Source organism: Haliotis asinina, chromosome 7 (genome assembly GCF_037392515.1).
Source record: "Haliotis asinina isolate JCU_RB_2024 chromosome 7, JCU_Hal_asi_v2, whole genome shotgun sequence".
NCBI classification, from domain to species: Eukaryota; Metazoa; Mollusca; class Gastropoda; order Lepetellida; family Haliotidae; genus Haliotis; species Haliotis asinina.
This window is the reverse complement of record NC_090286.1, coordinates 64129360-64180204: the sequence shown is the minus strand read 5'-3', so window position 1 is coordinate 64180204 and position 50845 is coordinate 64129360. Positions and strand designations below refer to the sequence as shown.

Here is a 50845-nt window from a genome sequence, read left to right as displayed (position 1 = left end):
TCCTCTTCCTCCTCCCTCTCCTCCTCATCCTCCTCTGTCTCCTCCTCCTCCTCTTCCTCCTCCCTCTCATCCTCTTCCTCCTCCTCCTCCCTCCTCCTCCTCTCCTCCTCCTCCCTCTCCTCCTCATCCTCTTCCTCCTCCCTCTCCTCCTCCTCCTCCCTCCTCCTTCTCCTTCCTTCTCCTTCCTCCTCCCCCCCTCCACTTCCTTCTCCTCCTTCTCCCTCTTCCTCCTCCCTCTCCTCCTCCCTCCTCCTCCTCCTCCTTCCTCCTCCTCCTCACTCTTCCCCCTCCTCCTCCTCTTCCTCCTCCTCTTCCTCCACCTCCTCTTCCTCCTCCTCCTCCTCCCTCCTCCTCCTCCTCCCTCCTCCTCCTCCTCCTCCTCTTCCTCCTCCTCCTCTTCCTCCTCCTCCTCCTTCCTCCTCCTCCTCCTTCCTCCTCCTCCTCTTCCTCTTCCTCCTCCTCTCCTCTTCCTCCTCCTCCCTCCTCCCTCTCCTCCTCTTCCTCCTATTCCTCCTCCTCCCTCTCCTCCCTCCTCCCTCTCCTCCTCCCCTCCTCCTCCTCATCTTCCTCCTCTTCTCCCTCCTCGCCTGTTTGTATTTGTCGTGTTGTGCCATAATATAGTGGTTCTGTGGGTTCTACGACATATACTGGGGAGATACATAACAATACATCTATGTTGACTTTATCACGTGTTTGAAATTTATTTTTAAGAAGTTAAATACTTTAGCGATATTACGTCCAAAAATGAACTTACTGGTGCTAGGTGAGTACTCGTTTACATATACAAAGTTTTACTTCTTATAATTAACTTCTATTTTAAGTTTTATTAACCTTGAAACTGCTAATGGGTATTTCATTACTAAGAACAACAAATAAGTCCGGCCTTTGCCTATAAGGCTTCCGTCAGTTTCATGATATTTCGGATCTCTCTATTTTGCCTCTGTGGTCTCTACCCAAAACTCACGTGGTTTAGGTCAGTCTGTCATCAGTATAAATGACGAGAGGAAGAAATGTCACAGCTATTCGCTAGTTGTCACTCATATGCAAAATGACATGAACACTGATATAGACACGTAGTCGTGTTTTGTTACAGGTGATCGTTTTACTCATAGATTCTGAAAATACTTTCAAAACATATTTGCCACCTTATTACATGTGTTCGCCCATCAGCTTCACCAACACCGGGGAGACAGCGGGGTGGTCAATAAGGGGTGTGCAGGAACACGCACACTAGCCAGCATTGGTCGCACCGTAGTCCGTCTAAACATGTAGCATCTACACTATACAGCATTGACGGCACTGTAGTCCTTCTACACCTGTAACATCCACACTAGACAGCATTAGTGACACTGTAGTCCTTCTACACCTATAACATCCACACTAGACAGCATTAGTGACACTGTAGTCCTTCTACACCTGTAACATCCACACTAGGCAGCATTAGTGACACTGTCGTCCGTCGCCACCTGTAAATCTACACTAGACAGCATTGACGGCACTGTAATCCGTCTACACCTATAACATCCACACTAGACAGCACTGACGGCACTGTAGTCCGCCTACACCTTTAAAATCCACCCTTGACGGCACTGTAGTCCTTCTACACCTGTAACATCAACGCTAGACAGCATTGGTGACACTGTAGTCCGTCTACACCTATAACATACACACTAGATAACATTAGTGGCACTGTAGTCCGTCTACACCTATAACATCTACACTAGCCAGCATTGGTGGCACAGTAGTCCGTCTCCACATGTAACGTCTACACTAGCCAGTATTGGTGGCACAGTAGTCCGTCTCCACCTGTAACATCTACACTAAACAGCATTGACGTCACTGTAGTCCGTCTACACCTGTAACATCAACACTAGACAGCATTGGTGACACTGTAGTCCGTCTACACCTATAGCATCCACGCTAGCCAGCATTGGTGGCACAGTAGTCCGTCTCCACCTGTAACATCTACACTAGACAGCATTAGTGACACTGTCGTCCGTCTACACCTATAACATACACACTAGATAACATTCGTGGCACTGTAGTCCGTCTACACCTATAACATCTACACTAGCCAGCATTGGTGGCACAATAGTCCGTCTCCACCTGTAACATCTACACTAGACACTTCTGTATATGTGAATATACTGTATCTGAATTATGTGAATATAATACGTCTAGATTATGTGAATATAATGTGTCCGGATTATGCGGAACATGTGTCTGGATAATGCGAATATAATACGTCTGGCATATGCGAATATAGTATGTCTTGATTATGTGAATATAATATGTCCGGATTATGCGGAACGTGTGTCTTGATTATACGAATATAATGCGTCTGGATTATGGGATTATAGTGCGGATTACGTGAATATACACAATGTGTCTGGATTATGTAAATATATGCAGTGTGTCTGGATCATGTGAATATATATAGTGTGTCTGGATCATTTCAAGATTTATGCGAAGATATATAGTGTGTCTGGATTATTTCAACATTTAAGATTCGGATTCAAAATGTCGATTTGTAGAAAGGCCATATGACCCAAAGTACAAATCAGATACCATGAAATTCTTCACAGTTGCTTTCCTTTGCAAGATTTGACTCGGACTATGTTTTAGATGTCGATTAGTAATTTCCTGTCTGACAACATAAATAAAATATCAAACGCTCTTGAAATATGTTCAATGGAACCATTGTGAAAGACATTATCATCATTGATAAAACTCTCTCTCTCTCTCTCTCTCTCTCTCTCTCTCTCTCTCTCTCTCTCTCTCTCTCTCTCTCTCTCTCTCTCTCTCTCTCTCTCTCTCTCTCTCTCTCTCTCTCTCTCTCTCTCATCATTCCGATTTTACATTTTCGAAGCTCTAGCGCCATGAGAGATTCGAAATTCTAGGCCCTTGCTTTTTTCTCTAAGAAATGGACTACAATATATTTAATTGGAAAGAATATCCTTGGCGTGCATTGTTTACAAGTGTAGCCAATACTTAATACATTTAATATGATAAGAAACATTACATGGATATGATTCAGCCTTCGACCATTCATGCTTAGTATGGAGAACAAATTTACTAAACCTCCTATGGGGAACATCAATATTACTCCTTTCCCCCCAACTCCAAATTTCAGCCCTGTATTTACGAAGACTGGCCTTAATGTACATCTTATACTGACGCGTTAATTCAAAGCCACTCATTCACAATCTGTGTCGAGCCACATGTCAGTTGCCTTTATGTCGAACCAGATATCAGTTGGCTTCTATGTCGAGCCACATATCAGTTGTCTACATGTCGAGTCACATACCAGTTGACCCCTATGTCGAGTCATGTATGGGGTGGCCTCTATGTCGAGATGCATAACAGGTGGCCTCTATGTCGAGACACATATCAGGTGACCTCTATATTGAGTTTTGCAATAGTTTACCTCCCACACGGCGGCAGGCATGAAACAGCAGTGACGGCTACGCTGACTACACTGGCGCATCCCCTTCTGAAACAGCCCACTGCAGACGGCGTCAAGTACAGTTTCAAACATGATAATATGCAACGTACGTTCAAGTGAGTATATTTCACAAGAAACGGGTTACATTTTCACTGAAAATGTAGTATATATTATATAGCAGAATGAGTTGCACATAGAACTATGGTAAACAATGATAAAGTCTATGTACGTGTTATGTTAAATACTTAAATACTAATACTACTTACATGCCCAGGCACTTGACTCAGTAGAAAGAAATAAGCTATGGGGATTATTAAAATCATGTGGTTTTGCGAGAAAATGAATAGGTTATGACAAAGCATTTATGAGAATATAAAAGTGTAAGTTTTACTAGCCTTATGGGATTTCAACAAGGTTGCGAGCGGAGCCCTTTTTTGTTCTCAATCTTCACAACTGAATCAGCCACCCGAATTGGGAAGAATTGTACCCATGGTATACAGTTTCACCCAGGTGTACTTGAGATATTTCTGTTATTATTTGCAGATGAGATTATCCTATTATCTTTAACTTCAGTTTCAGTACCTCAGGGACTTTAGGATTTGAGGACGATATGATTCCCCTGATTTTCCAGTTTCCCTGTCATGGAACAAGTACGCTGATAATGGAACTGACAGTGTAGACAACGCTGCTATGTGTTCAGATACTTGTAATGTTGAGCCGTGGTATTAATACGTACGGGATGAGACATAAGAGGCATTCTTTTTGATTGACTTCCAAACGCTGTTCTTATCAGTGTGTGATTCTCTATACAGATCTGTAGAAGATGATGTAGTACAATGTGTTCACGACAAGACTATACCAATCAGCACCTTCATGTATGAGATCAAGTTATCCTTGTCATAGAAGTGTTATAGAGTATTATAAGCATAAAATATACTGGACACGGAATAGATGCCGGCAGTCCGGTATAGATGATTTTAGTAGCTATAGAAGCCTAAGGAACAAATTTAAGTCCCTATTCTCAGCGAAAATAGAGCCCAACAAAGGTCACCACTTATGGAACACGGAAAGAATCCTTAAACATTTTGGCAGATTCTTAAGAGACATAGAACTGAGACAGATCTGCCAAAAGACATTAGTGCATATCAGTGGTTCAGTCATTTTGAGAAACTGTTACATGTGTGGTCTGGTGACAACATCGATGTTATGTCTGTTAAAGATAAGACTTCTCATCTTTGTTTTGAGCAGGATACTTTTTGTTCGTATCTTGGGGAAGATATTAGTGATGATGATGCAGAAGAACTGAACATTCCTTTTACTGAGGCTGAAACTGAGTTCAGTCTGTCAAATTTTAAGCAAGGTAAATCACCCTGGGAGGATGGCATTGCAGGTGAACTTTTGAAAAACACTAAAACTTACATTGTTCCCTTATTGACACAAGTCTATAATAGTCGTTTGGATAGTGGTGAATTTCCAGTACAATGGGGTGAAAGAATTATCTGTCGAATTACATAAGTCTGTGGATTAAAAAGGAGATTTCACTAATAGATGTAGATACTCTATGTAAAAGCCTTGCTTACTGTTTCAGATAAGAGGCTGAGAACTTGGTATTATCTCCGAGTTACATGCTGGTTTCAAACCAAATCATTCAACGGTTGATCAAATATTTTCCTTGCAAGCAATGCTTCAAAAATATCTCTCCAAGAAAAATGGTAGATTCTATCGTATATTCATTGATTTTAGAAAGGCGTTTGATTGTATAAATCATGGGGTCTTGTTTCAGAGTTTACATGATATCGGTGTTAGAGGTAGATTTCTGAAATTAATGATTTCATTGTATTCAGCACTTTCATACTGTGTCTGAACACCCAGTGGAATAACAGACATTTTTCAGTGTAATATCGGAACTAGGCAAGGCATTTTAAGTCCTATAATGTTTATCATTTGCATAAACCAGTTATCAGTTATGTTTGAGGAGCAAGGCGGAAATGGTATTTTCATCTCTCAAGAGTGTCCAAACGTGGCTGCATTATTTTGGTGGATGACACTTCTGGTGTTTGTGATACTATTGCTCAGCTTCAAAGGAAAATAAATGTTCTGGAAAGGTTTTGTGACAAGACAGGAGTGACGGTTAACATAAATAAGACATAAAATGTTCCTTAGAGGAGGCCCTCTTAGATAGTTTGACAAATAGTACTATAAGGGAAACAGAATAGAGGTTGTTAATAACTATAGATACCTTGGTGTTGAGTTTACTCTTACTCTACCATGGACTAGAGCACAGTTGCATAGCATCTCAGGCAAATAGGGCTTTAATGTCATTCTATGGTTATCAGTATAAATACGGATTAGTTTCCTGTATAGATGTATTTAAAGTTTTCGATACAATGATTTTACCTATAGTTACGTATGGGAGCATGAGTTATGGGGTGTCTATTATTCACAAATTATTGAAAAAGTACAAACACAGTCACGCAAAAGAGTATTGAAGCTGAATAAATATATATGTAATGTTATGGCTTTGGGTGAATGTGGCAGCATTCCCCTTCAGTATAATTACATGTTAAAACCAGTTAAATACTGGTGTAAGTTGATTACGATGGATAAAAACAGAATACCTTATCAAGCCTACAGTATGCTTAAGACACTTGATGATGTAGGGAGAATTACATGGTTGTTGTATATCAGAAATATTTTATTTCAATTTGGTTATGATGTTTTGTGGATAAATCAAGATAAAGGAAATGTAAAAACGTTTATCTCACTATTTAGGCAGAAATTGATTGTTTGAACCACGATCGGCACCATACTGTTTCATTTTTGAACCAATGTCAGACTTACTGTCAATTTAAGGCAATGATGCATGTTGAAAGATATTTATCTCTAGACATTCCATGACACTACAAGCATGTTTTGACGTAATAATTTCAAACTTGCAGTCGAAACAGGAAGGCATAAAAATACACCCTATTGTATTAGACTTTGTTCATATTGCCATGACATTAGTTGAAGATGATTACCACCTATTGATGATCTGTCAGCACTGTAAAAATGCAAGAAATGAATGTTTACACCATACTTTTGTATGGGTGAACCCGTGTAGGGAAAGTTTTATAAGACTTATGTCCAGTAGGGATGAAAACGTTTTCATGAGTATTGCTAAGTTGTTTTGTTTTGTTTTTTTGAAAAAAAAAGGTACGTACATGCAACTTAGAAATGCAACTTAGAACCAACGTAAAAGGTCTACCAAAAACATGTCAGTGAACTAGAAAAGTATTCTAATGAATGGAAACTGACGGTGAACAGATCATCGGAGATAGATGCATTATATAAATATTTAGGTGTATATTTCATTAGAAATCTTTCAAGGCATAAGCATTCAATTCAGACACCAACGCAAGCTAAAAAGGTTGTATTTGTAAACAGACGCATTCATTAGGCTACCCCTCGCTCCAGACCTTTCTTAAAATCACCGATATCAAAATAAAAAACAAACAATGCTGTTTGCGGCTCTGAAGTATGGGGCCTTCAAAATACAGAACTAATAGGGAAAGTACACTTGTATACTTGTAAGAAATTTCTTGGAGTAATATTAAATGCACCTAGTGTTATGGTTTATGGCGAAATTGGGAGGTCTATTATTTACTCTTCCACAATTGTTGTCAAATGCTGGTTAAAACTTCTAGACATGCCTTCATATAGAATACCGAAAAAGTATTAAACTGTGATGATATTTCATGACAATAATGGAAAACAAAACTGGGTTACAGGGTGACTTTTGCTCTCTGAAATCGGATTTGGTAATGTATGGTATAATAAAAAAAGTAACGCACAATGCAGTTCATCATATTGCTGGCGCGAAGACTGATACACATACATACATGCATGCATGCGTGCATACATACATATGTTGACCCTTCTGTCGTACCACAAAGCACATTACTGTAAGCATAACGTTACTACAACTACCTGGTGCAATACGTACGATACGACAGGGAGAGTCCCAATTAAGGCAGTAGTTATCTTTGTGAGTAGCCGTGGGGAAGATCGGGGCTCAGATATTGGACTGTTATATTAACTCACCAAGTACGTAGTAGACTAACGACCAGCCTCTGAAATGAATATATTTTACAGAAAGAAAGTTCATAGTAAAGAAATGTAATATTTGAAAGGAGCCCTGAGACTTTCTCCATTTTCAGAGACGCTGAATCTACGGAAATCTAGACTTGCCACATTTTCTAGACTTGCGTGGGCTTTCTTGGATATACTTGCTTCAGGGTCTGTATTAGAGACAAAGTCCATAGGTAAACATCCCATCGGTCCTCATAGTAGGCAAGTCTAGATGACGGTGCAGTTAAAGTATGCTCGTCGTTTATAGGAACAACTTGTTAAAATCTAATTAATATCCGTCAATGATGATTTTTTACTGACAATTATTGCTCTAGAGACTTGTTCACGTATAAAATGTACACATATGTAATACCCACAGATATGAATATGAGCTGATAACAGACTCTCTAGTGTTAAACAGCACGTTGTGTTGTTGTGTCTGAGTTAGGATTCCCATGAGTCAGACTGAACAAAATATAAGCTATTTAATACAAATAAACAGTATTGCCTGTATGGAGAGTTAGCTAGAAACTGTATTCTTTGTTCACGTCGGAGAAATCATCCCAAATAATAGAATTTCTCAAGTACACACAAACTCAACTAGAACACGAATTTGGGTCTGGTAAGAATGTGTATTAGATTAGAAGCTGTGAGAGTGTATCTCGCAGAATTGTGTGTCAGGTAAAGTGCATATTTATGTTATCTTCAGTGGTCAAAGCGTGTATGGTTCACTCCCATGCATCAGACGTTCCAATTGTCAGACGGCTCAATCATTAGACAAATCAGCCAAGTGTGACCAGTGTAACTGCCTGGCCTTACCTACTAATTAATGAACTGCTCCAAACACTGAGCAGGGTGAGTGGGCTGATCCCAGCTACTCAAGTTTGTTAACTGAAACAGATTAAGCTATTTTGTTTTTGTTGTTGTTGCCGCTGCTTCAGTATGTTGAGAGGCATGTGATTTTGTAGTAGTTTGTTCAACTATATGGAATACAGGAAGTATGCAGAATGCAGTAAACATTATTAAATTAACTGTCTTGTATGTACTTGAGTAAGTGGTTTAAAGTTCTCCGCAACTCAAACTGAATCTCACATGTGATATATAACATGAACTCTAAAGTCATGAACCCAGCAAGTATTTCTTGATGGGTTCACATACTCCAAGAATACGACCAGAGGCCAGACCACACACTGGAGATGTATCGTCAAGACATGCAGAGGGAAATGTTGGACTGACATCCATTGAATTCCCGGATGCTGTAGGACATCTATTGAAACTTGGCTAAAACTACTGAACTGTGAAGGTGATAGTGAGTGATATGTAAATAATGCATGTAAAGTGACTAGTGCTATAAGTATTGTATACAGTACTCCGTTACTGACTGGCATATATGTAAATAGTAAATAGTGCAATATTTTTAGTTAAATAATAAAGCTGGTACTTACATTTCTTAACAAGACATGTAATTAACATTTAAAGTTGGTGCTTTCATTACTTATAAAGATTGTGATGTAAAATAATCAAATCACCATATTTTACATTTGATAATTTGATATGTAAAACATATAAGAGCAAAGGTTATTAAAACTGTCCTGGTACTTACTAAGTTTTTGTTATTGTGGTCTGTTCCATTTACTGAAAGGTAAACAGGTAACTAATGTTTGACTAACCAACCATGGCTAATCTGATAATTACTCGTCTGACAGTCGACACGTCTGACATTTGGGAAGATACCGCGTGTATCACATTGGATTGTCGGTGGAGCGCAGACCCAGTCTCGAACTCAGTTGGCAGTAACAGGCTTGCTGACCAATGTACTTACAGATATGAATGTGTTCTAATATGGTATCTTTATTGACTACCTTCTGTTGTTCTGCAGCTCATTCATCCGGACAGGAAGTGTTGGTTGACAAGATGCAGTTGTCGTGATGACGATATAATGTAACGGCAGGTATGATAAGAGGTTGTGGGACATTGAAAACACGACATGCTAGGTTAAAAGTTATAAAAACAATCACTGAACGTATTCGCGGATCTTGAATATATTCTCACTTTAAGTTAAAATTAACTGGACTTTGAAAAGTTATAACTAAATTTACTTTCGTGAATATAAATAAATGTCGTAAATATTATCTAAATAGTAATATATGATTAAGCACACACACACACGCACACACGCACGCACACACACATACATACAGTATCTGTGTGATGTGGTGTGTGTGTGTGTGTGTGTGTGTGTGTGTGTGTGTGTGTGTGTGTGTGTGTGTGTGTGTGTGTGTGTGTGTGTGTGTGTGTGTGTGTGTGTGTAATCAGTATGAATAATGACATATTATACCACATCTACACATCGACTTTGTGAAGGGAGACATGAAGCTGACGCTACAGTGCTGCACGTGTAGTGTCGCGCAATGAAAAGCGCCCGGACTCAAAATGGGGTTTGTGAACAGTTGTGTGGTGAGTTCATCTCTATGTGGCAGTGATGGTAAGAGACGATGGTGATTGTCGTAGACTAACGGGTGATGTCTGAAATTGACATTGAGGTTCAGAGAAAGAACACAGAACGATTTCTCCTTGTCAAACTAACTATCTGTTATCACACAGTGGTTCACTAATCTCACCTAGTTACCGTGTATATTGTATACAGCCAGTGTATGCCAAATACCTATCCCCCACGCAATAATAAAAGCTTAGGAACAACTGCCATGAATGCTGTGCTAAAAACAAACACTTCCAAACAGCCAGATGTCTGGATTACAAGATACTATCGTCATCATTGCGACGTGAATAAACACAACGTATGCACGAAGTAGACAGGCTTGACATATTCCGGGCACAGGCGATTACTGCCGAGCTAATATTAGTCAAAGAAAACCGTGGATTCCGAAGGAGTCCATTCAGCACGGACCTGCTCGCCTTTTGCTGATGTAGCTTGGCCGGTTTCGATTAGAGATCACGGTCTAGGCTGGATAGCTATGCGGATCTGTGTGTACATGATATTCGGTATGGCAACCTTATATGGCAACGGGAGCCCGTTGGACGCAGGGAAATTGTTGTTTCAGACACGGCGAGAGCTCTAAATGAGAATTATGAATTTGTTTGTATCCCAAAGTGCCCACCATACCAAACCGTTCAATGTTGTTGCTTGAAAATGGTTGTGTCTCTCAGTTTTATCAGAAACAGTATTGTTAGTCAGTTTTATCATTAGCGGATACTATCTTCTGAATGGGGACATGTTTCATTTTTACTTGCCGTTTCAATGACTGAAAGGTCCACCATTAGGAGAGAGAGGGTATCGAGGCGTGTACATCGCCTGGCTTGTCTACAGCTGTAGGATTCTATCACACTATCCCTGGCTCAGTGTTATTGACACAGAAACACAGGTTCACGCTTAAAGTAGAGGCAGGCACACGCGGTTATGGTACTGTTATGTAGAATGTACACGTTCTTTGTCGGCTGAAACACAGGACTAGACTAAGTATCGACAGCAGATAGAGAAGATCACTGATATCAGGCATGCATGCCATCGGTGCAGATATTGCCTTGTTTGGCTGGACGCCGGAACTCTCAAGAAACGGCTTTTTCATATTTGTTCAATACACTGACAAATCTATATTGGTAACTGTCACATTATATATTATGTACATATTGCTGTCGCTTTAAATACCTGTCACCATGCCTGACCTGCCGACGGTCAGTCAGTATAACCCAGCCCACAGTGTTCCATAGTGCCCCGTACTGCCAGTCGCACAACTATAACTGGCTTCATTGGCAGTCACCACAACCCAGCCCACAACAACACGAAGGCCTCCACCACCCAGCACACCATCAGCCCCACCCTGTATCCGACTACACCCTGGCCTACATCTACGACGTCCTATTCCACCACCAACCCCACCACACTGCACCCATCCTACCATCCACCCACCTACCCCCCAACCACCCCCTGCACCACATCCATCACCCATCCTACCATCCACCCGGCATAACCTCCACACGCTACCCCCGCCAAACACCACCCCCACTCCCTTTCCCCACACGCAGGCCCACATCTACCTCTATCCCACCATCCACCCGGCATACACCCCCACCTGGTATCCCCGCTGCACACTAATCCCACTCCCCACACGCAGGTCCACATACACCCCCATCCCACATACTCACGCCCTATCCCCACCCAAGCACACCCCACCCACATGTTGCTGGAGTTGATCTGAACACTTAGATTAATAACCAGGGTGTGTATATACCCGCTACTGCATGTTCATATATCTGGTTGATAATGGTGTCAAGTGAAACCCGGTTATTTGCGGTTGGGTGAATACACTGCTTACTGTCCGAGATTTCGCTTTTTAACTTCTTCCAAACTACTAAGTTTGCCTTTTATAACTGTCATTTACAGACATAAGTGTATTTTCAAATTTAACAAAAATGCATCAACGCTGATTCTTTCTGAATTACTACCACAATCTGTTGTACAGATAATATAATGTACTTGAAGGGATTAATGATCCAGATACATCTGACTTGCCTTAGCATTATATCCACGAAGCCTGTATGCCATGTTTTACAGGTTCGTTGAGGTACACACAAAGCATCAGATGGCAAGAAACGCTAATTACAACTGACAAATTGATGTAAACAAATGCTGGTTACAGGTGACAGACCTCTGTCAAGCAACGCTGATTACAGGTGACACACCTATGTCAAAGAAAGTTGATTACAGGTGACACACAACAAAGATAGTTACAGGTGACACACTGGTGGCGAGCGATCCTGATAATAGGTGACTCAGTATTGTCAAGTAACGCTGATTACATGTGACACAGTTATGTCAAGCAACGCTGATTACAGGTAATTGCACGATATGAAAAGGCTTAAAGTTGTGTGAGATAACACTGCATTATAACTGCAACTTACAGTAAAAGATAAAATGTAATGTGTGTGGGTTTTTTCGGATAAATCTATATTTCCAAATGCAGCAAAAATCTAACAACGCTGATTCTTTGTGAATTTCGTATTAATACCGCAATGCATGCTACAAATACATATACATAAACGGTATGAAAGAAATGTTCGTGTCAGGTTTATATCTAAATTGGAAAGGTCAACAGATGATGATTTATGTCTTTGTATTTATTTGCATAGAAAACGTACCTGCAGGGTTTAATTTCCAGTTACATTTGACTAGTATTCGTATTAAATCCACGAAGTCTGCTGAAACAACTGTGTAATGTCGTACAGATTCGTGGAGGTACACCTACCGCATCAATTGGGAAAGTTGTGGGAACAAATACTGCGTGGTATACACATGCTACTCAAAACAAGTTCACGAACAAATCATTTTATCATATCACTATATTTAATCTCCAACGGTTGGTGGTCAATGTAATACAACCATGCGAATTTGTGTTCTTCAACTTGTTTTGAGTAGAATCAATAGGAAGTACCTCACGGTTGCCTGTGACAACCACTGTAACGTTGATGTATCCTATGGGCAGGAATCACAAAACAAACTGAGATTAACAATCTGATGGTTAGCTCTTTTATTGCCCGCTCCGTAAATTGCATACACTTTATCAGTGAGTGAAACAAGTGTCCTCCCTTCCTACCGCGTCTCAGACGGCACGACGCAGACCGTGAAACAGTTCGGTGATTAAAGCTCATGGCCAACGCAGACCTGTCAGAATCGTTGTCCTCACTAGCAAGTATCACCGATCAAAGTTTCAATAGGAAATGTACAATTGGCTTACTGTTTACATAATAACCAAACAATAATTGTCATGATATTTTGACAAGCCAGTAAAGAAAACGATTCATGTTTATACCCTTACTTAATCATACGAAACAATACAACAGTTTAAAAAACGAGTTGATTGTGATTTATTGCGCTTTTGTAAGGAATAAATTACAATATACAGTTTGTTTTGAGGAATGGAAAGTCACTTTTGGTAGTGCCCATATTGGAACCGGTGTATGTACAATATTGAGCGACGGCAATTTCCAACAGCCGGAGAATAGTCCTAATCAGGATAGTATGAGGATTATCGAAATTATAGTCCGGAAGACACATTTAGAAGCACTTCCTGTGCACAATGGATGGGCCGGACTCATCGTACTCCTGCTTGCTGATCCACATCTGCTGGAAGGTGGACAGAGAGGCAAGGATGGAGCCACCGATCCAGACGGAGTATTTCCTTTCTGGGGGAGCGATGATCTTGATCTTCATTGTGCTTGGGGCAAGGGCTGTGATCTCCTTCTGCATTCTGTCGGCGATACCAGGGAACATGGTGGTACCTCCAGAGAGAACAGTGTTTGCGTACAGGTCTTTACGGATATCAACATCGCACTTCATGATGGAGTTGAATGTGGTTTCATGGATACCAGCAGATTCCATACCCAAGAAGGATGGCTGGAAGAGAGACTCTGGACAACGGAACCTCTCGTTTCCGATGGTGATGACCTGACCGTCGGGCAACTCGTAGCTCTTCTCCAGGGAGGAGGAAGAAGCAGCAGTAGCCATTTCCTGCTCAAAGTCAAGGGCGATGTAGCACAACTTCTCCTTGATGTCCCTGACGATTTCTCTCTCAGCGGTGGTGGTGAAGGAGTAACCACGCTCAGTGAGGATCTTCATGAGGTAATCAGTCAGGTCACGACCAGCAAGATCCAACCTCATGATGGCGTGGGGAAGAGCGTAACCTTCATAGATGGGTACAGTGTGGGTGACACCATCACCAGAGTCCAAAACAATACCCGTGGTACGACCAGAGGCGTACAGAGACAGAACAGCCTGGATGGCCACATACATAGCTGGGGAGTTGAAGGTCTCGAACATGATCTGGGTCATCTTTTCACGGTTGGCCTTGGGGTTGAGGGGAGCCTCTGTCAGGAGGACTGGGTGCTCCTCAGGTGCAACACGGAGCTCGTTGTAGAAGGTGTGATGCCAGATCTTCTCCATGTCGTCCCAGTTGGTGACGATACCGTGTTCGATGGGGTACTTGAGTGTGAGGATACCTCTCTTGGACTGAGCCTCATCTCCAACATAGCTGTCTTTCTGACCCATACCGACCATCACGCCCTGAAACACAAAATCAGTTACGTCATTATGCATGACATTATTTTTTTATACTGGCAATAGACATGGCAGAAATGTACAATTCTTTATTTAAATCGCATAGTACAGTTTTCGCTAAAATGAAATCAGAATGAAAGGTTTCCGTAATATCTTAATGTAATGTCATCCCGTTTGTCATCCGATTTTGGAGGTACTACTAGGGCGAAAACTTATTATTTCTCATGAAGAAATATATCGCTTATCTGATGTGCGTGTAGACGGGTAGGGGATGGATAGTGGTGGGCAAGATATCAGTGTCAGCATGACAACATTAACACGTGATAGTAGATTGCCATAAATCGAGTGGTAGACGATCAACACGATTACATTACATTCATTATGTATTCAAAGTCTTACATTTTTGTTTTATACTAGTCCTAATAAAACAACAAAGAAAGCACATTTCCACAGCCTAGCCCTGGTAGTAAAACTGGTCATTGTGTGACAACGACAGCATGGACCATGTAGTATTATTTTGCTTTCAGTGATAAGTATGTATACTATTTCAGTGAATAAATTAATTGGTGATATTTTTATGTACGTTTGTAAATATATTCATAGACTGGCGGCTAGCATAAACAAACTCACAAAACAACTAAATCTCTTTACATAGTGATTAATACTCGCAATTTAATTCAGTAAGAATCAATATTAATGTGGAAATGATTCCAACTATTTGTCAAGTGCATCAGTTGTCTCTATCAGATAGTGGCATATCATCACTGGAAACAAAGGCAAGCTTCACTCTCTCATTCCCCTAACGCTTGGCGTTTCCTTGTACATTTAAGGCATTATCTTGCGTTCCTGTTCCTCATTTGACGGTCGCTAATTCAACCAAGAGAGACGCCACACGTGAGTAATCTGACACCCCTCCCCCTCCTGCTCCCCCTCCCCCACCCTCATACATATGGTAGCACCATCACAGCAGCGTGGAATTCCGCCGCCGCCGCCGTCGTCACCTTACTGGGCTGGCAGTTCCAAGAGTGCACAGTCAGGATTCCCATCCCGCCAGTCAGCAATAACTAGCTTGGGGCAACTGCCAGATAAACCTAACACACTCTCAGCAGAAAACCGCTAACTCGGTCTCAAAATATCTCCTAGCATATCTTCAGAGAGAAAGTTAAGAGAAAATCTAAAAATAGCATCGTCATCTTTTAGCAGTGTTTCAGAAGTAGATAGTCCTAAAATGTGTCTTTTGATGGTTAAGTCATGCAAATGGATTGCTGATGAAGTCAGCTATCAATGCTACATTATTTAGCATGTAGGTATTCCCCATGTCACCGGTATTCCATTCGAACCATATAAGTCTAGGTTTGAATCACTGCATCTTGCTCAGGACTGAATGTTCCCGGATACGTAACATTTGAACTTTACACTTCCACAACATTTACCAATCATAAAACAATAACAGTAAATCATGTGTGTCTTTGTTACCATAACGACATAGCACGTGTTGGGTTACAGTATGTAGACTTTATCACTCGGATCGTACGCCATGTTATCGGATTAACATCCAGGCGTCCACATCAGTTGATAGTCTTTGACCCAAAAACTTGAGAAAGTGAAACAAGGTCTTCCTCGTGACATGTGCAACATAACAAAGAAAACGTCCATACCTGATGTCTTGGGCGTCCAACAATTGAGGGAAAGACAGCTCTGGGAGCATCGTCTCCGGCGAAACCGGCTTTGCACATGCCGGAGCCGTTGTCACAGACCAATGCAGCAACATCATCATCCATGGCTGTTGTTGTTTGTGTAAGCTAACGAAACTATATAGAGGAGAGAGATCTGTATGTGAGCTGCTTGCCGAGCGCTGACGGTGTGGCTGAAACAGGCCTCTGTCTCTTATAATATGCTCCTCGTCAGGGCTTATCGTGCGCACCTATTAGCAGGAGGCCAAATAAGGCATTGCCATATGTCCTAGTGCGTCTGGGAATCCCGTCGGTGGTTTCCTAGAATCAAAGAGGGGTCCGTGGCCAAACTGAGAGTGTTGACCGTACGGGGAAGTTGCTAGCTGGGAGGGGGAGATTCACTAGCGCTGTTTTACAACTATACGGTAGAGGAAGTTCAAACCACGTGGCAGCGCCATTATGTAACAAAGAGGAACTCCAGCGAAGTTTTATTTTCGACAGACATGTGCTGTGGAAAGTGTGTCTGATGAACATGTTTTCAAATACTCCATGTTGCTAAAATGGGAGGCGGTGTCTGTTCCATGTGATATAGAAGTATGATACACTCAACACGTGATTCTGGAGTCTTTTATGGATTTGGAATGTTTACAAACAATTAACCACATCACCGTAATGTTTTGTAAAACTTACAAACTTGCATCATATTGTTAATTAGCATTGATAATTAATTGTGCATGTGAATACATGTATGTACCTACAAGTCACGAGTTAATCTCAATGCTCTGATTTCAACACGTGGGATAACAAAGTGTGCACATACTTGAAAATTTGATAAAATGCATAGAAAAACAAAAACACAAAAAGGAGAGAATATTTATTCCGGCTTCAAAATTATAAAGAGATGTACGTTTTATCAAGAGAAAATGCCACAGCATGCATCAAACAGACAAATAAAAGTGATTAGTGGATCTGTCTGACTGTTGAAATTAGCACTATTTATTGGTATTCAACAGTTGAAACTACTGATGACATTTATTGGTTTATTTACTTAGTGTTGTGTAAGGGAGTATATTCAACAATTGAAACTAGTGATGACATTTATTGGTTTTTTACTTAGTGTTGTGTAAGGGAGTATATTCAACACACCCATAAGTGTAAACAGAGGTCGTATATGTGAAAACGCGACACTGAACTATGTAAGTATATCATATATAATATACATTTCACTATTGTGTCAGTGAAAGCATACTCCATCGCAATAATGATACTAGTTAAGTTACGTTTTGAACGTAAAGCCTGACTAGAGAGCATCAATTCAGGAGACCTATCTGACATCTGGACATCAGCTGATGCTGAACGAAAGAATTACATGTATGGTTGATTTCTTTCAATACTGAATGATATGGTTCAGGCCTTTCAATACATCACAGTACTGAATGATTTGATTTAGGCCTCTCGGCACATCACAGTACTGAGTTATTTCGATGAGACTTATGCAGGGAATGCTGCTGGAGAAAAGGGACAATTTCTGGCTTTGCTTTCAAACTCAACTTTTGTGTGTGTAAGGACAGAGAGAACAGTTCCTCCCAATGCATTCATTTTCAGATCACCTCTTATAATTGCCTTCACGTCGGTGCTAACCACACCCTCCCAGGATCACATCCGATCATTTCCGAATGGCTTCCTATGTCGTGACAGTTATGAAACTACCCATGCTATATCAGTGCTGATGTAATCTAAGTGCCATGTGTCTATCAGTCCCCACGGAAGCACGTTGTACGCCCTCCCAGCTGATGCAGCAATGCAGGCTACACCAGATCCTCCATCGGTCCATGTGTAAACACACACAATCTTGGTAATGCTTGTACCACGGTAAATGCAGTTTGCAACATTTCCCTGTGTTGATAAAGTTAATAGGAGCCAGCAGGTGCGCATGCACATCCCACAAATGTATGTTTAATACAGAACCATGTACGACATTGGGAGTTACAAACTACTTAGAAATCATTTTGATGTCGTTAACTTGTGTGTTTTGGAGGCAAAGTGTTTCCATCATGAACATAGCTCGTGACAAAGCTTGTTCATTATTCCTGTTCTTCCATCTGTTGTCTGTAGAGTCCCCATTGATGGTATATTCATCACGGTAGTTCTCTACAATATTAGCACTTGTGTCTCACTAATACGAACGTGATCACTTCACATTTTATTGAGGAGGTTTATAACACGGTAATAACAGATAACACATCTTAAGGCATATAATAACTGTATAACGGGGGGACGACTATATGGGACATATACCAACACGTCGTATATGCATGACCTTTAGTACGGTGTGCTCTGTTCTTGTACAGCGAACAACGAACAACAATGTCTTGTCAATGTTCTTTTCTTTCGAACAACTATGTGATGCATGTAGTTACAACTATCTGTTAACTGATGGTAATGAGTTGTATGTACCACGTCTACAGAACACGACACGCATGTCATGTTTAACACGCCAGGGATAAGGCAGGTCAAGATATGTATGTAGAATCATTTCATGTGTATGTTTAACACGACTAGGATGCAACATGTCAAGATATGTCATTCTAGGTGTGAAAACGGCAGTGAAGTTTACACACCTCATGTCATGTTGAAAACTTGACATTTAACGCGTTCATTTTTTATCAAATCATACGTGGAACAACTGACACTATTTTATTGGTGATGTATCTAAACGTCATTTACATAGGGACTGTGTGTGTGTGTGTCAGTGTGTGTCTGTCCGTGCGTTTGTCGGTGGGTGTTTATCAGTGTGTATCTGTGTGTGTGTCCGTGCGTGTGTCTTCTGGAGTGTGTCAGTGTGTATATGTGTCCGTGCGTGTGTCTGTGGGTGTGGGAATGCGTCAGTGTGTGTTCGGTTGTCTGCGGTTGTGGGTGTGTATCAGTGTGTGTCCATGTGTCTGAGATCTGTGGGTGTCTGTGGGTTTGGATGCGTGTCTGTGTGTATGTGTGTGTCCGTGCCTGTTTCTGTGGATGTGGGTGTGTGTGTGTGTGTCTGTGGTGTGGGTGTGTTTCTAAACGCCCATTACATGTAAGATGTAATCAATAACTTATCTCTATGCCAAACAGACAGAGAATGGAGTGTTGCTTCGGAGAAGAAATTCCATGAATATGTGGGACATGAGCTATCTATAGCATGTGTAAAACTAGCGTATTCCAAATAGTGTTGAACTGCTATTTGTTTCTGTCTCAGTAACGCCTTATCGTTCAAACTGTATACGCTCTGTGTGGCTGATATACATGTTGATGATATAGAATATCTGTATCTGCCATTAAGGGAAATGTGTATGCAGCAGGTATGACAGAATATCGCAGGTTATAGGCCACTGCTTTCCATTGCTGATATTGTACATTTCCACAGGTGAGCATGTTCTTCATTGACCATCTTCATTATTGTAAATACGGGCCATTTCCAGAAACGCATTGTGTACTTATATACTTATGTACTTATATATCTATGAATTTGAGAACTGCCAATACGGTTGTGATTGATCTCCATCTATCGACTTATCACTGCCAACAGAGTTAGAGGACATTATGTATTGGGGTGAGGGGGTTATAAGGCAGTTACAGTTGAAGAAGCTTTAGCGGCATGTGGAACAACGTTATAGTGAATGTAACACAACAATCGTCGTGAGCATGCCGAGTGAACCTCCCCGGTATAACGAGTTATTGCTAATCAGCAGACCCTGTATCAGACAGTCCGTGGGAAACAAGCCTTATCCCTCCACAAAATGAAGCTTGCATCAAACCCCTCTCTATACCGCTGTAGTTGCAGTGGAAAGTTTTCATTATTCATTTATTGATATGTGGACGGGATTCCCGTAGTTAGCGCTGGGATCTGCCATACCGCTGTACAGTAGACAGAGTGATAGAGAAGGCAGTTCAAATATGGTAAGCAAATCTGCGGCTCTGAAGGCGTGGAGGGGGCCTGGCTGGCTGACTGGCTGGAAGAACCCTCCACACCATACGCTGGACAGGGTACCAGACACTTATCAGATTCTGTTTAGATATGTTCCAGGAAACCCATTACATACATGGGTACATTGAGGTAGTAATTATCAGACAAGCACTTGTAACACGTCCTTTGTAACTGAATGTTTGTATCCTTGCAAACTTAACACTGTACAACTTAGGCACAAAAAGAACGACATTAAAATATGACCAGATTATAAGTAATGAAGTATCGTACTTTTGATTAATTAAAGGGCATTCATTGGCCATTTATTGTGAATATCGATTTGGTTCTGGTGATCATGGCTTTGTAGTTAACGCAAGCTAATAGAAGGCTTGTTATTTCAATGATTGCCGGAGACATATCGCTAGCACGGATCTCACAGTGTAATCACTTCTCACAGTGCAATGGCAGCCGTAGTAAGTATGGCTGCAGTGTACACTTCTCCGACTCATCGACACATATGGTGATGTGGCAGCCTATCACACTTGTAGCAAGCAACCAGTACTACTAACAGTAACGAGGAATTTTATACACCTTTCAAGCCATTGAACCTCAAGGGGAATGTTTACACCATAGCAACACTCCATCCATCATCCTCACAGGCGGAGCTTCAAACACGAACTGCGCTCTTTTCAGTTTTTCCTTCCTTTTTCTTGAAACTTTTATTCTTCTTTATCAGTAAGGGCTTGTTCAGAAATTAGATGTTAAATACCATCGTCTTGAATATTATTTTTTGTTGTTTTTGTTTGTTTTTTGTTTGTTTGTTTACGATCATGATCCTTATTTTTTAGTTTTGATGAATTTCTATACATTTATGTGCGAGAATAGTTGTAGAGTCGTGCGGTATGTACGGCATGCGTATAGATTAATTCCAGCCTCTATTCAGAACTTGAAATGAACAGTATACGTGATAGCATCGTGATAGCATCGTGATACCATCGTGATACCATCGTGATACCATTGTGATAGCAGGTATACGGGTTTTATGAGTCTCGTTTCCGGAATATGTCTGGCATAAAACAAAACTCACTCATGATGCTGCAACGGAAAGTTGAAATTTGTACATATGACATTGAAACAAACTGCAATCAAGTATCTACTGACATGGTAGTGACAAGTCGATCCGAACCACAGATTCACAGCTCACCAACTGCCGTCGATGCATGGGTACTTGTTTTTCCATAGGGCGGGTTATGGATGCTATTTTCTCCCTCCCTCCACACTGCTTGAGCAGTGGTGTGCACCGGCCATACAGGGTCATTTGTGCAAGGCCTCGTGAATAAACAAATGTCTAGCTTCCAGCGATGCCTAAATTCATTGCGAGTACCGGACATCTGATAACAACAAACGTACGTCATTGCCTAATCGCTGCGAATGTTACGCATCGATCCTCGTTATATCGCCAGGATGGCGGTAGGACGCTGGAGGAAATCAATGTTGAATATGAAAGGACTGACAGACAGATAGTTCATTATATATCTCACATCATTGCAGTGATTAATACATATTCATAGTAAAACCCAAATATTTATGCAAAAATGAATTTAGTATGTAAATGTAATACTATACATTCAAACAACATAACAAGCCAGGGTTATATAAAAAAAAAAGATAACCATAATATATACACTACAAAAAGTATCAAAAATCTAAACAAGATTTAAGCGTATAGAAAATTATGCCTTTCAGTTAACATGTTAAAACAGTCTTTGGCTCTTAAATATGAAACAGCTTGAGTAGACAGTATAAAACTGACTTTCCAAGGATCAACAAAAATAATGGAAATTTTCTCCTGCTTCGAACATTTTCTCAATAATTCTTCTCTGTCGGTTTCATACAGTCGGTATCTCAGTAATATACTCGTCTTCCATATCATCAGTACAAATAGGATATATTCTCTCGATTAGGGGCGTGTTTCTGTAGAGTCCAGTCTCTACTTTGAGGGGATCATATAAAAAAGTTGTACCAGAGTAGCTAAATTAATTTCTCTTTCAAATGATCATGAAGTTACCAACACAAAGTGTGTATTTTTCAGAGACATTTACAGTAGATTAATTAATTTTCCTTATAAACTTTCATCAAATTTCCTCACACCTGGAAATCTAAATTAATTTTAGTCACTGACTGAACATATATTGTTTTTTTTTAAATTGAAAATGAGCCCAAGGCAGACCAGATATTTCGAGACTTGCTCCATTGAGTGCCAAGCTGGGCTCGGCTGGGCTCGGCTGGCCTCGGCTGTAGGGAAAGTAATGAGTTTCGCAATTGGGAGTAAACGTTCAATGACTTTCCATGGGAGAGAGAGACGGAGGTAGTTGGTCAGCACGCTGAAGCTCCAAGTGAATCAAACATCGCTGACATTTTATCACTACACATGCATTTATTTTTCATAATGTCTCCAAATGCAGATGCTAAACATGAACACAATATTAACACGAGTATATCCATCCACACTTTGGTGATTGACATGTTTATCAAGGACTTAAGATGAGCACATTAGGTTATATTCGGTTCCAACACATTTCGCCTCTATATCCCATCCCACCTACACCCCCATTACCTAAACAGACGAGCTTCTTGAAACCGATAGGCGAGCTATATCAGCCGTGCTATGGAACACCCCCGGTGATTAGGAGGACCAGGGATCTCAAGCCATACTTACTTCACACTGGTAGTATCTATCACCACTGGCTCAGAGGTACTTCCACCAATATATTATATTTGCCAAACACAACTGAAATACAAACATGACAGAATGTTCCCTCATGTAGAAATGTGTTTAAAGTGTTCCCACAATATACATGTTGGTGTACAGAGTACTTACGGTACTAATGTTACCTGTATAATATATTGGGCAATGCACGACTACAAAACGTGATGAGCGGGGAGGTTTTCCTTGGTAGATAGATGTTAGTGACCACCATTTGGTCTTCCGGTTCCGGGGCAGTTGAAGGGCGGGGGCGGGGTGGCTGGTGTATGGCATACTTCCTTTGGCTGCAGATACGAAACCAGACATGCTTTTTCAAATATGAAGTATTTTGTCACTGATGTTATTAGCAACATGTTTTCAGGAGAAACGGTAATAAAGTTATTGTGTTATGTGTCACATATGTACATTATTTTAAGAATTTATAGGATATGTATCCGATGAATATTCATTACATGAATACGTACGGTACTCCTTACGGTCCAACTCAAAACATTATCTGTGAGTGGAATACAGTAAACATCCCCGTTCACGGATGTGACAAGGGGCTTGTATGCAGCATGAACAGGGTGAACAACTGGTGGGTGAGTAGCCTTGAGATACGAAACGGTGGTGTTACGACGCAGGCAATATGGTTACATTTCTCCTATATTTATCACCCTAGATTTAGTTGTCGTTGTAATGACAGTGTTTCTTACCACAGGATGTTGGTGAATGATGCAAAACATGTACACACCCACAAAGTTGTGGAGGAGGTGGGGTAGACTAGCGTTAAAGCGTTTACTCGTCACACAAAAAGTCCGGGTTCGATACCCTATATGGGTATAATGTGTGAAACCAGTTTCTCGTGTCTCCGCCCGATATTGCTGAAATTTGGCTAAATACGCCTTAAAAAATAACTCATTCGCTCATCCACCCAGTCGTGTCCCTGGGATGCTGGCACCGGCTGAGTTGTTTCAGTTTTCATGACGCGTCCTCGGCTCGGCCAAAAGTGACGCATGGGCTTTTTTGATTATTTGTTTACATTTCTGGAAAAAACATATATGTGAGTCTGGGGATTTTAAGGACAGACTAAAGATCGCAGTTGATGATTCTGTGACTGAAACTAACGGTCATTATTGGCAGCAAAATGGACAAAAGTCAACTGTGTGCATGATTTAGTTCAAGTTTGACCATAAGGACAAGAGTTCCTCTTCATACCTTTGACCTTACATTCGGGCAAGTGTATATTGATCATTTGTTATTATTCGTCATTCTGAAGTTCGTGTTTTTGCATGTCACAATTATTAATGCTCATGGTGTCAGTCACCGGAGACTGTGTCCCCCACAGGTCAGCTTCCCAGATAATCAAAACATAAATACATTCCACCAATGTGCATTGTTTATTCTTGAAGCTGGTCGATTGCTTATGAATCTCAGGACATCATCATAAATCAACATTATCACCCATAATTTAATACATGATCAGTTCCTCAAAACGTGCAACATACAATATCACTGTTTCGTCATCAGTTTGCACATTTGAGCTAATGTAACATATTGCACTATATAACGTATTGTCCGTATAGACGATAGTCTTTCGTCACATCACAAAAGATATGTACACAGGAGTTGGCCGTGTGTGTCACCCGCACTAGTGTCATCACCACTGTCAGCTTGATGTCAAGTGACATCTCCATTGTCATCAAACTGTTTAAGATGCCACACATGACTGTCTTGGATTTGAGATTCCTGTTAGGAAATGGTTACTCGCATGCTCAGAAGCACTTCCGGTGCACAATGGATGGACCGGACTCATCGTACTCCTGCTTGCTGATCCACATCTGCTGGAAGGTGGACAGAGAGGCAAGGATGGAGCCACCGATCCAGACGGAGTATTTCCTCTCTGGGGGAGCGATGATCTTGATCTTCATTGTACTTGGGGCAAGGGCTGTGATTTCCTTCTGCATTCTGTCGGCGATACCAGGGAACATGGTGGAACCTCCTGAGAGAACAGTGTTGGCGTACAAGTCTTTACGGATATCAACATCGCACTTCATGATGGAGTTGTATGTTGTTTCGTGGATACCAGCAGATTCCATACCCAAGAAGGATGGCTGGAAGAGGGCCTCTGGACAACGGAACCTCTCGTTTCCGATGGTGATGACTTGGCCGTCGGGCAACTCGTAGCTCTTCTCCAGGGAGGAAGAAGAGGCAGCAGTAGCCATTTCCTGCTCAAAGTCAAGGGCGATATAGGACAATTTCTCCTTAATGTCCCTGACGATTTCTCTCTCAGCGGTGGTGGTGAAGGAGTAACCACGTTCAGTGAGAATCTTCATCATGTAATCTGTCAGGTCACGACCGGCAAGATCCAGCCTCATGATGGCGTGGGGAAGGGCGTAACCTTCATAGATGGGTACAGTGTGGGTGACACCATCACCAGAGTCCAAAACAATACCTGTTGTACGACCAGAAGCGTACAGAGACAGAACAGCCTGGATGGCCACATACATAGCTGGGGAGTTGAAGGTCTCGAACATGATCTGGGTCATCTTTTCACGGTTGGCCTTGGGGTTAAGGGGAGCCTCTGTCAGGAGGACAGGGTGCTCCTCAGGTGCAACACGGAGCTCGTTGTAGAAGGTGTGATGCCAGATCTTCTCCATGTCGTCCCAGTTGGTGACGATACCGTGTTCGATGGGGTACTTGAGTGTGAGGATACCTCTCTTGGACTGAGCCTCGTCACCGACGTAGCTGTCTTTCTGACCCATACCGACCATCACGCCCTGAAACACAAAATCAAGTACGTCATTATGCATGATATTATTTTTTCATACTGGCAACAGACATGGCAGAAATGTACAATTCTTTATTTAAATCGCATAGTACAGTTTTCGTTCAAACTGAAATCAGATATCAAGGTTTCCGTAATATCTTAAAACAATGACACCTGACGGTTGTGTCCCCAGAAGTCTGTTCCGGATTAACGCGTTTGTTGATTAGCGAATCATTAGTGGTGGTGTCTCGTGTATACTAGTCATTCGCGCTTTCCAACAAGAACCCCCGAGTCGGAAGTGCGAGATTTCATTCTAGTATAGTATGTAAACGTCATTGTCTGGGATGGATATTCTTCTCCTACATAGATACACCAGTAATAATATGGACGTACTATCACGTCAAACGAGTATATAGGATAAATAAACATGATGGTATTCTGTCTCTCCTATTCCGGTTGAAACTTTGGATTGTAGTACACAGTTTCTACGTCGAAAGAGGACATGTATGTTACCTGATGTCTGGGACGGCCGACGATGGAGGGAAAGACAGCTCTGGGAGCATCGTCACCAGCGAAACCGGCTTTGCACATGCCGGAGCCGTTGTCAATAACTAATGCAGCAACATCATCATCCATGACTGTCGAGGTTTTGAGTACAGAGAAGTGAGATTTGAACTGTTGAATCTTGGAAAGCAGTGCTACTGTGACAACTGTCTCAGTTCGGTCTGCCTATATACTCACTCCGTTATCTCCCGTGCTATAAACCTCCGTATATGGTGGTGACACAGCCTGGAGTTAGCCGACTTTGTGGGACATGTCTATATATGGCCAATCTCGCAGTACCCGATAGGCAACGCGTAGTCACTGGGGGCACCCGAACCCTACCCATAATCAGTGGGTCCGCTACTGCGCAGGGCCGTCTGTCGCAAGGAGGTCGGTTAATTGCGGTCTAATTCAGATGTTTCCACATGGCTGCGGCGTACCGTGAACGATCGCATTACTAAACCCGAAAACGCGAATACAGATTGACACTCTTGGCCATATAGAGTATTATATTACTGTGTTGTGTAAAATATGACTTTGTACTTACCGGTGAGTCAGTTCAAAAACTGATCATTGTAGTTTTTATAAGGAAAAGGGCTTTGGTGTGAATGGTATGTGTGAGTTGATATTTCGGGTTATGTTGTAGATGTCGATTAGTAATTACCTGTCTGACAACATAAATAAAATAACAAACGATCTTGAAATATCTTCAATCGAAACATTGTGAAAGACAATATAAACATTAATAAAATCGCAGACAAAACGCCGTAGTGATTCAGCTCTCTCTCTCTCTCTCTCTCTCTCTCTCTCTCTCTCTCTCTCTCTCTCTTCTCTCTCTCTCTCTCTCTGTTCAATAGGCGCATCAAAATCGTCAAAACTAGAGGAGACCATTGTCAGCGGAGATCATTGTCAGAGAAGACCATTGTCAGAGGAGACCGCTGAGAGAGGAGACAACTGACATAAGAGACCACTGACAGAGGGGACCATTGGTAGAGGAGACCACTGAAAGAGGAGACCTCTGACATTGGAGATCATTGTCAGAGGTGATCATTGTCAGAGGAGACCACTGTCAGAGGAGACCAATGGAAGAGGGGGCCATTGTCAGAGGAGACCACTGGAAGAGGGGACCATTGTCAGAGGAGACCACTGACAGCTCTTCATCAGTTTATGGTTTAGACATTCCATAAAATATTGTATGACAAGAGTGATGATTTCAGCTTGCCCCTATGTCGAAAAGCCTTTCGTAAACACTTTTCTCAAAATGTGAGGTCAAATCGAGCATGTTTTGTCGACATTTCAGAGCGCTTCATGTGACCCATCTGGAGATAGTGTTTGTTTACAAAATTCAAGACCTTAGTACAATATTTTAAACAGGTAGAAATGAACAATATGTCACAAGCTGAAATCAGAATCACACTTCAAACCAGCTTGATAACGCCAAAGCTGATCACGCTAATTGTCACAGTTGGGACCGATGAGTGTGGGACAATGTCTGTCTGTCTGTCTGTCTGTCTGTGTGTCGAGCAGTGTCTACCCAACGTGATTGTGTGTGTTCTCAAACAAATTCCTCCATGCTTGATTAGCTGATGTTCTGATATCAAGAGTACAGTTCTAATGGTTCATCAGCAGTTATTGTCATATGCATCAACGGAGATCGATAGATCGATGTCCAAACCTTTCAAGCAAAAACGTCATGTGGATATGAAATTATCTAAAGGAATCCAAAACTGTTTATGACCAATCAGAACACAGTATTCAACAGTTAGTTATGATGATGAGAATATCAGTTGTCCATGTTCTGTGATATCTACATTTGATATATTTCAAAACACCTGCGTGTCCAAACATAACCTTACATTACGCCCTGGCCACGTGGGATGTTATCAGCTTGTATCGCAGCCTGCCTACTACCCGCAATAACTTAGTCTCACATGTCCGTGTCATCTTACAACACAAGTGGTTACATACCAGGAAGTTGAGCGTATCTTAACCCCCTGCCGACACGTTATTGTGACGCGAATTTCAGTAGTCATTGCACCCCGGCCTAGTCATTGCACCCCGACCTAGTCATTGCACCCCGACCTAGTCATTGCACCCCGGCCTAGTCATTGCACCCCGACCTAGTCATTGCACCCCGACCTAGTCATTGCACCCCGGCCTAGTTATTGCACCCCGGCCTAGTCATTGCATCGCCTATGTAATACAAACTACATGTGCACACGTGTCCGGTACGGAGGAATGCTGGCTCATCTGGACATTAAACGCATTTTATGTGCGGTTTCTGTGCAAGACATTATTTAGAAAACGTTGTATTCCTGTTTCAATGATGAAATATATATATTTTTGTAAATAGTCCATGAAATGTGAACATGGAAGTGGTCCGCAGAGCTGTGTGTGGCCAGCCTTCCTGAACACAGACTCTGGGAATCACACTTGTCTCGGTCTGGCAATAAAAGGATTTCCCAAGCCTCGTTCTGACATACATCATGGGTTTCCCTTCTTTCGCTTTGAAACAGCTGACTCATGTTTGTTTTCGTCCTGTAAGTCGGTATTTGCTGACACTATCGGCACTGACATTCTCATTCGACCGTGCACCTGTAATATCCCAAGGGCTAAACACCGAATGACGTCTAGAGTACAGCATTTACTAAATCGTTTGACTTGTAGTGAGATGAGCAACGGTGAGGTACTGGGACTGGCAACGCCCTATGCTCTGACCTACTTAAATGTGTACTATCAGTATCTGCGGGTGTGCGGGTGTGCACTCGAGGACAGCGGTATATCGGAGAATACCGCTGAGACGGGTAGCAGGGTGACGAGGCAGAGTGTGTCAGACTGGGTCAGAGTTCACCTTATATGAGTAATATACGCTTATATCTCAACACATTACCAGCACCAGCGGTGATCTCGATAATGATCCGGTGTCGAAGCTGGTTTATGTTTATCTCCATATAAGGCAGCACGTGTCCATTTATGGGCATCTCAATGCACGTGTCCACATAGTCTACATATGGTCATATAAATAAGCAGCAGTTGTTTTCATCTGCAGGCAACGTCTATAAAAGCGACATCGCCGGCAGTTCCTGTATATACAAGACAAATTTTCGACATAACCCACGACAGGAGAATTTATCAACATGCCGAAACCTCATGTGATCATTGAGACAGGCTCCTACCAGACCCGAGGAGGTCTAGCTGGCGACACTGCTCCCCGCGTTATCCAGCCTACCCTTGTTGGACGAGGGGTGGGAGAGGTAATACTGACACTTTCTCTCTCTGTCATGTAACAACGTAGTGAACATAGCGTACATGTAACGTTTAGAACTCTAGATACCTTGTGATCAGTCTATTCCTCTCGGTAATAACTTACACGATGGGAGGGGACTGACGCACGTGATCAAGCTACACACATGCAATGGCGTGTTGCTCCGTCGATATCGACAGATATCTCTCCACCTCGCCGTCAGGCCCACAACCAGTGAATGGCTTCTCCCGCTACCCTGCTATGTGGAGAGCGCTGATGATTCCCTCACTTCCTGGTTTGGTCGGATGGGAGAATGGAGGAGGGGTTCGGGATGCTAAATATAACCCGGCACCGTGAGAAGGTTGTATCAAATGTGCACGCGCGCGTCCCATGTGCAGCTACCCATCCCTTCTCTCCCCACTGCCCCGTCGCGGCTAGCATTACAGGCGTCGCCCACACGACCCCCCTCCACCCCCCCTACCCTTTGTGAGACCAGTATGCCTGATATCAACACTGTCTATACTCCTTAAAGTTGGCAGGGAGCATGCGCAATGCCATCTATACTGGGAGCATTCGTTGGTTTATTTCGATGGCTGCAAAAGTTGATGGATGATCTTTGAAATCGAAATCTGACTGAGTTGAAAAAGTCTGTATCTCAAGTTGTGGCATGTCGCAGGTTTCTTTCTCTATGAGCTGTCTTAAATAACTGCGAAAGTATATACTGACACATACATTAAAAGTAAACTGTTGTGGAAAGTTATACTGAGTTATACCCGTGCCAGTAATTTGCTACATCAGGAAGCCATACGCCAGCGTGATAATAGTAATCATCGGCAGATACATACTTGGGAGATTACCTGCTGAAGACAGGGAATTCTGTCTGACGCAAGATATAACCTGCCACATGGGAGAGGTGGGAGGGGGCGTTATAATGCAGATACCCGTCAACACACGCACACCCCCACGCGCACGCGCACGCGCATGCACACGCACACACTCTCTGTCATTGTCATCCGTATGGAGACAGGTTCAATACCCACATTCGCTCTTTGAAACCTACTCGTGTCATTCCTCGCGTTTCGTGGGACTGGTTTTCGGGGAGGCTTTGGTTGACGGGACAGGGGAAGCAGTGTGACGGGACGGGGGGTGGGGTGGGTTTGGGGGAAGGAAGGGGGTGGGGTGTTCGAGCGCAATGAGATGGGGTCTGCAGCGTTGGCCTTTGTTTCCCCAAGGATATACTGCGAACAGCTGGGAATCAGTTCTGTCGTGACAGACATTTCAGTGGGGACCACGCGTTTAACCACCCCCACCCTTCCCCCTCCACCGACCCCGCCCCACTTCTCTCTACCGTGATGCATCACTCAGGACATTTGGACAAAGGGCGACATTCACGTCGACGTCCCTTTACTCCTTTGTTTAGTTATTTTTATAATGTAATTATAATCGTATGTGATCCGAAGTCCACTTCCCATGTCCTGGTGCTTTCCTGTCGACTTCAGTCACAGTGTCATCGACAACAACAGCTAGCGACTTACCCATGACTTCAACATCTGTGACAACTGTGGAACCGAGCATTCTTGAATACTGTCCACATAGTATGCTTATTGGTTGCACAACTAGAAGTGTGAAATATAACATTTCTAGCGTATTGTTCTATTGTATTTTGCAATTATATATACACAAAGACGACCTGGCGTTTGCTAACACATGGTTGTCACGTGACTGTTAGGTATCACATGTCGTAAAGTATCGTCCTTGTTAGCCAACGAGAAAACAGTTTGCACGTCTCTTTTTGAGACAGGTTCATAGTGCACAGAAGCTAAACAGGGATTGTTCGGCGCTTCATGAATTAATTCTGTACCATGAAGGCGCTGACTACACCGGTTTGGAATCCAGGTTACATGACGCGGCCGCCTCCTCTCAGGGCTCCACCACACGGCATGTTGAGACAGATGCTCGGTCAATTACAGAATACACATATCGTGTGCTTTTACAGTTATACAAGAGGTCATATTTGAAAAAATGTGTTTTTTAAATGATGTTCATTATATTACTGTTACAGTAGTTCATTATATGGATCGCCTATGCAGTGTCTAGCGTCTAATTGTTACGATAAGGATCATCTATGTGTCTTTCTATATCTTTGCACCTTTTACGCTTATATCTGAATATTGCCACTGTTCGTTATTGGAATGCTATGCAGTAAATATCTTAATATCTTTTCTTATCTTATCTTATTGTGATGAGTGGACTACGGGTCACGTGTTTCAGTGTTGCTGTGCATACATGTATGAATCTGCACTAGGCTTGCATCAGTAAAGAATATGCTTAATTAAAGACGGGGTTAAACATGTTATTGCATTGTATTTGTTTTTGTCGTTACAGAAGTCGAACGAGACGTATATTGGAGCAGCCGCAAGGGCCAGCCGTGAGGGCGTGGTGCAGAGTCAGCCCGTCCGTGAGGGAGAGATACGGAACTGGGATGATGTGGAGGCTATCTGGAGGGATGTTCTAACGGACAAGCTAGGTCTCAACCCTCAAGAACACAATGTACTGCTCATTACACCACCATCCCTTAACTCACAGGACAAGGAGAAAATAACGCAGATTATGTTTGAGAAGTTCAAGGTTCCCGGGCTGTTCGTGGCGAACAGTGGGGCTCTGAGTTTGTATGCCGCGGGGAGGTTGTCAGGTGTGGTGTTGGAAGTTGGAGAGGGAGTCGTCCATGCCGCCCCCTCGCATGAGGGCTACCTACTGCCCAAGGCTGTTACACGGTGGGCGTTTGGTGGAAGTGGACAGAATGAGTTCCTCTGCAAACAGCTCTCTGAGAAGGGCTACAATTTGGCCAGTGAGGCGGTGAGGCAGATCAAAGAGAGTATGTGCTATGTCGCCAAAAACTATGATCTGGAGATGGCCAAGTCATCAGATGCAGACTTCCAGAAGACATTCAAGCTACCGGATGAGACAGCCGTTACTCTTGGTAGCGAGATGTTCAAGACGTCAGAGGTCCTCTTCACGCCTTCAGTGGCCGGTCTTTCATGTGGTGGGATAGTCGCCCTCTTGGATGAAGCCATTGGGAAGTGCTCAGCCGAGCAACAGAAGTTGATGTACAGCAATATTGTAGTCGCTGGAGGCCCCACTCTCGCCAGTGGCTTCGTGGATCGTCTGAAGAAGGAGGTGAAGTCTCGTGCTGCAGATGCCACAGTTGTTGGTGGGGAACACAGGGAACACGCAGCCTGGCTAGGAGGGAGCACGCTGGCCGCTCTGGAGAACTTCCAGTCCATGTGGATCACGGCGGCCGAGTACAGAGACAAAGGAGCCGCGGTCGTCCACGACAAGTGCAAGTGAACTGGAGGGCGGTGCTTGACGGTGCCTGGTTCACAAGACTGAAATACTGTGATGTGTTATACTATATGCATGACTGGACAGACACTTGAGATTTACTCAACACGTAGTAGTATAACTGAATGGTTAGACCACCTCTACATGTTTCCAGGCACAGCAATTTTTATACATTTTTGTACATATCAGTATTGTAGGAAATGGATGTAAATATATATTTCTGTTCACAACCAACATATACCAAGTGAACCTCTGTTATATCTGTTTTGTTGTACAACGATGGCACAAAAATGGCGATCGTATTTTAATGTTTTGTGTATATTTTGCTTAATAAATAGTTCGATGTTCAGCATGTACATGTTTTGTTGTATGGCATTGTGAACGACGTGTTTGTTTGTTCCACACCACATTATCACAGTTACATAAAGGCGGCTTATTAATCGTCAAGCCTGGATCAGACAATCCAGTGATTGACACTACGAGCATCGATCTACGCGCTTTAGGTACGATGACATGCATGAGTCACGTCAGCGCGATCTCGTTAGTCGCCACTTACGACAAACATGAATAGTCGAAGACCACCACAGACCATTAATAACTCACTCACAACATACGTGTATGTCTAGAAATACTTGATTAAATATTCTTTATCATACACATGCTTTCAGGGGCACAGTGTTGTCCCAGTCAGGGTAAATACAGGAATGACAGACACGCTGGTGCACCTGCCATAGTGTGTCAGTTAACATTTCTGTAAGTTTGTGTCCGGGACGTGTTTCTACGGAAGCGTGGTAGGGCCACGGGGAAAACCTGTTTTAGTGTCATTATCTTCTATCTTCTTTAGTGTCATTATCTTCTAGGTAGGACTTACTACTGAGTATATCTTCAGTAGGATTTAGTACTTAACATCTCTTCTGAGTACTTAGTATCTCCTACCTAGGACTTAGTAACTCCTGTAATATGTGATCGTTATATATTAATATACATTAATCCTATATGGTCCATTTAAATCCCGCAAACAATCTCCTGTTTCACTCTTTCGTTCACATTTAGAGTGAAGCCCCAATGAGACGTGTTATAACCAGACTTTCATATCAGAGCTTTACCCCCACCCCCACCCCCCGCTCCCTTCCCTCCACACACACACACACACACACACAACTCCCCAGTCAACCCTACCCCACCTCTCTCTCTCCGTCACCCTAATGTAACACACACAATAACACTGTATAGCAAAGCTGCGTTCAAGTCATGAATATTCACTGACACACATTTCTACTATCTTACGCCCTGCATAACCAAACATTTCTGAACGTAATAACCATATTTCACAATCCGAACCTTAATAAGCATAGATTATATTGTGTTTCCTATGTAGGAGATAGTAACACACAAAAAAGACGTTTCACCATGACCATGCTACGCTTCCCAGTGGTTCCTCATTATATTGAATAATACTGTGATTGTTTCAGAGTCTATTTCATGTTGGCTACTACTTGAGGTATTTAACACTCAATCTGTTTAGAGTTTAGATTATCACATGAACGTACATCGTTTGATAGGCTGTAGTTTAAATATCATTTCTTGCTTGGTGAGATTTTTTAACAATATCCTGTGGATATTGTGTGTTTGAGCAGGGAGACTACATAGAGTTGTACATTATCCCTGGTTTGTAGAATTACGCTACAGTTAGTGTTGTTTGGGGATCTATATCCTAGTTAGTGTTGTTTGAGAGACTGTATCCCAGTTAGTGAGATATTATATCCCACAGTAAGTTTTGTTTGATGGAATATATTCTAGTTATTTTTTTGATTGACTATATCCTAGTTAGTGTTGTTTGTGAGACTGTATCCCAGTTAGTGAGAGATTATATCCCACAGTAAGTTTTGTTTGACGGAATACATTATGTTTTGGGGGGGTCTTTTTTGATTGACTATATCCTAGTTAGTGTTGTTTGAGGGACTATATCCTGGTTCGTGTTGTTTGAGGGACTATATCCTCGTTAGTGTTGATTGAGAGACTACAATGCACTGTGCAGATAAACACTGCACCGTTGAGATGAACAATACACAGTGAAGATGAACAATGCACCGTTGAGATGAACAATACACTGTGAAGATGAACAATGCACTGTTGAGATGAACAATACACTTTGAAGATGAACAATGCACTGTTGAGATGAAACAAGAATGGGGGAGGAGGGGGAGGGGGGGGGGGTGTGCGTGTAGTGCTTGTAATTATAACTTTATGAACTATATATATGTGTTGGGGTTGGGGTTAGCTTGTTATTACGGCTCGGAGTCCCTTAATCTGCCCACCATCCTGTGATGAGGACAGAGCATTCTGACAACATTCTAAAACTTGTGTCATCGACATCCGAAGTCGCTCATTCGAGATTACGAGGGGATGTCAATAGGTTTTGAGCCTTGCATAGAAAAACACAAAATATTGGTATGAACCACATTTATTTTTCAGCATAGCCCCTTGTGAGTCAAGACACGTGTTCCATCTTTTCTGCCAGGCGCCGATGCCATCTCTGTAGAAGGCGCCATTTTGGTCCTCAAACCAAGCCTCAGTAGCATCAATAAGCTCATTATCATCCTGAAATCTACGACCACGCAAGTGTTTCTTGAGATTTGGGAACAGATGGTAATCACTTGGTGCCAGGTCTGGAGAGTAAGGGGGGTGCGGCAAGATTTCGTACCCGCATTCCTGGACAGCAGCGGCTGCAACGCGAGAGGTATGTACTGGAGCATTGTCTTGATGTAGAAGAATACCACGTCTGATCTTGCCCCGGCGCTTCTCCTTCACTGACTGTCGCACTTGCCTCAACAAGTTAGCGTAATACTCCCCATTCATTGTTCTTCCTTTTGGTAAGTAATCTATATGGATGACGCCTTTGCTATCCCAGAAGACTGTCGCCATTACCTTCTGGAGGCTTTGAACTTTTTGGTCCTGGGAGAAGTGACACGTTTCCATTCCATGGATTCTTGTTTGCTCTCAGGATCATAGTGGTGGATCCAGGTTTCATCACAAGTTACTAGCCTAAAGTGAAAATCTTCTGGATTCTTCTTGTATCTGGTTAGCATGGAGTTGCTTATGGTGACCCTTGTTTGCTTCATTTCATCTGTAAGCATTCTTGGCACCCATCTTGCGCACACCTTCGACATGACGAGATGTTCATGAAGAATTGTCTCGATGGATCCGTGTGAAATGCCTGTGGTCTCCTCTAACTCATGGAGTGTGATTCGACGATTTTCTAGCTCAAGTCTATGCACTCTGTCAATGTTTTCCTGACTAGTGCTTGTTGTTGGGCGACCTGGACAGGGGTCGTCTTCAAGACTCTCTCTACCATGCTTAAATTCATTGACCCATTGTTTGATGGTAGCAGATGAAGGGGAAGACTTCTCATAAACCGCTGAAAGCCTTTCTTCAATGTTCTTCGCCGAGTTTCCTTCAAGAACTAAAAACTGAATTACTGCTCTATACTCAATTTTATTCATTTTCACTGCCGTGAGGGGGGCCTCTTTCTGTCAATGTAAGCTGTTCAATAAACTTGAACTTATATATCACATCAGCTACACCCCAAGGTTCAATGTCGTACCATAGGCTGTGACACCTGGGTATGAAAAATGCTCAAGGCTCAAAACTTATTGACATCCCTTCGTATGTTTATAGTTTATCACGTGCGTAACACAGTTGCGACTCAATTGACCAAGGTGTTGATATTCTGACATAAAGCCTCTCATTATTGTTGAAATCTTATAACCCGTTTATGAAATACACTAAACTAGCGGCCAAATGAAACGCCACCAAAATACAAAGGACTGTATTATCAAAATAATTGCCAGTCTTTTTGAAAATAACTGAAAACACATCTCTCTAACACAATCTGTGTGTTCCCAGGGAATATTTGCAGTTGCATTTCGTATTTTGTGAAAAAGATGAATGTACACGGATAATATGGGAACTGTGCACAAAGTCACCCGTAACAGGGTATAAAGACTAACCAGGTTTATTCTCTGACGTCATGTTAATCAATTGACAACCAGGAACATGCCGCGTTTAACAGCGGGGCAGAGGGAGAGAGCACTCGGTATGTTACAGGTGGAGTAGACACAAAAACATGTGGCTAGGACCATGGGATGCAGCAAATCCACCATCGGAAGACTTGTCACACGACTACAACATACTGCACTGCAGACAGGCCAAATGGTGGTAGACTGGGTTTCACTACCGAAAAAGAAGACCGGTATTTACGGCTGTTTCACTTGAGGAACCGATGCGTCACTGTGACGTCAACAAGCGCCAACAGCATTGGACATCCAGTCAGCAGACAGACAGACGCAATTATGGTCTCTGTGCCGATCGACATTGCAAGTGCATGACGTTGACGTGCCAACACCGACGTGTCAGATCGAGATGAACCAGGCCTGCGCAACATTGGCAGCCCCAGAGCTAGCGAAGACTGAACTTTGGTGACTAAAGCAAGTTCCAGCTCTTCAAGATCTGTCCCCATTTGAACACCTTTAGGAATAATTGGGACGTCGTATCCGGAAATGCCCGAGTCAGCCACAGGCGAGGGACGGTTTGGCAGCTGCTCTGCTACTCAGTACGACACCGGGTTCGAGCCTGTATATCTGTATATGTGCTGCCCAGAAAGTTGTTGTTAATACACCCCGGTGTCATTCATGTGATCTTAGATCACGAGCTGCGTCGTTTTTCTTCCTTTTATCCATTAAATACTGTTGCAGAATGATTGATTTTTGCAACAGAGCCTTACCATATTTAGCTTCGGTTTTAGATTAGACCAGAACAAATGTTTGGTGCGTTTCTTTTGGACGCTAGTATATATCTGTGTGACAATGATGTGTGCAGAGTTAACTACATATATGTTGTGCCAGCGTCCGGAGTTTTCGTAATAACTCTTGCTTTGATTTTCGTTTGTAGAAACATTTACTCAAGATGGATCACATTACGTGGTTTGGGTAGACATCACGTGACAGACGTCCTGATTCAACTCAAGCATCCATGCCAGTGACGATCATTGTCCCGTACATTGCAGTGTATATCTACACATTCTCACTCCACTAAAACCCATCGACTGTATAGATGTACTAGCCAACCTCTCTACTGCTGTTTCTGTGAGCATATGGATCGAAGGTCGATAGCCACGCCCCCATCGACTGTATATCACATACCATATAAGGTAACTAAGTCCAATATAACCATCAGCGTCGGAGTTTATTAACAGGCCTGTGTCCCATTGTGAGGTCAGAATACCGCTGGTCTATAAGTGACTGTAGGTATGTACAGGTATGTTCACGTTCTGCTACACGGATCTATTTATAGAAGACCGTGAGAAGATATAAACATGTCCTATTTTCCTATACCATGACCGCGTATGTTTGTTTGTGTTTGTTTGCGTACTCAGCGCTATTGCAGGTAGATGACGGTAGATGGGAAGTAATCTAGTGGACGAGACAATTCAGTGACTGATATACGTACGCTCAGCGGTCCCGGCACAGACACAACGGAAAGCCTCTCACGACATGGATAGTGACAGCTAGTTTATTTGACTAGCGAGTAAAGTGTTCGCTCAAGACCCGGTCTCGACTCATGGGTACAATGCACGAACTTCTGCAATATTGTTGAAAGTCACATGCAACCCCTCAAAGAACATAATTAAAACACGATTACAATTATCACTTATTGAGGACATTTATTATACATTGCTCATTGTGACAAAACAAATAAACCAAATTACAAGCGTTCATTCGCGAATCAAAAGTGCAGCTTTTTTTCACCTGGGTTTACTTCCCTCGAAACAAAGCCCCTGGGAAACCGATTCCGCTCAGAGAGGATGGGTGTGCACCCAAGTGTAACGAAGATTTTTCATTGGCTAGTTCGTTTGCCGATACGCAGGGCGCTAGCTGTGTGAAAACAGAGATGATCTGTCTGACTGGCATGTTATGGATAACAGCTTCTTTTACTGTATATGATGATGTGTTTCAGTATAGATTCATACCGAGTGAAAACGGCAAAAGAATCCTTACCGATACGTCTCATCATATACAATAGAAGGAGCTGTTATCCATAAATTATGTACAGAGATATGTTGGGTTTTGTAAATACATGCTCTCTGCATTTGCGTTGATCCAGTCGACAATACTGAGATGGTGAACCACCGCGTGGCTGAAAGTGTCGTTCGTCCAAATACAGGCCCCCCTAAGTAATTGGAGGAATTACAGCAAATTTGAAGGAACTGCATCTCAAATGTAAACAAAGACAGCCCACCCGTGGAAGAACTTCAGTGATATCGGTAGTTTAGCGGAATAACATAAACACAACGCCCCTATCGGAAGCAATGTCGGTAATACTTGAAACACGCTCGGCCATCTTCGGAGATTTCTCGGCTCCGTTCCGTGATTTGTCGGTCGCGTCCTGGAACCCACACATCAGTACATGGTGTCACTGGAAGGAGTACCCGTCTCCCGTCTCGGTTGGTTTTGTTTCTTGCCTCTTCCTACTTCATTTATAATTATCCATCTTCGACCAGCTAGTCGTGTTAAGGAAAAGATCTTCACTACAGAAAAGTGTCACAAGTCAATATAAGTATATCTTAACGCCTGTCAGTATATCTAGAAGATCGAATGATGCATTTCTCTCTAACAAGCCGTTTATCCACAACACCATGTTCACATGATGCAGTATCTATTTACACAAATGTATACCTGTCTTTCCAGGTCTATACCCTTAACAGATGAGTGAGAGTTTAGATTTACGTCGCCCTTAGCTTTATTCCATCATTATCACGACGAGTAGCTCCAGGTATGGGCTTCCCACATTGCGGGGACTATAAGCTGGGTCCTCGGCGTGACGAGCGGACGCGTTAACCACTACACTCCCTCACTGTTCTGTGATGCTCATGACACGTTGTGGACACCCGAATATCGATTCACGTTACTCACAATGCTTCATGTATGTCCATGGTTGTTGTACAGACACCTGATGTATGTCCATGGTTGTTGTACAGATACCTGATGTATGTCCATGGTTGTTGTACAGATACCTGATGTATGTCCATGGTTCTTGAACAGATACCTAATGTATGTCCATGGTTGTTGTACAGACACCTGATGTATGTCCATGGATGTTGTACAGACACCTGATGTATGTTCATGGTTCTTGTACAGATACCTGATGTATGTCCATCGTTGTTGTACAGACACCTGATGTATGTCCATGGTTCTTGAACAGATACCTGATGTATGTCCATGGTTCTTGAACAGATACCTGATGTATGTCCATGGTTGTTGTACAGACACCTGATGTATGCCCATGATTGTTGTACAGATACCTGATGTATGTCCATGGTTGTTGTACAGATACCTGATGTATGTCCATGGTTCTTGAACAGATACCTGATGTATGTCCATGGTTCTTGAACAGATACCTGATGTATGTCCATGGTTCTTGTACAGATACCTGATGTATGTCCATGGTTGTTGTACAGATACCTGATGTATGTCCATGGTTCTTGAACAGATATCTCATGTATGTCCATGGTTCTTGTACAGACACCTGATGCATGCCCATGGTTCTTGAACAGATACCTGATGTATGTCCATGGTTATTGTACAGACACCTGATGTATGTCCATGGTTGTTGTACAGACACCTGATGTATGTCCATGGTTGTTGTACAGATACCTGATGTATGTCCATGGTTATTGTACAGACACCTGATGTATGTCCATGGTTGTTGTATAGACACCTGATGTATGTCCATGGTTGTTGTACAGACACCTGATGTATGTCCATGGATGTTGTACAGACACCTGATGTATGTTCATGGTTCTTGTACAGATACCTGATGTATGTCCATGGTTGTTGTACAGACACCTGATGTATGTCCATGGTTCTTGAACAGATACCTGATGTATGTCCATGGTTCTTGAACAGATACCTGATGTATGTCCATGGTTGTTGTACAGACACCTGATGTATGCCCATGGTTGTTGTACAGATACCTGATGTATGTCCATGGTTGTTGTACAGATACCTGATGTATGTCCATGGTTCTTGAACAGATACCTGATGTATGTCCATGGTTCTTGAACAGATACCTGATGTATGTCCATGGTTCTTGTACAGATACCTGATGTATGTCCATGGTTGTTGTACAGATACCTGATGTATGTCCATGGTTCTTGAACAGATATCTCATGTATGTCCATGGTTCTTGTACAGACACCTGATGCATGCCCATGGTTCTTGAACAGATACCTGATGTATGTCCATGGTTATTGTACAGACACCTGATGTATGTCCATGGTTGTTGTACAGACACCTGATGTATGTCCATGGTTGTTGTACAGATACCTGATGTATGTCCATGGTTATTGTACAGACACCTGATGTGTGTCCATGGTTGTTGTATAGACACCTGATGTATGTCCATGGTTGTTGTACAGATACCTGATGTATGTCCATGGTTGTTGTACAGATACCTGATGTATGTCCATGGTTCTTGAACAGACACCTGATGTATGTCCATGGTTGTTGTACAGACACCTGATGTATGCCCATGGTTCTTGAACAGATACCTGATGTATGTCCATGGTTATTGTACAGACACCTGATGTATGTCCATGGTTGTTGTACAGATACCTGATGTATGTCCATGGTTCTTGAACAGATACCTGATGTATGTCCATGGTTCTTGAACAGATACCTGATGTATGTCCATGGTTGTTGTACAGACACCTGATGTATGTCCATGGTTCTTGTACAGACACCTGATGTATGCCCATGGTTGTTGTACAGATACCTGATGTATGTCCATGGTTCTTGTACAGATACCTGATGTATGTCCATGGTTGTTGTACAGATACCTGATGTATGTCCATGGTTCTTGTACAGATACCTGATGTATGTCCATAGTTCTTGTACAGATACCTGATGTATGTCCATGGTTCTTGTACAGATACCTGATGTATGTCCATGGTTCTTGTACAGATACCTGATGTATGTCCATGGTTTTAATACAAGTACCTGATGTATGCCAATGGCTTTAATACAAATACCTCATGTATGTCCATGGTTTTAATACAAATACCTGATGTATGCCCATGGTTGTAATACAAATACCTCATGTATGCCAATGGTTGTAAAACAAATACCTCATGTATGTCCATGGCTGTAAAACAAATACCTCATGTATGTCCATGGTTGTAATACAAGTACCTTATGTATGCTTATGGTTTTAATACAAATATCTGATGTATGTCCATGGTTTGAATACCAATATCTGATGTATGTCCATGGTTTTAATACAAACATCTGATGTATGTCCATGGCTTTAATACAAATACCTCATGTATGTCCATGGTTTTAATACAAGTACCTGATGTATGTCCATGGTTTTAATACAAACACCTCATTTCTGTCCATGGTTGTAATACAAAAACCTAATGTATGTCCATGGTTTTAATACAGATATCTGATGTATGTCCGTGGTTATAATACACATACCTCATGCATGTCCATGGTTGTAGCACAAATACCTCATGTATACCCATGGTTGTAATACAAATACCTCATGTATGCCAATAGTTGTAATACAAACACCTCATGTATGCCCATGGTTGTAGTACTAATACCTCATCTATCCCCATGGTTGTAATACAAAAACCTCATGTATGTCCATGGTTCTTGTACAGATACCTGATGTATGTCCATAGTTCTTGTACAGATACCTGATGTATGTCCATGGTTCTTGTACAGATACCTGATGTATGTCCATGGTTCTTGTACAGATACCTGATGTATGTCCATGGTTCTTGTACAGATACCTGATGTATGTCCATGGTTTTAATACAAATACCTCATGTATGCCAATGGTTGTAAAACAAATACCTCATGTATGCCCATGGTTGTAATACAAATACCTCATGTATGTCCATGGTTGTAATACAAGTACCTTATGTATGCTTATGGTTTTAATACAAATATGTGATGTATGTCCATGGTTTGAATACAAATATCTGATGTATGTCCATGGTTTTAATACAAATATCTGATGTATGTCCATGGTTCTTGTGCAGATACCTGATGTATGTCCGTGGCTTTAATACAAATATCTGATGTATGTCCATGGTTTTAATACAAATATCTGATGTATGTCCATGGTTGTAATACAAATATCTGATGTATGTCCATGGTTTTAATACACATACCTCATGTATGTCCATGGTTGTAATACAACCACTTCACGTATATCCGTGGTTGCAATACAAATACCTCATGTATGTCCATGGTTGTAATACAAATACCTGATGTATGTCCATGGTTTTAATACAAATAGGTCATGTATGTCCATGGTTTTAATACAGATACCTGATGTATGTACCTGATGTATGCCCATGGCTTTATTACAAATATCTCATGTATGTCCATGATTTGAATACAAATATCTGATGTATGTCCATGGTTTTAATACAAATATCTCATGCATCTCCATGGTTTTAATACAAATACCTGATGTATGTCCATGGTTCTTGTACAGATACCTGATGTATGCCCATGGCTTTAATACAAATATCTGATGTATGTCCATGGTTTTAATACAAATACCTCATTTCTGTCCATGGTTGTAATACAAATACCTGATGTATGTCCATGGTTCTTGTACAGATACCTGATGTATGTCCGTGGTTGCAATACAAATACCTCATGTATGTCCATAGTTGTAATACAAATACCTCATGTATGTCCATGGTTTTAATACAAGTACCTGATGTATTCCCATGGCTTTAATACAAATAGCTGATGTATGTCCATGATTTGAATACAAATATCTGATGTATGTCCATGGTTTTAATACAAATATCTCATGCATGTCCATGGTCTTAATACAAATACCTGATGTATGTCCATGGTTCTTATACAGATACGTGATGTATGTCCATGGTTCTCGTACACATACCTGATGTATGTCCATGGTTTTAATACAAGTACCTGATGTATGCCCATGGCTTTAATACAAATATCTGATGTATGTCCATGGTTTTAATACAAATATCTCATGCATGTCCATGGTTTTGATACAGACACCTGATGTATGTCCATGCTTCAAATACAAATATGTGATGTATGTCCATGGATTTAATACACACACCTCATGTGTGTCCATGGTTTTAATACAAATATCTGATGTATGTCCATGGTTTTAATACAAATATCTGATGTATGTCCACCGTTTTAATACAAATACCTCATGTATGCCCATGGTTATAATACAAATACCTCACGTATGCCCATGGTTTTAATACAAGTACCTGATGTATGCCCATGGTTTTAATACAGACACCTGATGTATGTCCATGGTTCTTGTACAGATACCTGATGTATGTCCATGGTTCTTGTACAGATACCTGATGTATGTCCATGGTTCTATTACAGATACCTGATGTATGTCCATGGCTTTAAAACAAATACCTCATGTATGTCCATGGTTTTAATACAAGTACCTTATGTATGGTCATGGCTTTAGTACAAATACCTGATGTATGTCCGTGGTTTTAATAGAAATATCTGATGTCTGTCCATGGTTTTAATACACATACCTCATGAATGTCCAAAGTTTTAATACAAATACCTCATGTATATCCATGGTTGTAATACAAACACTTCATGTATGTCCGTGGTTGTAATACAAACACCTCATGTATGTCCATGGCTGTAATACAAATACCTGATGTATGCCCATGGTTGTAATACAAATACCTGATGCATGTCCATGGTTTTAATACAAATACCTTATATATGTCCATGGTTTTAATACAGATACCTGATGTATGTCCATGGTTCTTGTACAGATACCTTATGTATGTCCATGGTTCTTGTACAGATACCTGATGTATGTCCATGGTTCTTGTACAGATACCTCATGTATGTCCATGGTTTTAATACAAATACCTCATTTCTGTCCATGGTTGTAATACAAATACCTGATGTATGTCCATGGTTCTTGTACAGATGCCTGATGTATGTCCATGGTTGCAATACAAATACCTCATGTATGTCCATAGTTGTAATACAAATACCTCATGTATGTCCATGGTTTTAATACAAGTACCTGATGTATTCCCATGGCTTTAATACAAATAGCTGATGTATGTCCATGATTTGAATACAAATATCTGATGTGTGTCCATGGTTTTAATACAAATATCTCATGCATGTCCATGGTCTTAATACAAATACCTGATGTATGTCCATGGTTCTTATACAGATACGTGATGTATGTCCATGGTTCTCGTACACATACCTGATGTATGTCCATGGTTTTAATACAAGTACCTGATGTATGCCCATGGCTTTAATACAAATATCTGATGTATGTCCATGGTTTTAATACAAATATCTCATGCATGTCCATGGTTTTGATACAGACACCTGATGTATGTCCATGCTTCAAATACAAATATGTGATGTATGTCCATGGATTTAATACACACACCTCATGTGTGTCCATGGTTTTAATACAAATATCTGATGTATGTCCATGGTTTTAATACAAATATCTGATGTATGTCCACGGTTTCAATACAAATACCTCATGTATGCCCATGGTTATAATACAAATACCTCACGTATGCCCATGGTTTTAATACAAGTACCTGATGTATGCCCATGGTTTTAATACAGACACCTGATGTATGTCCATGGTTCTTGTACAGATACCTGATGTATGTCCATGGTTCTTGTACAGATACCTGATGTATGTCCATGGTTCTATTACAGATACCTGATGTATGTCCATGGCTTTAAAACAAATACCTCATGTATGTCCATGGTTTTAATACAAGTACCTTATGTATGGTCATGGCTTTAGTACAAATACCTGATGTATGTCCGTGGTTTTAATAGAAATATCTGATGTCTGTCCATGGTTTTAATACACATACCTCATGAATGTCCAAAGTTTTAATACAAATACCTCATGTATATCCATGGTTGTAATACAAACACTTCATGTATGTCCGTGGTTGTAATACAAACACCTCATGTATGTCCATGGTTGTAATACAAATACCTGATGTATGCCCATGGTTTTAATACAAATACCTGATGCATGTCCATGGTTTTAATACAAATACCTTATATATGTCCATGGTTTTAATACAGATACCTGATGTATGTCCATGGTTCTTGTACAGATACCTTATGTATGTCCATGGTTCTTGTACAGATACCTGATGTATGTCCATGGTTCTTGTACAGATACCTCATGTATGTCCATGGTTTTAATACAAATATCTCATGTATGTCCATTGTTTTTGTACAAATACCTGATGTATGTCCATAGTTCTTGTACAGATACCTGATGTATATCCATGGTTTTAATACAAGTACCTGATGTATGCCCATGGCTTTAATACAAATATCTGATGTATGTCCATGGTTGTTGTACAGACACCTGATGTATGTCCATGGTTCTTGAACAGATACCTGATGTATGTCCATGGTTTTAATACAAATACCTCATGTATGTCCATGGTTTTAATAGAAATACCTCATGTATGTCCATGGTTGTAATACAAATATCTGATGTCTGTCCATGTTTTTAGTACACATACCTCATGAATGTCCAAGGTTTTAATACAAATATCTTATCTATGTCCATGGTTTTAGTACACATACCTCATGTATGTCCATGGTTGTAATACAAACACTTCATGTATGTCCGTGGTTGTAATACAAATACCTCATGTATGTCCATGGTTGTAGTACAAATACCTCATGTATGCCCATGGTTGTAATGCAAATACCTGATGTATGTCCATGGTTGTAATACAAATACCTTATATATGTCCATGGATTTAACACAGATACCTGATGTATGTCCATGGTTCTTGTACAGATACCTGATGTATGTCCATGGTTCTTGTACAGATACCTGATGTATGCCCATGGTTGTAATACAAATACCTGATGTATGTCCATGGTTTTAATACAAATACCTCATATATGTCCATGGTTTTAATACAGATGCCTCATGTATGTCCATGGTTCTTGTACAGATGCCTGATGTTTGTCCATGGTTCTTGTACAGATACCTGATGTATGTCCGTGGTTATAATACAAATACCTCATGTATGCCCATGGTTGTAATACAAATATCTGATGTATGTCCATGGTGTTAATACAAATACCTCATATATGTCCATGGTTGTAATACAAATACCTCATGTATGCCCATGGTTGTAATACAAATACCTGATGTATGTCCATGGCTTTAATACAAATATCTGATGCATGTCCATGCTTTTAATACACATACCTGATGAATGTCCATGGTTTTAATACAAATATCTTATGTATGTCCATGGTTTTAATACAAATATCTGATGTATGTCCATGGTTGTAATACAAACACTTCATGTATGTCCGTGGTTGTAATACAAATACCTCATGTATGTCCATGGTTGTAATACAAATACCTCATGTATGCCCATTGATGTAATACAAATATCTGATGTATGTCCATGGTTTTAATACAAATACCTCATATATGTCCATGGTTTTAATACAGATACCTCATGTATGTCCATGGTTCTTGTACAGATGCCTGATGTATGTCCATGGTTCTTGTACAGATACCTGATGTATGTCCATGGTTTTAACACAAATACCTCATGTATGCCCATGGTTTTAATACAAGTACCTCATACCTCATGTATGTCCATGGTTCTTGTACAGATACCTGATGTATGCCCATGGTTTTAATACAAGTACCTCATGTATGTCCATGGTTATAATACAAATACCTCATGTATGTCCATGGTTTTAATACAAGTACCTCATACCTCATGTATGTCCATGGTTCTTGTACAGATACCTGATGTATGTCCATGGTTTTAATACAAATACCTCATGTATGCCCATGGTTGTAATACAAATACCTCATGTATGTCCATGGTTGTAATACAAATACCTGATGTATGCCCATGGTTGTAATACAAATACGTCACGTATGTCCATGGTTGTAATACAAATACCTCATGTATGTCCATGGTTGTAATACAAATACCTCATGTATGCCCATTGCTTTAATACAAATACCTGATGTATGTCCATGGTTGTGATTCAAATACCTGATGTATATCCATGGTTTTAATACACATACCAGGGAAAAGAAGGCTGCAGAATTGGGTATGTGTTTACGCCGCTTGTTGAATATTCTTGTGACATGATCCCTTCACGAAACGGAAGGCAGGCAATGTCGAAGTAACAAATAACGGCAAGTAAAAAAATGGAGAGTCTTACCCTCGTGTCTACGAATACCAAACGTATCGACATGAGTCAATAACAAATTTCACACTTCAGTGAGTGTTTGTACATGTACATGTATTATGAGACCCATGAAGGTGAGGGGTAGAATGCCTTCAGCAACCAAAGCTTGTCATAAAAGGTCACTATGTTTGTCGTAAGTGGCGACTAACGGGATCGGGTGGTTGGCACATGTCATCGGTTCCCAGCTGCGGAAATCACTTGATTGTCGGGTCCAGACTTGATTATTTACAGGCCGAGGTCATACAGCTGGAATAGTGCGGTGTAAAACTAAACTAACTCCCAGATATTATGAAAGACACGAGGTGTGATTCCACGTACAACCTAATCCTTTCTTGCTGCTATTGTGGTGTGTAAACAGTATATCACAGCACTGGTGTATGGTCCAAACATGTGACACACATCAGGATATAACAAGATGAACTTGGTGCGGTGGGAAAGCATGGTGTTGCAGTAGCTGTCTAGAGGATTATTGAAAGTGTCAGGCAACATGGCAAGTTGGTGCGTATCCATGGTAACGATGTAATCTTACGGAGTGCGTGAGTCAATTCTATAGAGAACACCAGTGCAATATATTCTGGACAAAAACAGTTAGGGATATATGTAAATTTTGAAGTTATGAATAATGATCTATTCATTCACCGACACACTGATACAAATACCAAATTGAATATAACTAACTTAATTTGTCCAGTATATTGAGAGATACGTCTCCACTATGAATAGTTCATTAACATCTTTTAGAATCCATGTATTCCCACACATCTCCAATGAACCGTGTAAACCAACAAGGTCAAGGTCAAACATCAGGCTTCCATACGGATTTGTTGCTATTATTGCTAAACTTAGTAGGGTAGGGGTTTTTCGCACCTTGCTTAACTGCTGAGTGCATTATAAGTACAGCATTAAGTACATGGTGTGAAAAGACGTCCCACACACTACCATCTGAAAAAATATATTTTCAGACAATCATATGTCACAATGCAATGTTATAATGTTATAAAAATGCATTATTTCAAGCCCTTTGTAAATATATGTTGCTTTTCAGAGGTGTTTGCAGGTGTTTATGTTATCCATCACCTTGTCTCATTAACACATGTGAGATTACAAGCTGTACATGTTGCTGTACCTACTGCAGACCTATCTCCCACCCTTGCCTTCTACCGAAGGTGGTTTGAACCGGGTACAGTAATATCCAGCTTCAAGCGAGATACGATACGTCATTTGATTGTGTTTGATTGTGTTTGATTGTGTGATTTGATTGTGTTTGATTGTGTGATTTGATTGTGTTTGATGCCATCACAATGTTACATGTAACCATAACTCCCGTGAGATATTGTTTCATATCACCAAAGCGGGGTTTGTTTTCAGAGAAAGAAATAAAGTAATTGTTGTGCCAACGACATCTCGTTGCATTCTTACAATGATAATGACTGACAGTTCACCAGGTGCACCAACCAATGCTCAAACACAACGTTACTACTTTGAAATTGTTATGCGATGTCAAGTACGAAGATGGTCTCGAGCTTCTTCGTGTGGTTTTCAATCATAGGTGGGAGGAAGTCCAGTGGTGTTAATATGTGATGATGGTGTAATACTTGTGTGTAAAACAACGAAATGTGACACACGGTCACAGGGTCCCCGCTGTCTCAGGTTAGTAAAATATCTATTATAATTATAGAAACGAGACCGGCTTCCTGCACATTCCACATGTCATTACGTCACAGGGAGGCCTTCAGCTGTAACGGTGTGCTTTTATTGACAAAGGTTTTGAAAAATTAAGCAGTAACATGATCTTTAAACTCCCTTTGTGATAACAGGAGCACAGAACATTTGCTCTGGAAGAACAAACTGAGTCAGTCTGGTTAAAATAACAATACAATCAACATGATTCAAACAGTCAAATTTTAGAAGCAATTCCTGTGCAGAATGTTGGGTTTTTTCTTTTAAAAAATATAACAAAAGTTCGTGAAACTTTTTAAATAAATTGCCGTTCATTATGTCCAACAGCCGTAGGGAACCCAGCAGTGGGTGTCTCGAAGGTGAGTTCACCCAACACGGGGCTCCCCGCGACCTTAATACAGAAGGGGCAGATCACGTCTCATAATCGATGGAGTCAGTAGCTTAGAAGCACTTCCTGTGCACAATGGATGGGCCGGACTCATCGTACTCCTGCTTGCTGATCCACATCTGCTGGAAGGTGGACAGAGAGGCAAGGATGGAGCCACCGATCCAGACGGAGTATTTCCTCTCTGGGGGAGCGATGATCTTGATCTTCATTGTGCTTGGGGCAAGGGCTGTGATCTCCTTCTGCATTCTGTCGGCGATACCAGGGAACATTGTAGAACCCCCTGAGAGAACAGTGTTTGCGTACAAGTCTTTACGGATATCAACATCGCACTTCATGATGGAGTTGTATGTTGTTTCATGGATACCAGTAGATTCCATTCCGATGAACGCTGGCTGGAAGAGGGCCTCTGGACAACGGAACCTCTCGTTTCCGATGGTGATGACCTGACCGTCAGGCAACTCGTAGCTCTTCTCCAGGGAGGAGGAAGAGGCTGCAGTTGTCATCTCCTGCTCGAAGTCAAGGGCGAT

The 50845-nt window shown here is 41.5% G+C and overlaps 3 protein-coding genes across 5 annotated transcripts in view; 1 reads left to right on the top strand and 2 right to left on the bottom strand.

Annotated features, from left to right (window-relative positions):
* Positions 1–13086: 13086 nt before the first annotated feature.
* Positions 13087–26459, bottom strand: LOC137292123 (uncharacterized). Its single transcript, XM_067823664.1, has 4 exons — positions 26273–26459; positions 24771–25769; positions 16286–16429; positions 13087–14633 (listed from the first exon to the last, which is right to left on the bottom strand). Exons 1-4 carry the CDS (start codon positions 26393–26395, stop codon positions 13629–13631), a joined length of 2271 nt encoding a protein of 756 aa, XP_067679765.1. The 5' UTR covers positions 26396–26459; the 3' UTR covers positions 13087–13628.
* Positions 26460–28788: 2329 nt separating this feature from the next.
* On the top strand, positions 28789–33240 carry LOC137290556 (uncharacterized). Of its 3 annotated transcripts, none has more exons than XM_067821593.1 (3): positions 28789–28842; positions 29352–29556; positions 31932–33240. In XM_067821593.1, exons 2-3 carry the CDS (start codon positions 29440–29442, stop codon positions 32892–32894), a joined length of 1080 nt encoding a protein of 359 aa, XP_067677694.1. In that variant the 5' UTR covers positions 28789–28842; positions 29352–29439; the 3' UTR covers positions 32895–33240. The 3 variants fall into 3 exon arrangements, with proteins under 3 accessions (XP_067677694.1, XP_067677693.1, XP_067677691.1); XM_067821592.1 differs by having other exon boundaries at positions 28789–28983; XM_067821590.1 differs by lacking the exon at positions 28789–28842 and having other exon boundaries at positions 29273–29556.
* Positions 33241–50331: 17091 nt separating this feature from the next.
* Positions 50332–50845, bottom strand: part of LOC137292122 (uncharacterized) — a 9500-nt gene continuing 8986 nt past the window's right edge. The window contains exon 4 of the mRNA XM_067823662.1: positions 50332–50845. This exon is cut by the window's right edge and continues 531 nt beyond it. Coding sequence (XP_067679763.1) covers positions 50372–50845 — 474 coding nt within the window. The 3' untranslated portion in view covers positions 50332–50371.

Bases quoted from the DNA above. Each gene is read 5' to 3' on its own strand.
- LOC137292123 (XM_067823664.1), bottom strand. From the start codon at position 26,395: ATGGATGATGATGTTGCTGCATTAGTTATTGACAACGGCTCCGGCATG. The intron at 25,770-26,272 runs GTAACATACATG...TTTGTGTTTCAG, and splicing joins TCGGCCGTCCCAGACATCAG to GGCGTGATGGTCGGTATGGG. The intron at 14,634-16,285 runs GTATGGACGTTT...TTTGTGTTTCAG, and splicing joins TTGGACGCCCAAGACATCAG to GGCGTGATGGTCGGTATGGG.
- LOC137290556 (XM_067821593.1), top strand. From the start codon at position 29,440: ATGCCGAAACCTCATGTGATCATTGAGACAGGCTCCTACCAGACCCGA. The intron at 29,557-31,931 runs GTAATACTGACA...TTGTCGTTACAG, and splicing joins TTGGACGAGGGGTGGGAGAG to AAGTCGAACGAGACGTATAT.